The sequence below is a fragment of the Mesoplodon bidens genome, assembly GCF_964165515.1.
Source record: "Mesoplodon bidens genome assembly, chromosome: 7".
In the NCBI taxonomy this organism is placed as follows: domain Eukaryota; kingdom Metazoa; phylum Chordata; class Mammalia; order Artiodactyla; family Ziphiidae; genus Mesoplodon; species Mesoplodon bidens.
In genome coordinates, this window is record NC_138164.1 from 48,817,667 (window position 1) to 48,889,755 (window position 72,089).

Consider the following 72,089-nt stretch of genomic DNA (forward strand, 5'->3'; position numbering starts at 1 on the left):
CCACTGCGCCACCAGGGAAGCCCCACCAAGTATTCTTGTGTTTATATGGGATTTGTCCCATGAGACCCTTCGACTTCACAAGCTGGTATCTTCATGGGAGTTGTTTTCCCCCTCTGCCTAGGAAGGGGCTAATGGAGTTAGCTATCTGCAGGCATCAGGCCACCGTGGGTGATGGAGACATGGGCTTCCTTGGATTTTGGATCCAAGAGCTGTCATCCTGTTTGTCCACAAAGAAACTGCATTTGTTCCCTCCAAGTCATAGCAGCATTAAGTCAAAGCTCTGATCAGAGGCAATAAGTGTGTCAAAAGGAAACCAAAGCAGAAGATTAGTGGTCAGATTAGAAGGCTTGTCTGTGATAGGAAGGAAATAGTATTTGTTAAATAAACAAAAAAATGAACAAACAGGAATTTACTTGAGCTTAAATGAGTCAGAGAGGTTTACTATATATGTGTATTGTGTGCATTATTGGTTGGCAAGCTCTGGTTTTCCACAAGCTGTAAGAGAAATCAAGAGAGAAGTCTGACATCAAAGCAGTATTTGGTTTGAGCTGTCCCTTTGATTACACTTATTCATTTGTTCATTCATTTGGCAAGTTTTTTTTTTTTTAAGTACTATCTTAGTCTGTTCAGGCTGCTATAATAAAATATTATTTCTCCCAGTTCTAGAGGCTGGGAAATTCAAGATCAATTCAGTTCCTGGTGAAGAATCTGTTTTTGGCTCTCCATCACCTTCTTGATGTGTCCTCACATGACACACACACACACTGACACATGCACACACACACAGAGGCTCTTTGGTCTTTTCTTATAAGGATGCGAATTCTATAATGGGGACCCCACCTTCATCTAAACCTAAGTACCTCTCAAAAGCCCTGTCTCCACATACCATCTGATTGGGGGTTAGGGCTTCAACATGAATTTTGGGGAACACAATTCAGTCCATTGCAAGTACCCACTCTGTGACAGGCACAGCTCTAGATAATTGAAATGTATCAGTGAATGAAACAGATTAACAACTTTGCATTTAGGGACTTACATCTGTGTATGTGTGTACGTATGTATGTGTGTGTGTTGCAGGGGAGTGAGGGGCAGAAATACAAACAGACATAATAAACAAACAAGCTATTTTAGAAAATAAGAACTATTAAGAGAAAACAAAAATAGAGCTATGAGTAAGGGAGACGGTGTGGGACTGCTCTGTAGTTAAAAGCGTGGTCAGGGAGGGCTCACCGAGAAGGCAATATTCTAGCAGAGATGTCAAGGAGGGGTGTGGATGGTCACCACATAGCTCTCTGGGGAAGAGTGTCCCAGGCAGAGGAAACAGCCTGTGATAAGGCCCTAAGGTGGGGCAGACCTGGGGTATTTTAGTAAGGAGGCCAGCATGGCTGAGAGGAGTGGGTGACCAGGAGATCAAGAGAATAATCAGAAAGGTAATGGGGGCAGGACTGTATCATCTTCATTGGCCATGTGAGAATCTGGGCATTTCCTCTGAGCAATCTGGAGTTCATGGAAGGCTTTGTAATGAGGAATGATGTGCCCTAATGTTTTAGAAGGATCCCTCTGGCTGCTGCATTGAGACAGAGAGTGCATGATTCATGGGCACCATTGTCTGTCCTGAAGCCACTCCCCAAATGAAGGGGAAGAACCCACTCTGCAAATGTTTGGATTGTCATGGGATTCTGGGCTCTCCTTCAGGCTTGGGGGCTCCAGCCCACACTGCTTCTGTGGGGATGCTTATCCTGCTCCGCATTTCCTGAAGGAGATCAGGTCCTATGCTATGGAAGTAAGACTGCATGGTTTGCCCTCATCCTCCATGGATTCAGAGGCTGGCCTTGCCTCAGAAGCAAACAGATCTTTCTGCTGGGTCCTCACTTGATCACAGTAGTCTTTATACTAAAGTATTCTTTGTGCTGAAATTACTGGGTTTTTGGTCTGTTTTCCAAAATGACTCTGCAGAAATGGAAACTTCCTCATTTTTATTTTAATCTCAAGCACCCAGCAGAGTGTCTTACATGACTAGAGTGAAAGAATGAATAAACAGGACCTATCTTCATCTGCTCAAGTTCTTATAACAAAATACCATAGACAGCGTGGCTTAAACAATAGAAATTTAAGTTCTGGAGGCTTAGAAATCCAAGATCAAGGTGGCAATGAGGTAAGTTTTAGTCTGAGGCTTCCTCAGTGTCACCTTGTGGGTGACACTGGCTTGCTGTGTGCTCACATGACCTCTTCTTTGTACCTGTGAGGAAAGAGCAAGCTTTCTGGTGTCTCTTTTTATAAGGGCACTAATCCCATCATGAGGTTCCCACCCCCATGACCTCATCTTACCCATCACAAAATCTCATCACATTGGAGTTAAGGTTACAGCATATAAATTTTGGGGGGACAAAATTCAGTCCATAGCAGGGCCAATGGGTGGACATTACAGGAAATTTCAGCTTATTTATAAATAAGTTCTAGCAGTCAGAGCTGTCCAACAATGGAAGAGGCTACCTCCTAAAAATAGAGAATGCCCCATCACTAGGAGGTCCAAGCAAGACTAGATAACTGTTTGGAAGAACAATGAAAGACAATCCAGTGAAGGCTGAATTAGATCCCCAGGAACACCATTCACTAATAATGATCTTGTATAAGCTCCATTTTAAAGATGCAGCAAAAATATAATGTTTCATCTGTGTGTTCAGAGGGGAGCTTCAAGGGTTTGGAATATCATTTTTGGTAGTAAGGATTGGGGGTAATATTAATTCCACTTCTATTCATACTGTAGTTTAGGCCATTTAAGAAAGCAACCAGAATCAGAGAGATGGAGTTTTAAAAAATTAGTATAAAGCTGATTGGAGGAAATAACTTAGATGTCTATCCATACTGGCTCCCTAATTCCTCCCCCTCTGAACTGTACTTCCCCACCCAGTTCTGACAGAGGTGGATGGACAATCACAGATCCCTCTGGTAGACTCCAACAAGAGGGAACTCAGAAGGGCAGATCTAAGTGCTGGAGCCCTTCCTCATTTCATCTGCTCCATGAGAAGCAGTTAGGAGCTGGAGAAGGGTTTGTACTTTTTCCTCCTTGGGAATAAAATGGGAATTCATTCCCCTCAATGAAAAGTTGAGGATGAGGAATCAGTGTACTGTCCCTAAGCATTGTGAATGCAACTAGATAGCAAATCAGGCCCTAAAAAATGGGTCCTTTGCTGGTCCCCCTTTCCTGAGGCAGCCAAGTCTGTGAAGGGTTAAAAGTAAGAGCTGTGCTTCTGTTTGACAGGGAAGAAAAGACTCCTAGAGCTGAAGCTTTTACTTTAAGACACAATAAAAGACACTGACATGCTGTGTAAGCATTGTTCCTGGCTGTAGTTATTCCAATTATTTTTTACGTTTTCTCCTTAAATGAGAAACATATTAGACACTAACTCAAACACGGAGATACCTATTTATGCTTCAGAACAAACAGTTTAAGGGCATTATATACAGATGTCTAAATATTTAGAAAGTGTCTGTTTATGGGAGCAAAATGAAAAGTACCTGTTTTCATTTGAAGGATTTTATGTGAAATTTGCATGTAAAAAAAGTCAGCCCCAGGGGCAAAGGGGTGTTAGGGATGAGAAGTGTGTGCACAGGTGTGGAGCCGGGGGAGGGGGAGAAGGGGGGTCTGTGGGGGTGGGGCTGCCCTCAGCTGCCACATGTCCTACCCTGACCAGGAGTGGGAGGGAACCAGCAAACTAAGGCTGGGGTGATGCTTCTTTTTAGGACAGGGCCATAAATAAATGCCTTGAAGGCATCAGGGTGTTTCAATGACCCAACTCACAATGTTATCTTCTTCTCAGACCCTCTTCTTAGCCCCAGAGGGACATTTAAAGAGAAATAGCCTTCTGGCTGCTTTAGAAGAGTGCAGTAAACCGGGGGATTATTAAATGTTCCCAAAGCTGGGGCATCATGGGAGTTCAGACAGAAGAGCTGAGAGAGAGTCTGACACTTCATCTCACATGGAGGCAGGTTTCAGCTCAATTTAAGGGCGAATATACTGTGTAAAGAAGAAGATGTTCATGGTTTTGTGAGGTAGTAAGGGCTCTGCTGCCTGAGGTATTCTAAAATAGGATGGCCTTTTATCAGAGGAGTTATAGAGGACTGGCTGGATTGCACAGTGGCTCTGTTCCTCTCAGCTCCAAGATTCTGAGATTGTGTGATTCAGATTAGTCCAGGCCGCCCTCTCTTCTTCCATGACTTTGTTCCTTGGGGCATCTTGCTAGCCTGGGGCCTCCCTGAGCTGGGGGTCCTCAGCAGCTAACTGGATCTTGGTGTAGCTGAAACAGCCAGAGCTGTGTGTTGAGCAAAGGAGCTATGCTCCCTGTGCTGTCTGCCTCTTGGTGTTCCTCTGAAGCCCTCACTGGTCCCATGTCTGAAATTCAACACTCCCTCTGAAGGGACCTTCCTCTTGCTTGATGTAGAGGATAGTCTCAGACTTCTCAACTTCTCCAGATGGGGCAGGATCTTACATTGAGGGTTCTTAGCAGAATCGTTTGTTTCAGGGTCTTGTGAGGACGGAGACCTGTAGCACAGGGATGGAACAGGATTTCTGGGCTTTCTCCCTTTCTGTGGCCCATCTCAGGATTCTGCAATGAGGTAGGGCTGCTAACCAGGATGTTAGAGAGAAGTGGGGAAGTGCTGAGTTCCACCAAAGCCTCACTCAGTCTCCTCCCCTCAACCAGCCCAGCATCATGGTTTTGGGAAAGGCAAGTGGTACAGAGTTGCGCCCTAGAGACACAGTATAAATGGCTGGGGTATCTTACCAGGAGCTGCCAGTACGGGCAGGAGCTAAGGACTAGGGTCCCAGAACTCACCAGATGGGGACATGCCTCACCATTGGCAGATCCATCCACACAAGCCTTGTGCCAGAAGGGACTGGCCAAAATAGTGAAGGCAGGAAAATAGTCGGAGGTTGGGAATTGGGGGTGGTGTGATGCAGGAGGGCTTAGGCTGAGAGTTAGGATCAGCAAGAGGTGCTGAATAGATTGAGTGGAGAATAAGAGAGACAAAAATGAGGTTTCAGTCTGAAATATCAAATACTGTGTTCACTCTGGTTCCCTTATCCTATGGAAGGTGAGTTCTGAGGCTGGGCATTCATCCTTCCATTTATTCATTCAATATTTTTTCAGTGGCATATAGAAGACAGGCCCTATCTCTATCTTGGAATGAACTCCCTGTCTTCAAAGATCTGAGTGTTTAGTGGTGGTCACATTCACCGAGTCCTAGTGGGTACTTTATACTCTCCTTCTCAAAGTCAGAGGTGGCTGCCATCTGGGAGGCCCCCAGAGACCAGATGGGTCCCAGGGGCAGAACCGTAGTAACAAGAGAAAGGACTGGCAAAAACAAAGCTAAATCCCTCTTTAGAGGAACCTAGTGACTAGAGAAGCTACCAGAACTTGGGACCAAACAGACCGGTCCTGTCCAGACAGCATCTAGCAAGAGGGCCTAGCTCAGAACCTGCTCTTTGTGGAGGTGCTTTAGCTAGTGGGAAGTGTGAGGGAGGCATCCCAGAAGTATGGGGGTAAAACAGACCACCTCCCAGGTCAGGCCAGTGGAGAGGCGACCCAGGAAAAATAGTGGAGTCTTGCACTCAGTGCTGGGAAAATGACTCACACACGAGGCCAATAAACAGGGTGAATCAACATTAAGCTCCGCTGGACTAGATCCTGAAGATGCCTGAGGACTTCCTGCCCCGGTCAGATTTGGTTTGGACCCGAAGCAGGGCCAGGGCTGCAGGTGGGAACAGCATCAGCTCCAGCTGTTGGTCCTTCTGGCCTCTTTCTCTCTCATTCAGGGAATTGGCCACATACACTGTCAACTACTGTTCATAGGGAGATTGAATTCAACTGACATTTACTTTGTGCTTGTCCTCACTCCCAGACACAGAGACAAAAAAGACAGCCTCTGCCCTGGAAGAGGCAACAGCTTGTGGGAGAACACGCCTTCTAAACAGCCAATTGCAAGGCAATGTGGTGAGGGCCTGATGAATTTGGATGAAGACCTTGGGAGGCACACAGGGAGAACGTGGATCTGCTTGGAGCAGGGACCCAATCAATACTTACTGAATGAATTAGCAATGTATTATCAGCGTTATTATTATCATCTTATTTATTTTTATTTTGGGGCTGGGGGTTAAGAAGGGCATCATTAAAAAGGTGAAAATTTGATCCAGGCTTTGAACCATAAGTAAGTGAAGAAGACAAGCCCAGGCACAGGGAATACCTCACACAGTGGTCTTGGGAACAGGTGAATTGTTAAGTGTGAGAAGGCCAGAGAGGGTGGGTGTAGTCATATAGAGCACTGAGTCTTGAAGACAGTACTAGTCAGTTTTGCTGTGTAACAAACAAGTACAGAATTACAGAACATAAAAAACAATCATTGATTTCTTGCACATGCATCTTTAGGTCATAGTAATGGCTCTTCTTCAGGCTTGGGGGCAAGTTCAGGTCTGTACCCTACATCTCACTGTGGGTCCAGGACAGAAGGTAGCAGCTATCAGGGCTGTGTTCTTCTTACGGAGGGGGTTGGAACCTCTCAGAGTAGCAATAAGAAACACAGGATACTTCTCAAAGCTTGGGCTCAGAACTTAAACACGGTCACTTCTACCAAAGCAGGTCACATAGCCATACCCAACATGAATGGGGAGAAAGAGCTCTTTCCCATAGGAGGTGGTGGGGGGAGTGCGTTAATATCTGTTTAAAAATTCTGTAACCTATGCAAGTACCATGCAATTTTGTTTTGATTCTGGAGAAAATGGGGTGGGGGGGCTGTTGCTGGCTCATCTTTTTAGGTGGGATAATTTCATTTGAATAGGAGTGTCCAGGAACACTTGCCATAACACAAAGGCACACTTTGGTCACACCTGGACATAGTTAACACGTTCCACTTTGTTTACATGTTGGAGTTCCTGAAGGGCAGGAGCTGTGATTCATTTATCTCTGTAGCCTCAGCACCCAGCACAGTTCCCAGCACAGAGTAAGCGCTCGCGATGTTCGCTGAATGGATAAATGACCTCACATTGTCCCCAATGTGTGGTTAAAATTTAATAGGGAATGCATGTTTCTCTGCCCCCACTGACAGTTCAAGGTAAGTGTGTGGTGAGGAGTAAAGAGCAGGGATGATGTGCTTGAAGGTGAGAACGACACTGCTAAGCGGGGAAACCAACAGCAGCAGGAAGCAGGTGGCCCAAACCCCAGCTGCTATGGTCAAGAGGCCATTTGCTAATGAGAACCAAGAAGGACCTCTGCATAATGGACTTCTTCCAGGTAGCTGTCAGCTTGAAGAATACAGATTTCTAATGATAATGGCTAACATATATTGAGTGCCTCCCACACGCCTGGCACAGTCTTAATACATTTTATATATTATTTCATTTAATTGAATCCTCCGTTGCACCAGTTATTAATGGGGGACATCACTGAAGAGAATAGTAGTCTGTTTCCATTGTTTTGGAGTTGCATTTTCATGTACTGGTTCTGTGGCAAACAAGGACAGAAGAGGCTCAAGCAATGTAAATACAACTGAGCAGTGTAAGCACAGCTGATGAAGTCAGGAAAATGATGAAGGCAAAGTCAGCTTGAGCAATTGCAGATGAAAGACTGAGAACACACTGCAAAGAGCTTCAGCTCTCAGACAAAAACACAATCAAGTCAACAGACAACAGAGGATGAGGATAAAAGAATGGACCACAAGATCCCTCTGGTTCACTTTTGATAAAGAATTCCAACAATGTTCTGGCGAGAAGAGACAAGAGCCCAGGAACCCCCTGTGGCAGTACATCTGCTCTCCAGACCATCAAGGGCAGGGATGTCCTGCTCACAGCTGTTGCCGCAGAGTGTAGCACTGTGCTTGGCACATAGTACGAACTCAGTACACTTCCAGGATCTGAACTCTGGCCTGTCATCACATGAAAGGGGCTTAAACAAATTCACCAGTGTAGGGGAGCAAAACTTGCCACCCCAAAATCTTTAGCATGTGGATTATTTCAGGCTGAAAACAATCAAGGCCCGAAAGACTCAGGACAAAACTTTGACCTCCTTCACTAACTGCCTAATCGAATTTAGATAGAGGGAATTTTTCTATCCCTGGAAAAGAGCTATCAGCAGAGATATCTGCAAAAACTATGGGCTAAGTGTGGTAGGGAACATCCAGCGGGCCCTAGAGAGCACCACCCACTCTGTGTCCCACTGTCTCCGCAAGGCCCAGCAAACATTTACTTGCCAAACATTTGCTTTCCATGTCCATGTGAATTTCCTTTCTCTCCTTTGAAGTCCCAAACCCCAACATCCTTTTTTTTTTTGTCTTTACCTGAAGATGGTATTTAAGGTAAGGGATTTGACTGTTTTGATGAGTGACTCAGTTCTCCTGGGTCTCCTCCCTGTAGGCATATTATTAAACTTTTAATTTTCTCCTGTTAATCTGTCTCATGTCAGTTTAATTCTTAGACCAGCCAATAAAGCCTAGAAGGGTAGAGGAAAATGTCTTCCTCCCCAACACCAGCCTCTCAACTAAGTTTCTGTAGACAATGCCTCTTCCTGCCCGACTTTGGTAGACTTCTCAGTGATGGAAGCACCATCACCCCAAAAAAGTCTTAGAGAACTACTTTTCTGTTCTCTCTTTCAATATCAGAACACAACCCCTCCTCCAGACCTCCACTTGCCCCTCACTTCTGGCCCAAGGTCCTGGCCTCCAGGTAATAGCCAGATGGCAAAAGGCCATTGAGGAAAGGCTTCTTGTGCTCTGAGTAGTGCTAGGCCAGGAGGACTTACCTCTGAGGGCTGTTGTGAGAATGACATGAGGAAATGCAAAGCTGGTTCTTTTTCTTCCAGTGTGAGAATTGCATGAGTGCTCAGTCCATCACCAAAGCTACTGGGAATACAGAAGATGGTGCAAACATGTTTTAACTGTTCTCCTTAGGTCCTCTTCTAGTTCTGTCAAGTTCACCTTGAATGGAGCTCCTCAGATCTCTCCCTCCCCCTTGGTCTCCCTTCTTTCTTATCCTGTCTCTGAAGAATCTGGGCTTTATCACTGTGCTCCAGTCTGCAAATTCTGTTCCAAGTTATTACCCCGTGAGTCTAAGTTGGCAAATTCTATTTATTTTTTAAGTGTAAACACAAAAGGAACTTATTAGACTTTATCAGGTAGCTCATACTTCGAGGAGAATAGAGATCAAGGAGGCTTAAGTAGGAAGCAAGAGATGGCTGGTACAGCCCAGACCCTGCCCAGGAATGGTTGGCTTAGAACACTACTGCTGAGGCCACTGTCTTAGGACACTTGGGCACTGCTGGACACTTCCTCCAGACTGCAGGCCCTGGACATCCACTGCTGCAGCTGGAAGTGATCTCTGAAGGCAAGTCCTTTTTTCCTTTTCATCTCATAATTTTCAGAGAAGCTTGCATGAGGCTAACAAACTTCCCAAGTAGGGGTCATCTTGTTAGGAATATCTTAATGTTTCAAAGTGCCAAAAAACAACTTTCTCCCCGCTGGGGATGTGGATGGTGGTAGTAGGCAAGACAAAAGGGATGAAGAGGGTAGAGTACTTGGTTCTCCTGCTTGCATAAAGCATCCATCACACAGAAGGGCACCAATAGGTAAACATTTCTTTCTTCCTTTACGACCTATGCTGAATGACTTCCCTGGGGGAAATTTGCCCTGTGGGTTTTGAGTTTTGACCACACTGATCTATCCTTAGCAGATGTGGCTGGTTGTATTAAGCAAGGTGAGGACAACCTTACATTTAAATTGCCTTTGCTCCTTGGAGCTGAATGTTAGGAAATATTATGGAGGAAGATATCGGGCAACATCAAAGAGGGGAAGACGAAAATTGCTCCGTGATTGTTGTGATGGCGAAGTTGTGGTGACAGAAGGCCAGCACTTCAGCCAGTCCCAACAATGCCCCTCATTCCTTTATCCATTCATTCACTACATATATTTGAACACCTACTATGTGCAAGCTACCCTGAAAAGTCCCGAAAATATAAATCAGTTATATTATGGGTCCTCTAGTGGAAGAGTTAAGGGGATAAATCACCAAGGACTGTTACTACGGCAGAGGCAGCTCCAGAGAATTATGCATGCACAAAGAAAAGGGCGTGGGATTTGGGATAGTCTTCAGAGAAGGGGTGCTATTGAGCCCCGTTTAAACACGTGCCCATTCAAGAGTCTGACAAGAGTATGAGTTGCATTCCAAGTAGAAGGCAGAGCATTAATAGGAGCAGAGAGGGGTAGAAGTGTCATGTCTGGGGAACTCTAAGTAGTTCTATTTGGTTGCATGCTTGCATGCATGGTCTCTACATGGAGGCAGAACAGGGGGCAAGACTTGACAGAAAGAGGCAGAGACGCCCTATAACTCAGGCCGGTCACGTGCCACTTCTGACTTTCAGCCAGTTCATTTATATAATCAGACTAGAGGTCCTGGCTCCCCTTCCCACAATTCCTAGGGCTTCGCTTTACAATTATAAAGGGGAACCGGAAGGGGACTTCAAGGTCATCTAGTCCTGAGATTTTCAAACTGTGTTCTTAGCGCTTCTAGCAGGACCTGGGGGTCAACTGACTAAAGAAGGGGCCTCGAGGTTACCCAAGTAGACAGAGACCCCCACCTCCAGCTTCAGGCAGAGCAGCTGCGCTTTGCTTTGAGCGTTGGGTTTCCGGGGGTTAATTGAGGGGAAAAAGGTGAGGTTCTGCTGCTAAAAGGTGAAGTTTGAAAATCACTGGATGAGTCCAACCCTCCTATTTTGTAGATGAGGAAAACTGAGAGGCAGGAAGGGTAAGGAAATGACTTGTGGGGATGCAATGAGACAGGCAGTGGGCTTTGCAAAGAGAAGAGTTTCACAGTATTGAAGCCACAGCCTCTCATGCTCAGTTTCTCAGGCTCCAGCCAAGAAGATCTTCCACAACACTTAAAAGACAAAAGATCAAAGTGGAAAAACAAACGGTAATGCCCCCAACCCTGATGCCCACCTGCTGGGCCCAAGAGGTTCAAAGCTTGCAGACCAGGGAGGAGAAGGCCAGCCCTGCTCCCATCACCTGGGCTCCCTGCTGCTTTCGCTGACCCGGACTCCAGCCCCTCCATCCACGTGGCTTTCCAGAGCCACTCAGGTCTCCTGACATGCTTGGACCAAGGAGGCTCCCAGAGGGCTCTGTCCTGAACCGTGCCCTTAGCTTGGGGACTCTGTGTGTGCCCAGGGTTAACTGGGGTGGATCACTCTTCCATCTGTTCAGAACATGTTTACAAGGTGTAGGCAGAGGAAAGGCCTGGAAAGTACACACACTTCAAACTGCTGAAGAATTGTGTTGAAGTGTTCTGTGTGTTTTTAGGCAACCCACTCTAGTTTTCTGGGTCTCAGCTTTCCACTTTTAGAACTGAGCAGCTGGAGGAGTTATTTCCAAGGTCCTTATTGGCTGACGAATGCAGCCCAGCCTTGTTCTTTTCTATTCTCTTAAAGCATTCTTTGAAGAGAGTTTTCCCATGAGGAGAGTGCTTCAGAGAGGAAAATATGTCAGGTATGTGTTCCCCATGGTTATCTTTAGGACCGTTTGGAGCACAAGAAATTGTAAAAGATGGAAAGGGCAAGAGGAAGGGTCATGCTGAGTCTGTAGTGAGAATCCGATGCTCTGTTTGAAGAGTGAAAAGGACCACTGTGCAGGGAGCTGGGCTCTGAGCCCCTGAGGGAAGTCTTGAGAGCCCCAGAGATGATTTGATCTGCTCAGGGTTCTAATTCACCCCATCCAGCCCCTGGAAACGGACTCCATTGGACTAGGGTGAAATTAGAGTAGGGATGCATCCCAAGATTAAGCAGCAACAAGTGCAAGGTGAAAATTAGTGACAGGTCATCATCTATGTGCCTTGTGCTTTCTGTAATTCTTGCTTTGGACGTTTTCTTTCAATGCTCATAAAAAATGCAGGTAAGTCACTTTTACAGTGTTATTTTAAAGAGCCTCCACCAGGCAGGGCTGATGTACACTGGGTCTACACAGATAGTGACAAATGGATTATTTATACCCAGTTTCTGGGTTAGCCAGTCCTATGTAATACTGGATTTTTACATATTTGTAATGTCCCCCAAACTTCCAGGGCTTTTTACTTGGGGTGTTGGAGCAAGAGAGTAACAGAGAGACAAAACCCCTCAGGAAGCCTTCTCTTACTACACCCAAATTTACTAAGCACCTACTATGTGTCAGGTCTTTAGACATGGTGCCTGCAGTCACTAAACCTCAGGTCTTCTACAATGTAGTGCTGTTGGTTAGGAACTATGATTCCCCAGCGTTATCAATCCTGTAAAGGGCTCAGTGAGCAAAAAGTCTGCAGAACAAACTGGATCAAGTCCTAGAGTTCCTTATGCTGTACTAATGTTCCTCCCCATTGCCTTCCAGGTGGAGCCCACCTGGGCTCTATTCCACCAAAATGTTTGCAATTCCCTGAAAGGGAAGGGAATTGCAACAACAAGGAATAGAATCCTCCTAACCTTTGTTTATCCATAATTCCCTTCATCACTCATCTTTTGGGAGGAAGTTACCTTCTCTTGGAAGTTTTTGTTTTCAGATCTTTATTTAGAATTGACTTCAATCTTTTTTGTGCTTCTGCCACATTTTTACATCATTATTACAATCTCCATAACACTCTTCTACATTTATCTGTTTAAGATGTCTTCCCCAATCAGACTAGGTCTCCTTTAAGAAGGGACCAGATATGATTGTCTTTGCCTTCCCAGTGCCTAAGAGTGCCTGGCACATAATGGGGCTTTATAAATACTTGTTAAATGGAAAACTGAATGAATAAATAAATAAAAATGAATGAATAAACAAATCCATCCCTAGTCTCCTGTTCCCTGAAGGCATCACTAAGTTTTTGCTGCCTACCTGGCTTCTGCTGGCATTTGTGTTCCAGACCCCATTTGTAGGTAGTAATTCATTAAAACTGGGATCAACTGGAGTGTCAGAAAACCCTGAAATAACAGTGACTTCATTGGGATAGAAGTTGGTTTCTTTCTCATGTGAAAGCTTGGAAGAAAAAGGCAGGATTTGTATGGTGATCCATGATACAATTTTATCTTACCCTGTGTGACCTCCATTGCCAAGGGCACTTTATGATCAAGGATGGTTACTCCAGCTCCAGCCATCACGTCTGTTTTCCATCCTGCAGAAAGGAAGAAAGGAAGATGAAGTGCACACTACTTCCCTTTAAGGACACTGCTAAAAGTTGCATACTGCACTTCTAGCTAGATCTCATTGGTCGGACCTGAGTCATGTGACCACACCTTGCTGCAAAGGAGGCTGGGAAATGTAGTCTTAATTCCAGTAGCCCCCTAAAATGTGGGGGTTGTATTACTAGAGAAAAATGGAGATCGAAGAACATACAGTTTTTGTTATAGGGACCATTTAAGGTTTTTATTTTTTAATATTTTATTTTTGTCTTTAGGTCAAGGAGTGACTGAATCACATCAGTAATTTAGAGAGGTTGATATGGTGCCTAGAAAGAAGAAGGGATCATAGAAGAGAGACGGAGGCAAGGAGACCAGTAGGAGGTAGTTGTACATGTCCAAACAGAGATGAGGGCGACGTGAACTAGGACAGCAGCTCTAGCGGGTAGAAAGAGGGAGATGGATTTGTGAAGCAGCTCTGTGGGCAACTCTGCAATGCCTGGTGACTAGGGCTGTGAAGTGAGGGAAAAGGAGTCTAGAATTAGCCCCCAGTTCCTGACCTAGAAATAGGGCAGTCATTTAGTGATTTGGGGGAAATACAAGAAGACCTCAGAGGGTGAGCACCGTACTGAGACCACAGATTTGGGGACTCTTGAAGAGCCAGACACCCCCCACAGAAGAAAACCCTAGGGGTTACGGGGGCAGTCAGTAGGGGCTGGGCAGTTAATCCAGTTGGAATGAGTCTAATGGGGCCAGGAAGCTCAGTTGGAGACAGGAGGTCAGAAATCTGTCCTGGTACTGTGGTCACCACCCTGTCGGTGGGCCCTTATTGTCTTAGGGGCTGCCAACCAATTCTCCGGAGTTTTAAGACAAAAGTGATTTCAAATTCCCTCCAAGTAAAAGGAGCGTGTCAGTGTGTGCTTGGAGTCCTGCTGCTGCTGCTGCCGCCGGAGAGGGGAGGGGGCTTCCCACGTCCACAGCCAAGTCTCTAGGCGGCATCGTAACTCTGGAGGGAGGAGCTGGGGTGTCTGGGAAGGGGCAGCCACGTGCCAGCTAGCGGTGCCAAGTGTAGGAGCAGCACGCCTGGGGTTCTGCCATGTGTTTGTTTATTTGGTTTGGCTGATGTAAAACATACACACACAGACTCACAGCCTCAGGGCCTATGTGTGGAGCCCACATTCAATCCTTAACTAAAATCAGTAACAGCACAGGAAAGAAAAGGAAGCCAAAATAGGAGAATACAACTGGGTAGCAGAGTTCGTTCATTCATTCATTCATTCATTCACTCAGTAAATGAATTCCAGACACTGCATGGGACACTGCCTATAATAAAATTCATTCCTGGAGGAACTAAAAGACAGGGGAGGGGGACAGAGACAAAGAAAGAGGCCATTTCAGTACAAAGTGAGAGGTGCTTGATACAGATAACGGTGCATCTCTGATTTGGTCATTTCCTGGATTAAAATCTGAGTGGACCTTCCCTTATATCTAACTAGACTTTCATAGGCCCCACGATCCCACCCTCAACCCCACCCCTGCTCCAAGCTGGGGTGCTCCAAGCAGCACCAGGATTGCCCCCTATCTCAGATCTCCTTCCCCAGAACACTCATGCTCCCTGTCCAGCAGGTTCTTCCCTCTGTTCTCTGCCACTTCCCCTTAGCCTTGAAGGTCCAGTTGAATCATCTCCTGGGGTGATCTTCACAGACCATCCTCTGGGTCCTCCCTGCATTTCCTTATTGCCGGCACTTCTCAACTGCTGCGATTGTAGTTCACCTGCCCATTTCCCCTGTGGTCTGTGAGTCACTCGAGCAGAGACAGATCTTGTCCACATCTCTATGCTGGCAGTTAATCAATGCCTGGCGCAGAAACACTCTTAGTAAATGCCTGTCCAAATGGATGGACATAATTCAGTGCCACTGTGGATTGCCTCAATGTGCCGCGATTAAAATGCACTTGGATTCTGGAGTCAAATTTCGAACTCTGTCACCTCTGACTAGCCAATTCTCCTCTCTGAGCCTCAGTTTACTTACTCCTAAGCTGAAGCCGATACTGTTCCATGAGTGTGACTTATGTGCAAAAGCTTTCTTTCATGCATGCTCATGTTTCTTTCCTTAATGTACATGGAGAGATAATTTATTACTTTTATTATCATCACTGTCAGAAGAAGACAGTGCTCTAATGAGTGAGGGCACAAATCTTGTAGGCAGGAGAAATCTTGTAGACAGGAGAAATCCTGAGTTCAAATTCTTGAGACGTGTCCCTCCTCATGAGTGTCCCAGAGTGCCCGTCTTCAGGGAACCACCTCTGTTCATCCACCCGTTTCCTACACATCAGTCTATTTTGACCCCGCCCACTCTGGCCGTCTCCTCTGACCACTGCTCCAGGTAAGAAGCAGTGCTCTTGGTAAGAAGCAGTGCACATTCTTAAGCTCTTAAGAATCCATTAAGAACTCGGATTCTGGAACCAGAAGGTGTGGATTCAAATCCCTTCTCCCCTTGACTGGTTCCTTCTTCCTCTCCTGGTGGGAGCACTCCCCTGTTTCTGAACTGGTGCGGAATGCCACAGCACAGGCATGGGATCTGGTTTCCTGAAAGTACTGCCCTCAGACCAGGGCAATTGGGAGCCCTGCCCTGATGCCCACACTTTAGAGGGCTCCACTCTGTTCTACTGGGGCCACTCCCCTTAAAGAGAGGGATTTGATGGGCTGAGAGGATGTGTCAACCTACAGCCCTCATCCTCTCCTTGCAGGTTATGCTGTTGGCATCTGGGACTCCACAATTCCCAGCCCTACTGACCCTGAGTCTGCTTCTAAGCTGACAGTGGCCTATGCTCCCTGAGAGGGATCCCACCTTCAGTGTGCACACCCCTAGGCCTGAAGGGTGGCCGAGTGTCTGTCTGTAGGGGGTGTTTGTAATCAGAGCCAGGTTCCCACACATGGACTTGGGAAGCTACTCATGGTGTAAGACCAAGACAGGGTGTGGGAGTATAACGGGACAGGCCATACATAGGCTGGGGGCCAGAGGTGGGCTCTACCCTACCCAACCAGGAGTGGCACAGAATCCTGAGAATTCTAAATTCTTACGTGGCCTTTCAGGTCTTTATAGAGGTGTACTTGACAAGATAGAAACATTTTAAATGTCTGTTTGTTTTCTTGGTATGTGACTTTCAAATAGTTAGATATATAGTATGTGGGACACTGTTTTAGTCAGCTTGGGCTGCCATAACAAAATACCACAGATTGGGTGGCTTAAACAACAGAAATTTATTTTCGCAAAGTCCTGGAGTCCAGAAGTTCAAGATCAAGGTGTCAGCAGGGCTGGTTTCTTCTGAGGCCTCTCTCCTTGGCACGTGGATGGCCGCCTTCATGCTGTGTCCTCACATGTTCTTTTCTTTGTGTGTATGTGTGTGTTCCTGATGTCTTTTTGTGTCCAAATGTCCTCTTAAGAAGAGGATACCAGTTGAATTGGATTGAGGCCCACCCTGATGACCTCATTTAAGCTTAATCACCTCTCTAAAGCCTCTATCTAATTATAGTCATATTCCGAGGTACTGGTGGTTAAGCCTTCAACAAATGAATCTTGGGGGGACATAATTCAGTCCATAACCTCCCTTCCCAAGTACTATCTCTTTGTAGGGTGACTAACTCATCCACTTTTGCCTGGGATTTTCCTGGTTTTAGCACTGAACTTCCTGCTTCTCAGGAAGTCCTGGGGAAACTGGGAATAGAGTCTTTCCCAACATGTAAAGACTATGACTAGCCAAACCCAATGTGCATCCAGAGCGCCACATTTCCTGGTGAACTTTCACATCCATTAACTTGCTCACTTGGACCTTGTGAGCTGGGGCTTGTGAGGAGGCAGGAAGTAATAGTCCAGTTACACAAAAGGGGAAATAGGCTCAGCAAAGTTTCTCTTTTTCCTGGTTCTCTTATTACCAGGTACCTTCTACACCAAGACTAGGCAATTGCAGTCTGTGCTTCATTCCACCCCTGCCCAAGGGCCTAGGTGAGAGGCAAGTACCAGGGTGTGACAGTGAGTGAGTACTGAAATTGATCTACACTCATTTGAATGAAAGATATTCAACAAGCCCACCTGCAGTACTTGGGAGGGGTGATAGGTGGGCCGCAGACTGGGTCTTCAGAGCAGATGACTCTGACTGGAAAACAAGAAGGGTGAGAGGGAAGCAGGGAGAGATGAAGGCTGTGTTTGATGATCTGCTCTGAAAGGCAAGGAGGGAAGCCATTGATTAGTGAGCTTTGTTTGATCTGCTCAAGGATCAAAGGGACAAACACCATGTACGAAGATAAAAGTGGACCTGGAAAACTTGCATTCCAGCCTGCTGGGATGCCAGGTTGCCCTGGGCCCATGGGTCATGGAGGACTCTCACAGAAGCCATAGGCAAGATTACAAGCCCAACTCTTCCTTAACTTGACCCCTAACCCCTTCCCTACCATTGTCTTAAAGAAGGGCTTCCTCTTGCCTCCTGGGTCTTCTCTGGGATAAGGGAGCTCAAGATTGTAAGAGGGTTCAGGGCCCTCACTGTAGGAATCAAGGATTACTTTTGGCTTTTGAAGAGCATTGACAAGTAACCAGATAATGTGCAATGAATGCTATGATTAGGTTGAGCTTGGGGAGCTGAAGGTACACCACAGAGAAGCCCCTAAACCTACCCTAGGTGGCCCAGAAGAAGCTAGCCCTGCTAATGCCTTGAGAAATACAGTGAGAGTTGGGAGAATTTTCTGCCTTTCTTTTGGGAGATAGGAGAGGAGTAGCACATGCAAAGAGTCAAGGAAGTGATAGACACCATCATACATTAGGGACCGGAAATATTGGCTGGACACCTAATCTGTGCCAAGACCTACAACATCTCATGGACTCCTAACGGCATCCAGTGAGGTAGGCCCTGGGATTTTCATTCCACTTTACAAGGTAGGAAAATGAGGCTCACAAAGGTTGAGTAATTTGCCTAAGGACAGTTGACATCTAGAGTCAGGATTTGAACCCAGATCTGCAGATCTTGAAAACCCGGCTTGTCACTAGTAGAAGCATGGTCATATCCACGTTAAATAAATGCCCCTCTGGTCCTGGCATAGACTGGAGGGGTGAGGGGTAGAGGTAGAGAGACCAGTTAGGGTACAACTGCAGTGATTTTAGGTAGCTTTTGAAATCTCCTAAGCAAAGGTGTGCAAAAATGAAGTTATTTTCTATAAACTTAAACCCAAGTCCACTCTTGGCAGAAGCTGAATCTTAGCTTGACATTTCTCCCTCTTTTTCTTCTCTCTGTGGTTATATATAAGTTCTGGAGTTGGGAGGGGGGAGGTTATAGCATAAGCCTATGGGGCGAGGACAGTGTGGGGATGGGGGAGAGTGGCAGTGGCTCTCATCTACTGATGTTGGCATCTGCTGGGACATCCAGGCTTTTATGTGGCCTAGGTCATTGATCCACACAGGCCATTGTGTGGCCTTTTCATCTTCTAGACAGCAAGGTCTCTTTGGTCCACGGCCTTCAGACTATTCTTTTGGAGGCTTTCTGGCCACTGTCTGTGCAAAATTCAATGGGTCTGAGTTAGCCCTTATGCCTAAATGTCCCAAGTAATTACACCAACTCTCTGTTCCCATTCCCTTGTGCATCAGAGGAGAATCCTCTAGGTTGCCATCTTCCTGGGATGAAAGTGGGAAGTGGAGCACAGGGTCTCCACAGATCCCAGAACTAAAGGGAAGACCTATCACCCTCCCCGCTTTGCACCCCTGGGTTCAGCCTAGGCTGGCAGAACACAGGGACCCCTCTTAAAGACCCACACAGACATCTACCTTATTAATTTCCTCTCTGACTCTCTGCCAGTTCCCTCAACTCAGTTAAGCTTTATGCTTTCAGTAAATATCCTTCCTAATCTATTGTTTAGGCTAAGACTTTGCCTGTTAAACCAATAATAAACTTACTTACTTCTTGCATTTCTGCTATAACTACCTTTCTTTGAGGCAATGGATGCTCAGGCTTTATGTTCTAGGTTTAATGGGGGAAAGACCATGGGATGTATAGAAATAATAATGGCAATAAAAGCACTGGGGTTAATATTTCACATTATTACTCCATTAATACATACAGGATATTTGAGGGTCTGATTAATAACAGTGGCACTGGGGAAAGCAAGGAGGGGATGGATTGGAGAGAGCATCAAGAATCAGAATCCAAATGTTTTGGTGACTGGTAAGATGTAGTTAATAGGGTGAGGGTATGGAGTACTAAAGATATTGGCTCTGCTCGGAGGAATCTAGATTCCTACTGGAGTCTCAGAAGAGTAAGTGTCAGGGGGGGCTTTCCACAGAGGCCAACGAAACAAGTGTCAAGGCACATCATAGGAAGACTGTGGATGCAGGATTAGGATGCAGGATAACAACTCGAGTGCATCCATGGGGGCCATGTTCATCTTAAATCACTGACAGTGAGACAAATGCCATATCAGCTTTCACACCTTTGGTAATGTCCCCAGCTGCATCACTGGAAAGAAGAGTTGCATTTTAACCTCAGATTCCACTAACCAGGACTAGTAACGTTGAGTAGAAATTGGGAGGGGGGCTTTTTGTTGCTTATAGACTTTGTGTTGTTGGTTGAGTGTGTATGTATATGTGAAACCCCCTAAAGCACTCTTCTCAGGGACAAGCCAATATGCCACGTGGAACATTGGCTTTGTGGGGAGAGGGCTAAGAGGCTCTGTTTTGCATAAAACGTGATTTGTATCATCACTACCACCCTTGCTTTCAGAGCACTGTTTGATTGTTCTAAGCCTGAATTTCTATGCCTGTTCCTTGCCTGTAGACTAATAGATGCTAGTTTGTTTGTTTCTTTCTTTTCTTTCTTTTTTTCAACATCTTTATTGGAGTATAATTGCTTTACAATCGTGTGTTAGTTTCTGCTGTATAACAAAGTGAATCAGTTATACATATACATATGTTCCCATATCTCTTCCCTCTTGCGTCTCCCTCCCTCCCTCCCTCCCACCCTCCCTATCCCACCCCTCTAGGTGGTCACAAAGCACTGAGCAGACCTACTAGAGAATGGACTTGAGGATATGGGGAGGGGGAAGGGTAAGCTGGGACAAAGTGAGAGAGTGGCATGGACATACATACACTACCAAACGTAAAATAGATAGCTAGTGGGAAGCAGCCGCATAGCATAGATGTTAGTTTCTGAACCCCTCTTTAGTTCTAGAATTTTTAGGGGGCTTTTTCTTCCCGTTTCACTACTTTCTTTGCTGTCATTATTTCTTTGCTGTATTATTTTTACAGTGGAAACATTTGCTGGCTGACTGAAGAGAAGATCTGAAATTAACTGGCAGCAAACACATAAGCCATTGTTTTACAAAAAGAATATCTTGGAGGCCTGATGTCTATGGCTCCAGGTAGTCTGGAGATGGGGGCTAAAGTCCTGGTCTCATGGAACCTGGGGAGCTTGTTTGACTTACTGATTTATCTTTCTGTATGCCCAGTATTTGCATGGATATGGCACCCTTGGCTTCTTAGGAGTGCCTCTGAAGTTGGTATAGTATATTGTTAACTTTCAACAACAACCTTTTGAGGTAGGTTGGCAGGGGGCAGGGGTTAGTATTCTCTTCATTTTACACAGGAGGACACTGAGGCCTAAAGAGGCAATGTATTGCTTGCTGAAGGCCATACCATTAGTCTCAGTCACTTATTCATTCATCTCAAATATTATTGTGTGCCTAGAGTACGGCCAGACTCTGGGCTAGGTACTCACCATACTGAAATAAACAAGATCCAGAACTGAACACAGGTTGCTTACAGCCTAATGGAGGAGAGAGACGCACAAAAGCTCATTATAAGCCAATTGCTTTAGTCAGCAAATATCTATTGAGAGCCTGGTATTGGAGACATAGCAACAAACATGTCAAAGCTGATGCTGTCATGTTGGGAAGATACAGATAGTAAATAAGTCTGTAATATGTTAGGTGGCCAAAAGTGCTACGAAGAAATGCCAGCAAGAAAAGGGGGCGGAATGTGACAGGTGTGGGACTATGGCATTTTAAATAACAACTAGAGAAGCCTTCTCAGTGAGGTAGAAGTTGAGAGAGAACCAAATGAAGGGAAGGAATAAATCCCAGGAGTCCTGGAAGGGGGACCATCAAGCGCAAAGATCCTGTGGCAGGAAGAGGATTGATGTGTTCAAGGAGCAGCAGGAAAGGCAGTGGGCTGGAGAGGAATGGACAAGGGAGACAAGAGATGAAGGCATAGAGAAAGCAGAGGGCCAGGTAATGGAGGCTCTGCAGGCATGGCAAGGACTCTTGTCTTTTTGTTTTTAGTTTTTTAAATTTTTAATAAGATGGGAAGCCACTGAAGAGTTTTGATCAAAGAAATGATGTGAATGAATTATGTTTTGGCAGGATTACCTTTATTATTATGTTGAGGAATAGACTGTAGTGGTCAAGAGAAGAAGCATGGTGACCAGCTTGCAGACTGGTCCAAAGTTCAAGTGAGCCAGAGGGGAGGTAACTGCAGCTCTGTACCAGAGTGGCAGCCATGGAGGTGATTATGGGACTTGGGATACAGTTTTAATAAATTTGCTGTTGTTGGGGTACGGCTGTGAGGAAAAGAGAGAACTACATAGAGAGGTGGGGTCACTGAGGAAAGATGCTGCCATACGTCAGGTTCTCTGGGACACTGATTCTGAGTGTCTGAGATTTGGGTGCATGAGGTTTATCGGGGAGTGCTTTCAGGGACAATACCTGTGAGCAAGTGAAGGAAGATGAAGAGGGGGAGATATTGCACTGTGATGCAGTTGCAACAGAGGCCTCAGCTGATCCTGCTGAAAGTTCTGGAATGGGGAAAACCCTTTCCTATTGTCCCATCTGATGCAAGGGGCCTGGACCTTTATACCTCCACGTCAACCAGTCATTGGATGTAGGCTGTCCCCAGGGAGGGGATGGTGAGATGCTACCTTTGGCTGAAGAAACAATTTCGGAGCCATGAGCAGCCAATGCTTCCAGCAGCTGGTGGAGTGAGTGCCTCTGTCCTGAAGGGAAACCTGGGTGACAAACCACACTGTCCACTACAGGTGCCCATGCCAGTCTGGTTGGGGGAGGGTCAGGGAGGACTTCTCAGAGGAGATGATATTGGACTCGTCTGAAAGAACCCCATGCTATTTTTCTCAGTCATGCGATTTTGATCACGAAAGAGAGGGTGTTTCAACAAGATCTAAACTCTGGTACAAAACTGCTCTATTTACACTTATTTGTTAATTCTTTAGCTAAACTGAACTCTGATATTGTCTTTTTTTTTTTTTTTTTTTTGCAGTACGCAGGCCTCTCACTGTTGTGACCTCTCCCATTGCGGAGCACAGGCTCCGGACGCGCAGGCTCAGCGGCCATGGCTCACGGGCCCAGCCGCTCCGCGGCATGTGGGATCCTCCCAGACCGGGGCACGAACCCATGTCCCCTGCATTGGCAGGCGGACTCTCAACCACTGCGCCACCAGGGAAGCCCCCTCTGATATTGTCTTTTAAACTAATGTGTTTTCAGATCCCCAAATTACAGTAGATCCCTCTGATTTACAGCTAGGTCATTTTCTATCATCTATCTATCTATCTATCTATCTATCTATCAATAATATATTAATTCAAAGCATGTAACTATTTTCAGAGGCAGAATTGCTATTTCAACTGGTTCAAATTTCTGGCAACCAAATATTCCTCAATGAACAGAATTCTAACATGCTAATATTTTAATAGCTCTTACAATAGAAAGTCCCTTCCAAGAGCTGACATAAACGCTGTTTGCTACAATTTTGGATGTTTCCTCTAGGTTTTTCTACAGAGGAGTTGGAGAGTGGCTGGCATCAGGACCTGTGTAATAGTCTTATTTCTATATTTAAAGTCTGTTCACAAGTATTATTCTCACTCTGCGGAGAGGAAAATATTGGATTTGGGCTCTAGAAGCTGGCAGATTATATTATAAAGATTTCATGCCCATGTATGAGTAAGCACATATACGTGTATGGTTACTTACCTGCATCTTTAGGTGTGTGTACGCATGTGCATGCATGTGTATGTAGGCAAGTATGATGAGTATGAGGGAACATATGGACATAAATGCTTTTATGTGTTTTAGTTTGTGTGAGAGTCTGCATGTGTTGGGGTATGTTTATAATGCATGTATGTCCCAGTGGGTGATTCAGGTGTGTGTGTGTGTGTCTAAATATATAGAGGTGTGTAATGTGTATGCATGTGTGTGTGTGCATACGTAATATATGTGTGAGAGTGAATGTATGTGAGCGTGTCAACAATTCTCCCAGCTACATGAGGGAATCAGATCTCATGGTTCCAAGGCAGGCACATAAATGCCAAGGTCAGGTTTCTCTCCTGCAGCAACTTTCCTGTAGTGATCCTGCTCCATTTTCCTTAGGGGCCTCTCCAGTTCTTTCCTCTCTTCCCACCAGGGATCAACGCCCAAAGGAGCCTCAGGCAGTTTCTTGGCCTTTGGAGCTGCCTCTCTGATGTCTGCCCCAGGAGCCTTGGCTGTGGTAGTCCTGTCATGTTGGACCCTCTGCTGTCACTGCCAAAGTGACAACTGATGATCAGAACTGGGGCTGCCCAGAAAACCCAGCTTCTGCAAGCCTCTTTGATCTACCCAGCCTTGGAGGAGAGCAGAGCCTGACACAAGCGCCTTTGATGGGGCTTGGCCACTAAGGGAACAGCAGGCTGCCCCTACCTCATCCCTGCAGTCTTTGATGCCCACGCCACCCTACAAGGGTCAGGCTATAGAAGCAGGCAAGTTGGAGTAGGAGCCAGCCCCACTACTCCCTGTACCTCAGCCTCTGGAAAGTCACCTCTGAGTGTTTGGCCTGGTGACACTTGTGTCTTGGGGATGCAGAAACCAATTCTTAGAAACACTGCTCTTTCAACCAGATAGTATTTATGGAGCACTTAAAGAGTCGGCAGGGCAAAATCATTACACGCACAGCCTGTTGAGTCAGAAAACTTGGATTAAACTTGGCTACTTAGTTTTTCCTACTTGGCCGAGTTTAGTAACTTGCATGTGCCCATCTGTGTCTTCATTTTCTCATCTCTTAAGGGGTTGTTGTAAGGACTGAACTAGATAGTGCAAATAAAGCACTTATTAAGACATCTATTAAACCCTCACAAATGTTAGCTACCATCACTGCAGGAGGCTGTGTGGTCCAGTGGTGAAGGCGCATCTGCTCTGAAGTTGTATGACCTGGGTTCAAATCTCAGCTCCATATCCTGGCCCTATCATGTTCTAGTTAATTTACCTCATGGGGTAATTAGGAGGATTAAATAAGCTAATAACATATAAAGTGCTTAGAATAGCATCTGGCACAGAGTATACGCTCCATAGAAGTTAGTGTTTAATAATTTGGTACAGGGGCCAACTTGGGCAGGGTGCTATGAAGTTCTCTGCTTACCTCTGGAATCAATCTTCAATCTTCAATATTTTTCCTTCTTCCTTTTTTTCCCTGATAGATTATATCCACTTCTATAATTTTAGCTGCTACTCTCTGACTCCCAAAATTCCAAACTTAATCATGTCACTCCTCTGCTTAAACTTCTTTAGTGGATTCCGTGCCACTTAACATGGCATTGCAGGCTCTCTACCACCTGTCCTCCACTTATCTCCTCAGTATCATAACTCATAGCTCCTCCTCTCTCCACCTCTCATGTCTACATCTTCCAGGCATACTGCGCTATTTGCAGGCCATAGCCATGTAGGCCTGTGTGCACTTTTTATGTGCTTGTCACTGCTGTTCCATCTGTCTGGAATGCCCTTTCCTTCGTTGTTGGCCTGTGAACACCTATTCTCACATCTCAAGATACCTCCTCTGAAAACACTCACATCTCAGATCTCTCCTATACAAAGCCTTCTTTGATCATTTCCCACATAGTAGAGTTGGCCATTACTTCTTTCATGCTCCACCCCCAGACCCAGGACATGCTTTGGCTCCTGAAACACGGCAGGACTCTTACTGGTCCACTCCTTTTACAGACTGTGTGCTCCTTGAGTGGGACCCTGAGCTAGTCCCCTCTGGATCCCCAGCCAATGCTGTGCCTTCGTAGGACACTGAGCAGAGTGCCTGCCACATGGTAGACACTCAATGAACATCTGCTCAATGGATTTCTTCAACCTCTCTCTCTCTCACCTCTCAGGTCCACCAGCTTCCTGGACATCTTCCCCTGGGTGCCTGGTTCCTCAAGCTTGGATGATCCATGATTATCTATGCCACGCTTCCTCAATGCTTCCTTAATACAATGAATGCCACCGTCCACTCACCCAACCTTCTAACATGGCAGCTGGAGAGTCAGCTTTGAAGCCCTTGCTCACAGCCCCTACATACACACCCCAAACCATCATGAGGACTTACTGATTTGACTGTGTAAATGTTTCTTCTCTTTATTCCTTCCTTCCTTCCCCTTTGCATCTCCACTTCCCCTCTGTGGAAGGTACATACATAAAGCTCACCACATTTCTCCAGAACTGAAAATGTTTCCCATCATTTCCAGGATAGCATCCAAACTCCTTGGCATTATTCACAGGGCCCTCTAGGATGTGACCCCCACCTCTTTCTCCACTGTCACCTCTCCCATTGTACCCATTGCTCTTGCCATGCTTGACCACTCACCCTTCTAGAATATACCAACCTATACCCACCACCCTCTCACTAGATAGTTATTCCCTGTACTGCTTGGAATGCCTTTTCTCTACCCCGCGCCCCCCCCGCCCCCATATGCCTCCTGTCCCTTGAAACCCAGCACAAATACCACTTTGTGACAGACACCTTTCCAGATTCTTCCTTTATATCCTCCTACCCCCTCCTGCTGCCACCATGTAGAGTCAGTTGTTCCCTCCTGGGGGGCTCTCACAGCACTTAATAGTTAGCTGGTCATGTTGATTACCTGTTCATTTCTTTAAATGTGTTTATCTCCCTGTCTAGACCATGAGCCCTTTGAGGACAATTGTGTGCTTAGCTTAATAAGTCTCTCTGAACCTCAGGTTCTTCATCTACAAAATGAGGATAGCCATGGCCATTCCTTCTTCACAGGGCACTGTAAGGGTGAAATGACACAATGTGTGACAAGGGTCTGGCTTATAAGAGGCATTTGGTAAACAAGAGTATATTTATGGCTCTTGCTGGTGGGAGTCATGCCTGAGGGAGAGGCTTCCAGAGACAAGAGTCCAGATATCTTGCAATCACCCCAGCCTAGTTCCTGGCAGCTCCATGGTGCTTTCAAGTAGACTTAGTGAAATGGCTCCATCAATTTCTCAAACTCTACAATAGAGTGACTTTACATTTGCTATCTTGCCTCTTTGTAACTCAGCTTATTTATTTAAAATATGAAGGTAGTTATAATATTGTACCTATTTCATACAGTTGTGACAATTAAGTGATAGGATGCATGTAGGTATCTGGGTTACCTATTGTTATTATTAATGAGTAAACAGCATGGAGTAGCTGGATCTTCACTTGGAAGATGCTTCATAAATAAATAATTAGGGTATTAATGGGGCTACTTAGAGGTATAGGCCTTTGAAGAGATGGCAAGTTGGAGATTCAAAAACAGTGGTAGCAACGGTTGTGAGCAGCTATTGGGTGAGCCACGGAATCCTGGCCCAGGATAGGATTTCTTCCCCACCCACAGGCTTGAATATACATGGATGGGCTATGTATGTCCAAAACTAGGAAGGCTAAGGAGACTTTTGAGTAATGCCAAAAAATGATGCTAGTCCCCTCACCTAATCCTGTAATTAGGGGTCAGTCCTTAATTCTGTTTCCCAGTCCTAAGCCCTACAATGGGCAGAGGACTCTGATGAAAATAGGGTTTTGCCCAATACCTCCTGCTGACTGCCAGTCTTACCTAGCTCTCATCCCACCAGTTGACTGAAAAAAATGTACAATCTAAAAGCTGCAAGTTAAGTTTTATTCGGGGACCTTACTGAGGACTATAGTCCAGGACACAGCCTCTCAAATAGCTCTGAAAAACTGCTCCAAAGAGGTAAGGCAGGAATGAGATAGTTAAACATCACATCAGAAGATTACTGCTAATCACAGAGAACAGACATCTCAAGTTAATGATTTAGTGATTTTCTGCGTATGGGAAGGTGCAAGGATCTGGGTTCATTGAAATTATTCCTTAGGTATACACCTTAACTACCTAAGGCCAGTATCCAAAACACAGAATACTTCCTGTTTTCTCCATCCTGAGTTCCCCTCAAGGCGCACCATGGGGCTGGGGTGGCTGCAGTGGCTGATGGCTTGATCCCTGTAGGACGGGAATGGTGGGCAACACTCTTTATTTACTGGAATGGTGGGCAACTTTCCCTGTTCACACACCCCTGTCATAGTGTTAAGTGCTATGAGGTTAAGTGCTGGACACAGGAGCCAGACTGCCTTTGGCAAGTTCACAACTTTGCCACTTACTAGCTCTACTGGGGGCAACTTACTTAGTCTGTTTCTACCTCTGTGCTCTTGTCTGTAAAGTAGAGATAGTATTAGTACCATTATCAAAAGGTTGTTGAGAGGATTACATTAGATAATGCAAATAAAGATCAGTATTTGGTATATAGTATGGGTTCAATAAATGTTAGTTATCTCTTTTAAGTTGCCTAATTTTTAAATAAATTTATTTTAAAATTTTTATTGGAGTATAGTTGCTTTACTGTACAGCTAAGTAAATCAACTATATGTATACATATATCCTCTCTTTTTTGGATTTCCTTCCCGTTTAGGTCACCACAGAGCATTGAGTAGAGTTCCCTGTGCTATACTGTAGGTTCTCATTAGTTATCTATTTTATACATAGTATCAATAGAGTATATATGTCAATCTCAATCTCCCAATTCATCCCACTCCCCCACCTTTCCCCCTTGGTATCCATACGTTTGTTCTCTACATCTGTGTCTCTATTTCTGCTTTGTAAATAAGATTGTCTATACCTATTTTTTCAGATTGCACATATGTGTTAATATACAATATTCATTTTTCTCTTTCTGACTTCACTCTGTATGACAGTCTCTAAGTCCATCCACATCTCTACAAATGACCCAATTTTGTTCCTTTTTATGGCTGAGTAATATTCCATTGCATATATGTGCCACATCCTCTGCTGATGGACATTTAGGTTGCTTCCATGTCCTGGCTATTGTAAATAGTGCTGCTATGAACATTGGGGTAAATGTATCTTCTGGAATTATGGTTTCCTCTGGTTATCCTGCCTGCCATCTCCTGGAGTCAATGGAAAGCCTTCTTGCAAAGTGCCAAGACTGTACCCTGAATGGTCTACCAATGCCAGCACATGCATGAGGTCTCACAGAAGAACAAAGCCCAGACTCCCCTTGCTGGCATCTGAGGGTCCCCAACACAGACCTCACCTCCAGCTTTATCTCCAGTGAACCTCACTCATGTGCCTGACACCTCATCTAATCTGGGCTCTTCCAAGCCATCCCACCCAGCTCTGTCCTTCTTTGTTCCTGGGCCTTTGCTCATCCTGTTCTCCCAATCCAGAAGATCCTCCTCACTCCACTCGGACCTTCTCAATTGCCACCTCCTCTATGAAGCTGTCTTGGTTTTTCCAATGAGATGGAAACACTGCCTCCTTTGTCTCCTCCCACTTTAGATGTGAATCTCAACCCTCCTTCCTACCCTGGCCACCCCACACGTACTAAACTGTCAACTTCCCTAGGGAAAATGTTTTATTTTACTCATTGCTATGTTTGTGGTAGAGATCCTAACACATAGGTTTTGACACATGGTATTCTCCCCCTTTATTTTATACGAATCAAGAAGAATTTGTAAGCCCCTCCCCGCAAATTTCCCTGCTTTGAAAAAGATAAAGTTGTAGGAAAGGGGAACAGCCACCTAGCTGAGAGTGGTACTTAGAAATTTGGTTTCTCCCCAAGCAGAGCCTGAGATAAAGATTTATTTTCAGAAATTGTACAGAGATTAATCCAGTAAGCAGAGACTAAGGAGGAAAAGTCAATATAACGATATATTGTTGGGGTGGTCTCTTTGGGTGTTAGGAACTATATTCCATTGGAAGCTTCAGAAGGCCTCCCAGCATGACTCCTCTGAAGGATAGGAGGCTGGGGAATTTACCTCTTGGCTCCCATATCCCCTCAGATGAGATTTCCTCCCTTGAGGTCATTAGCTCCTCTGTACTTCCAAGCTCTGCACGTGTAAAGGCCAAGTTACTTCTCATGGAGCTGGCAAGGACTCTGGATCAGAAAGTGAAGACATATAGCACATGATTGAGATGGAACCTGGCCCGTTTGAGGTGAGTCTGAGTTTGCATGAAGCGTTCACTGAAAATGTGGCTGAGGTCGGAGGTGGGCTTAGAGGATGTGACTTGGGGGACTGTCTTTGGTCGAGATTCCTGGGAATAGGCTTTAGGTGGAAATGTACCAGTTTCTTGAGAAATGTTCTGGAGAACAATAACTAAGGGAGTGAGGGAAGCCGAACTGGGCACAGGCAGAAGGCGAATGCTAATGCACTTGCCATAGAGGCTTCCACTGATCTCAGAAAGCTCTCTGGAGCTGGGATGGTCCTTCAGAGATGTTCTGAATCTAGCCAGGGTGCCTTGACCTTGGTTCTGTCATATCAACTGGTTACTGAATGTGTGCTGCCCCCCAAAAGGCATAAACTAGGGTTCCCTTCAGCAGATGGCAATTCCAAGAATTTCTCAGCAGAAACCATCAGCAGGTGATATTCTCAGCTGCTGGGGGAAGGAAGGAAGGTTTAGTCATGGAGCAGGGATCTAGATGGTGCCCACAGTACCCACTGACGGCACCAAAGGTGTCTCTAGAGTCCACCCTTGGCACAGCTCTGGTCAACCTGGGTCTCCCATTACCTCCATGTCAACGGAGCCTCCAGAGTGTTTTTTTAGCTTCAAGTTCTGAAACCACTTAATACAAAAGGCTTGGTTGAAAAGACTCCAGTCACCAATGTGTTTTTAAAATTAATTTTGGTCATCGCCCTCTCCTTCCATCTAGTCTAGATTTCCGCCCCCCCTTGGTCAGCACTTTAGCTGCTCAAGGTTTCTGTCCGTTTTGTTGATCTAGACTTTCATCTTGAGGAGTCTGAACCTTTAGTCGCCTTGCTCTTCTCAGGCCTTGGATGCTGCCATTGTCCAGTCACCATTTCCACTGGGCGCAGAAGAACCCAAAGGCACTCCTTGTGAATCCTCTGGGTTCTAGCCACATTGCTCCCTGCTCCCATTTTACAGCAGCAACCCTTCATCCCTCCGGTGCAATAACTTCTTTCTTTACCTGTCTCTCCACAAGCATGAGGAACCCAAAGTGACCAGGTACAGTGAGAGCTTCAGCTTTAGCAGAACACTTATTGTGTTCCCTATTGGTAATGTTCCTTCCCAGAGAACTGAACCTCTAACCCAGCAGAACCTAAGCTCACAGGGACAAAAGACACAAATCTGCAGGTTAGTCACTGGGAGTAAGAGGGGCCAATTCTACTTTTACCATTTGGCTCCTTTACCTTTACTTTATAGCTATTGGAGATTGCAGTAGACTCAATAATGGCCCTCAAAAATATCAGGTGCCAGTATCTGGAACCTGTAAATGTTACCTGTTAGATAATAGGGGGAAATTATGTATGTGTGTATATATATATGGTCTCTGCCTTCAGTTCTGGCACAGAGCCCCTAAAACCCATGTAATTTCTTAAATGATAAGAATATTAGAAGCAACTCTTGTCCTAGTATTTATCTTTGAGCCTGTCCCTGACACAGGGCTCCTAAAACCCTTGTAATTTCCTAAGTGATAAGAGCATTAGGAGAATCTTTTCTTCTCATGACGTGACTCTGTTTGGGCTCCTGGATGACTCATGCATGGGGCCTGGTCACCAGAAGGACCAAGCTCTGATTACAAACTAGGAACTTTCAGCCCCACCCCCCTTCTCCAGAGAGAGGAGAGGAGCTGGAAATGGAGTGAATAACTGATCATGCCTATGTGAGGAAGCTCCATGAACTCTCAGTAGTAAGCAGTTCAGAGAGCTTCCAAATTGGTGAACATATCCACACTGGGAGGATGACACACCCAACTCCACAGGGACAGAAGCTCCTGTGCTCAGGACCCTCATAGACCCTGTGTTATCTCTTCACCTGGCTCTTCATCTGTATCCTTTACCATACCCTTAATAAGCTCGTAAACCTAAGTAAGTATTTCCCTGAGTTCTGTGAGCTGCTCTAGCAAATTAATCAAACCCAAAGAGGGGATCATTGGAATTTCCAATCTATAGCCAGTTGGTCAGAAGATCAGGTGATAAATCTGGGCTTGTGATTGGCATTTGAAGTGTGTGTGGAAGGGGGGGGAGTTTTGCAGAACTAAGCCCTTAACTTGTTTGATGTGATGTTATCTCCAGGTAGTGTCAGAATTGAGTTAAACTGTAGGACACCCAGCTGATGTCACAGAGAAGTGCTTGTTCTCCACACTTCGGTGGGAAAAACCTCCACATGTTTGGTAACCAGAAGTGAAGTGTTCTGTGAGAATGGTAAAGGAGGCTCATGGGAAGAAACATACACTAGGGAGAAGCTGGGTTTTTCCTGCACAGGTGGAAGACGGAGGTTTTTCCAGTATATTATTTTATATGGAAAAAGTGTATTTGCAGATATGATTAACTTAAGGATCTTGAGATGAGGAGATTACCCTGGATGATCCAGATGGGCCCTCAGTGCATTCCTAAGTGTTCTTATAAGAGAGAGAGGCAAGAGGGAGAAGAGATACAGACAGGAGAAGAGGTGACAATGAGAGGATGGAGGCAGAGACAGGAAGATGTGGCCACAAGCCAAGGATTGCTGGCAGCCACCAGAAGCTGGGAGAGGCAAGAAACAATTCGGCCCTAGACTCTCTGGAGGGAGCATGACCTTGCCAACACTTTGATTTTGGCCCGTTGGTAATGATTTCAGACTTCTGGCCTCTAGAGTTGTGAGAGAATAAACTTCTGTTATTTTAAGTCACCAAGTTTTTGGCAATTTGTTACAGCAGCCACAGGAAACAGATACAGGGACAGAGCGTCACTCTTTGGTTTATGCTTACACCACGTACTGGAAAAGAACAACCTAACCTCTCAAGGGTTCACTCCAAACTGGTGCCTTGCTGAGTTTTTAATGGACCATTCTATTGTTCCAGTAGGCCTGTATTCTCTGATTCATCAGAGTATTTGTCAGAAAATAGACCTTTATGGACATTTTTGGCTCATTTCTGAGCCCACCGGATCTGAGACTATGAGAACTGGTGTGAATTTACATTAGGTGCCTCTTCCCCAAGATTCAGAGCAACTTTGCTCCAAGGAGACAAAGGGCAAATGAGACACCAAGTCAAGATCTATCTCCTACTTCTTGCACTTTTTCTGCAGAATGCTCGGTTCAAGTAGATTTCTCATTTTTAGCTGTAGGAACATGCCTGATGGTAGCTGCTTTAGTTACAGAAGTTTACACTTTGCATATGCTCTACTTGCCACCCAGGTGTCAGGCTGAATTAAGAAGCAGAAACATCTGAATCTCAGCAGGACCCTTTGTTTTCCCCTTTTCTTTCTTTCTTTTTTTCTCTCAATGTGGAAGGATCATTATAGCTTAAATCTTCCTCTGCAAAGGAAAATGAGTCCATTAATTCTTCTAGCCAACAGAGCCTGGGCCTGCCTTCCTCCCTTAGCTCAGAGCACATGTCCTCCTTGGCAAGGAGAGAAAGAAAGGCTATTGAGTACTTTCTTCCCCCTCTGTTTGATAAAAAAGCATGTTTGTTTTTGTTCATAGATTTAAAGCACAAAATGGGCCAGTGCTGTAAATAAAACATGGGCTCTCATTTGAAAAATGTATTACAAGGAATTTTGTTTATGATTTCATCTTCTCCAGTAATAATCAACTGGAGGTCTTCTCTCATCCCCACAGACCAACGATCATTCAGACTGTACAGAAGGATGAGCCAACACAGCCTCTCTCCCTCATCCACAGCCAAAGGAGCAGCCTCTGGGTGTGCTAGCATGTTAGCCTGCGTTGGGGAAGTTGAGTTGATGATGGAACTTGCTTGTTCACAGGTTTGGGGCCTATTTGCTAAGTCTTTTTGTGACACTGAGGTCAAAGAACACTGCAGGAAACTCTACCTTTAAACTATCCTGATAGCTGAGCTCCACCGCCCTTCCCAACTGCTGAGAATGGAAGGTTATTCAAACTGTTTGGTTTAACAAAGGAAATGCATACACATACATACACCCACATATACAGAGTCACACAAATGGTAATCATAGCTGATATTTAGTGAGTATATTCTATGTGTTGGACATGAGGCTGAGCAAATTTTACATGCATCATCTCAGTCCATACAACAACTGTTTCAGTCAGGGCAGACTGGGTTATGCTGTGGTAACAAACAACCCCCAAATCTTCATGGCTTCCAATGGCAAGGCTTATTTCTCTCCCTTGCTGCATATAGACGTCCTAAATATCTGGTGCCAGCTCCTCCTAAGAACCCCATGGATGTACACCAGCTCCTCAATAAATGCAAAATGCCGTGGGAGCTTCCTGGGCATTGCTCAATACCATGGTATATCAACATACAAAGGCTCGGATTTTATGCTCCAGAGGTCTGGGGATTTTCCCAAAACCTCTGTCCATCACATTAATGTAAGCAAACCACAATACCGGAAAGGTCTTTTGGGATATCCTAGAAAAGAAAATGGCCACCTATGAAGATGGCTCACAGTGACATCATCCAAAATTTTCTGGTAACAACACACAAGATGAAGGTAACAGGAGGAAATCAAGAAATAGAAACTAAAATCAGAAACTATATCTTAATTGAAATTCAAACCTTTTTTAAAGATTTTATGCATCAGGAAGGAAAGAAGGAAAGTAATTGGCTATTGCAGGTTTTTTGTTTGTTTGTTTGGAGTAGGCTCTGAATTGTTATTCATGGCTGCCAAAGTGCAACCATTGGTAAATTATACCTTTGTAAGCAATATTGAAACATTTATTTTTTTCTCCCTACCTGATCCCTCCAGAATTAGTAAACTCTTAATGAATATTCTTATTTTTATGGCAATAGGGTTATTTGCATAAGTTCAATATGAATCTATTCTGTCTATAACCAGGCACAATTTGAAACATTGATTATATTACCAAGGCTTTGACTGAAATCTGATATTTGAAAGAGACATGAATAGACTCAGATATGACCAGAGCACCTTAAAGAACTAAGGTTGACTTTATGGCACCAATAAAGCCCCTTGGAAAGATCAGCCTCATACTTATAGGATTCCAGGCAGCCTTACCAGGAGGTCACTTCCTGGCAGGCACAGGAGTCTAAGGATATTTTGGGGACTTTGAGAAAAGAGAAATTTACCCAAATCTATAGGTATTATCTGATGTCAAGACCTTGGATCAGCTTCTTAGCCTCCAGAAGGCTTTTACAAGCTCAATCTGAGATTTCTTATGAAAAATTCCAGCAAAGCAGACTTAAAAGAGTCTGTGGTCAATCAATATTCTTGTTGCACTTATGTAAAGAACCAAGCCAAGTTTAATGAGAGTAGACTTATTTTACCAAAAAAAATTACTCTTATTTTGATTATCTCTTGACAGAAACGGGGGTGACTGTAGAGAGAAAAAATATTATGTTTTGTTAATACATCTCTGTGGATATTAAATTCTAGTGCTGTTAATTGTCTTTGAGGTTTTGTTTTCTACCTGTAAACTAGATTGGATATTAAATTCTTCTTGTTTCCTCTGATATCTGGCTACAACTCTCGAAACTAATTTTTCCAATTTTTCTCCCACCCTTCTGACTTGGAACCATTGAGAACTAAAATTTCCCTTTTCCCGAAGCCAGGCAAGCTAAAGTGGGACTTGATATAAACTTCAGAAAATTGCCACCACAGCTCATGTACAATCTTCATGCCTATTGCTTGTGGGCCACTCAGAAAGATCATCAGAGACATTCAAACTGCAAACCAGGAAAGACTATCAGATTGCCACTGCCTGCCCTCACTCCATCTGAAGATGCTTCAGCCCAACATCTAGAAATCTTGACTGGCTACCTTCAGAACTCAGAAACTGGGATGATAATCTGTTCCAATCATTAACCATTTTGTTTGGGTTGTTTGTTTCCATAGAAATGCCTTGTATTAAAAAACTTGATGCAAATACTTGTACCATATAAGCCTAACTTTGGGATCCCATCTGCATCACCACCTCCTGATGGATAGAATCTTCTTTAAGAGCCAGATTTGGCCCTGTTGCTGCTCCAAGAGTTGTCTTATGGGTGAGCCCTTCACCTGAAACTGGCCTGCCCCCTTACCAAATGGATTTCCAGGCAGAAACACTACTCTTCAATGATTCCCTTTCTCCCTGATCCTACCTCCTTGACCTCTCATCCTTGCTGCTAGTCAAAGTGTTTTTGAGCTGTGTCTGTCAGGGTCTGACCTGTCTGAGAAGAATGATTGAAAGAATTTAATGAAGGGACTATTTACAAAGGAGTAGACAGGGTCAAGGCAACTAACAAGGAATGCTGAAGTACGCTGAGGCTAGCAACTGTGGATTGCTGTCACTAGTCCTAGGGGAAGGGGCAAGGGGAGGGAGCAGTTACCAGACCTGGGGAGACTTGTGCCTGTAGGGGAGACTTCCTGATGGGGGTGAGACCTTCAGTAGAGAAACACAGCAAGGAAGGAGCTGGGGGACTAAGTACTCCAACTTCTCTCTCCTTCCACCTTCCAATCTACTGATAAAGACTCCCATTGGCTGAAAGCAACTGGAAGCCAAAGGGCCAGGGAATCTACGTAATGGGTCTGTAAAGCTCATTTTCCCAGGGTAGGGAGCAGGGTAAGAAGTGTAGGCAGGGCATAAATATCCAGCACGTATGTTTTTCTGAGTTTCTGGTATTGGTACTTCTGATGAGCCTCTTCCCATGAACTCACATCACCACCATCATTCCCTGTGGTTACCCCCATTGACAGTGGTTATTGTCCTTTGACTGCTATTCTAGGGTCTGTCACTTGCTCATCCATTGAGTCAACCATTCAAGAAAAACTTAAACACCTATTGTGAGCCAGTTTTAGATACTCTGGATCCAGGAGTGAACAGAGCCAAGTGACTGCCCTCATGGAATTTACATTCTAGTGAAAACTGACAATAAAGAAGTTTACAAAGAGCTATATTAGAGAACACCAGCTGGGAAAAGGAGGCAGGGCAAGAGGGTAAAGTGTGATGGAAGCTGATATTTTAGATAGGTTAATCAGGAAAGTCCCCTCAAAGGAGGTGACATGCCAAGCCACCATGTACCATGCACATATGGGTGCAGTGCATACACCATCTCTGTCATTTAGGAACTTTCAACACCATTAGGAACAGGTCATTACATTTAAAAAATCGAAAGGAGGGAATTCCCTGGCAGTTCAGTGGTTAAGACTCTGTACTTTCACTGCTATGGGCCTGGGTTCGATCTCTGGTCTGGGAACCAAGGCCCCACAAGCCGTGTGGTGCTGCCAAAATTAAAAAATTATTAAAAAATTAAAAAAAAATTTAAATTAAAACTCAAAAGGACAAAAGATAGTTAACAATTCAAAAGAAATATTTTACAAGTTAAGAAAATGAGGTACTCTTTGAGAGCTCAGAGTTCAAAGGAAGGAGAAGTCACTGCCCTAAAGCGATCAAGGGAGGCTTCCTAGCAGAGGCAGTGCCTGAAGTTCCATGATGGATGGGGTCACTGGCTAGACAGAAAGGCACAAGGAGGATGTGTGGGGAGAGAGGAAGCCAGTGTGAGCAAAGTTGCAGAGGTGACAATGAGTTAGTCACAATGGGGGAGAATGTGAGAGAGCTAATGAGTTTTGCAGGCTGCAAGCAAGGATTCTACATATGCTTTGAATTACCCTTCAGTCAACTGGCACCAAAATGTGTTAGAGGAATGGCTGGTTTAGTAGCAGGGTCAGGCCTCAGTTGAAATGTTCTCTGTGCCCATAACGAGCTGCGTAACTTCATGCAAGTTTCTCGGCTTCCTTGAACTTCAGTTCGCTCATCACTAAAGTGGGGGGAAAGGCCTAACTGGAATGATTAGGATGTGAAATATTTGGCATGGTACTTGGTACACAGTAGACACTAAATGCCTATTACTTTTCTCTTTGTTGGCCTAAGAAATGAACAATAAAAGGCAAGCTGCTTGTCTGGACCAAAAAGAGCAATTGTTTCAGGTAGCAAGTCCACTTTCATGGTAGTGAAAAGCACAGGCTCTGTAGTCAGATGGCCTGGATTCTAAGCTGGGCTTCTCCATTTACCAACAGAATGAACTGGGGTAAAATTGTAAGTATTTTCTTTGGACCTCAGTTTTTAAATCTGTAAAATAGGATACTTGTAGCAAATATTATGCCTTGTTGTGAGGAGTCAATAGCATGCTGAAGAGCTTAGCATGGTCCCTGGCACAGTAAGTGTAGCCATCTGTCGTGTCTTTATTGTGTTAACTGTCATTATTGACTCAGAACCATCCATACAGTGCTCTGATTACCATGTGCCACTGGGAGAGAGCTTCCACCCTGAGGCTAGGAGGTGGTGGCTGTGGGGAGGATGGCATATGTACAGCTATCATTGGTGAGATGTGAGAAGGACCCTCTTACATGCAGGAGAGAAGAGAATGTGTGCCCGTGTGTGGCAAGCATGTGGGCCAGCCAGTGCACAAGCAGCCCCACTCCTGCCTTAGCTCTTACCAAGCCAATGAATTACAGAGTTGGATGCACACATGAGCAACCACTTATTCACACCATATTATCACCCCATTTAGAGATGGCACAGCTAAGGTCCAGAGAGGGACAGTGACAGATGACCTCTGATTTTATCCAGGCCTGAGATTGTAGCACATGGTGAGGGTGCATGGCAGAATCAGGATCATATCCAGACCTGCGGAACCTCTGGGCTGTTATTTTTTCCACCTGCGTCTTCCCTTTGTTCTTTCAAAAATGCCCTGCACTTTCAGGAGCATCCTTCCTGAAAACAGCTACCTCAAACATCATACTGCCTTCAGGTTCCACAAGACTCTTTCCAGCGGAGAGGACCTGGAGGACCAGGGGCAGTAGAGGAGGAGATGGAGCGAGGAATGCAAGCAAGGAACAAGGAGCAAGGAGCAAGGAGGGGGCTGGAGAACCCCTTCCAGCCTGCAGGTCTCCAATCTAAGATTCAGGCCAGGGGAGAAATTTTAATTAGGAGGAGCTTGAAAAATCAAATGATTTGATCTTGATTGTTTTGTACTCTTTAATTCCCACCTTCATAAAATTTTGGATACCAAAGTGATAGAAGAAGAAAAAGGAGGAGGAGGAAGAGGAATGAGTACCACAACCAGGAGAGTTGCTGGAGATAGCAGCAAGAGTGTGGAGGAACAAAATACAAGAGAGTTGCTCCAGGTGTCCCTGCAGTGAAGGACCTGGTGCACCCATTGCTGGGAGGGCCATCGGCAGGCAGTCTTCAGGGATTGCCTCAGCTATGGAAAACCACCTCACCTCATCTCTGACAAAGACTGATAGATGTAGAAGCACAAAGAGCTGACTATCCTAACCCAAATCTACAAATTACAGGATTCAGCAGAATTCTGATGCAGTTAGTTGGGGTATACATGTCAGGCAAAAACATCAGTGTGCACGGATGTTCACTTTAAAACACTACAGGCTCCTTCACCCCCAAGTGCTTCTGCAGCCTGGTTTAAGGACTTGACAGATCAAGCAAGGGGCAATTTTATCTAGATCAATATAAGGGAGAGTCTATTTCTGGACTCTGTATTTTGTTTCCTTTGGTGTTTGCCAAATTAGATTATTATTTTGCCAGAAGCATATTGTCTTGACTACTGTAGTGTAACTATAAGTTGGAAAGTTAATGTAGGTCCTTCAAATTTGTTTTTCATTTTTCAAGATTGTTTTGACTATTCTAGATCTTTGAATTTCTATATTAATGTTAGAATCCTTTTGTCAGTTTCTTCAAAAAAGTTTGCCCAGATTTCAAATGGGATTATGTTGCCTGTAAAGATCAATATGAGGACTACAAACACCTTAATAATATTGCATCTTCCAATTCATGAACATGGTACTATATATCTGTATTTATTTATTAATTTCTGTCAGCAATTTTTTTTGTAGTTTTCAATATAGAGGTTGTGTATGCCTTTTTTTGGATTTACTACTATAAATTTGGTGTTTTGTCATGCCAATGTAAACTTTAAAATAATTATTTCCCATTGTTCATCACTTATATATAGAAATAAAATTGATTTATTCCTTCATGCCCCTTTCCAGGCAATCCTTGCCTTCCCTACACTCAACTTCCAAGAGTGTCCTAACCACTTCTCTGACTTCTATCACTATAGATTAGTTTTGTTTGTTCTTAGCTGTCATATAAAAGGAATCATACAATATGTATTCTTTATGTTTGCCTTCTTTTACACAACATTATGCTTTTGAGATTCATTTATGTTGGTTATAGCAGTAGTTTATCACATTTTGTTTTGGATATTGTTTCTAAAATAGTTTCAGTAGCTTTGTTTGTAGATTTTCATAGTATTTCCTATGTACAGAATCACTTCATGTGCAAAAAACATTTTTACCTATTCCTTTCCAAATTTCACACTTTTTATTTCATTTTCTTGCCTTATTGCACTGGCTAGGCTTACAGTACAATTTGAATTGAAGAAGTAAGAGCAGATATACTAGTAAGAGCAGATATCTAATATTAGGGCAGAAGTGGGCATACTTCATTAAAATGTTAGCTTACTTTATCAGATTGAAGAGGTGGCCTCCTCCTCTGAATTTATGTAAAATTGTTTTTTATAATTCCTTCAATATTCAATAAGATTCACCAGTAAAATCACCTGCGCTTATAGTTTTCTTTGTGAGGAGGTTTTTAATTATGAAAGCAATTTAGGGCAATTTAGATTTGTTATTTCTTCTTGTATCCATTTCTCTTTGAGTCAGTTTTTCAAGGCATTTGTTCATTTTCCCTAAGTGATTGAATTTATTGACAAAAATTTGTTTATAACTTTTCTTATCTCTTTAATGTCTCTAAGATCTGTAGTGTTGTCTCCCTTTTATTCATGAAACTAATAGTTTGTGGGGGTTTTATTTATTTATTTTTTTTACTAGTCTTCTTAAGAGTTTATCAATTGTATTAATCCTTTAAAAAAGTTTGGTTTTGTTGATTTTCTCTACTGCTTGTCAATTTTCTATTTAAGCAAAATCTCTCTCATTTTTATTATTTTTCTTCTGTTTATTTTGGATTTAATTTTCTCTGCTTTGTCTAGATTCTCAAGAAGGAACCTTAGATCGCTATTTTTATATCTTTCTTCATTTTTAAAACAGACTTTACTTTTTTTTCTTTTAAAACTAGCATACAGGGCTTCCCTGGTGGCACAGTGGTTGAGAGTCCGCCTGCCGATGCAGGGGACACGGGTTCGTGCCGCGGTCCGGGAAGATCCCACATGCCGCAGAGCAGCTAGGCCCGTGAGCCATGGCCGCTGAGCCTGCGCTTCCAGAGCCTGTGCTCCGCAACGGGAGAGGCCACAACAGTGAGAGGCCCGCGTACCACAAAAAAAAAAAATAAATTAATTAAAAAACTAGCATACAGTAAAATTTACTTTTTCTGGTGTAAAGTTTTATGAGTTTTAACACATGTATATACCCATATAACCACCACACAATCAAGATGAAAAACAGTTTCATCACTCCCCCAAATTCCCTCATGCTACCTTTTTGTAGTCACCCTCGTCCCAATCCCAACTCTTAGCAACCACTTATCTGTACTTTATCACTGTACCTTTGCCTTTTTGAGATTATCATATAAGTGAAATCACACAGTATACAATCTACTGAGATTGGCTTCTTCCTCAGCATAATAACTTTAAAATTTATCTGACTTTTTTATGTAGCAATAGTGCATTTCTTTATATTGCTGAGTGAAGTACCACAGTTAGCTTATTCATTTACCTGTTGAAAGACATTTGACTTGTTTCTAGTTTTTGGTGATTATTAATAGAGCTACTATGAACATGCTCATGTAGGTTTTTGTGTGAATATAAGTTTACACAAGGTAAATAGCTAGGAATGGGACTCATGAGTAATAAGGTAAGTGTATGTTTAACTTTATAAGAAACTGCCAAACTTTTCCTGAGTGCTATAACATTTTGGAGTCCCATCTGAAATATATGACAGTTCTGATTGCTCTGAATTCTCACAGTTCTAGTTGCTCTGAATTCTCACAAAATCTTTACACTGGCAAGATTTTTTTTTAATCCTATTCTAATAGTTTTTTTTTTTCTTTTTTTCTTTCTTTTTTTTGCAGTACGTGGGCCTCTCATTCTTGTGGCCTCTCCCGTTGCGGAGCACAGGCTCCAGATGCGCAGGCTCAGCGGCCATGGCTCACGGGCCCAGCTGCTCCACGGCATGTGGGATCTTCCCGGACCAGGGCACGAACCCGTGTCCCCTGCATCGGCAGGCGGACTCTCAACCACTGCGCCACCAGGGAAGCCCTATTCTAATAGCTTTGCAGTGCTATCTTATCATGATTTTAATTTTTTAATTTGCATTTTCCTGACAGCTATGATGTTGAAAAGCTTTTCATGTTATTTGCAATCTGTATATCCTTTTTAGTGAAATGTCCGTACATATCTTTTGCCAATTTTAAAATTCTGGGTTCTTTTTCTTTTTTCTTTTTCTTTCTTTTTTGAAAAATTGTGTCTTGAATTCTGAGAATTCTTTGCACAATCTGCATAAAATGACATTGATAGATTTGTGTTTTGCCGATATTTTCTCCCAGTCTATAGCTTATATTTTTTTTTTTTTTTTTTTTTTTTTTTTTTTTTTTGCGGTAGGCGGGCCTCTCACTGTTGTGGCCTCTCCCCTTGCAGAGCACAGGCTCCGGATGCGCAGGCTCAGCAGCCATGGCTTACGGGCCTAGCCGCTCTGCGGCATGTGGGATCTTCCCAGACCGGGGCACGAACCCGTGTCCCCTGCATCGGCAGGCGGACTCTCAACCACTGCGCCACCAGGGAAGCCCTATAGCTTATATTTTCACTTTCTCAACAGTATCTTTCACAGATAAAAAGTTTTTAATTTTGATGAAATTTAATTTGTCAATGAATGTTTTATAAAATGAATGTTTATTTTCGTGTCTAAAAACATCATCAAAACCAAGGTCACACAGATTTTTTCCCCTAAATTTATTCTAAAATTGTATACTTTATTTTTTACACTTAGATCTATGATCCAATTTTAGTTGATTTTTATATAAGGTGTGAGGTTTAGGTTCATTGGTTCTTTTTTTTTTTGTAAATGGACTTCAAATTGTTTCAATGCAATTTGCTGCAATTTATTGCAAATAATATCTTTTTTTTCTATTGCAGCTTTTGTACTTTTGTCAAAAATAAACTAGCCATATTTGTGTGGGTCTATCTCTGGATTCTCTATTCCATTCAATTGTGTTTATTTCTTCCCCTGTCTTGATTACAGTAGTTTTATATTAAATCTAAAAAACAGTAATGTGATTTCTCCAATTTTATTTCTCTTTCCAAAATTATTCTGGCAGTGCTAGTTCTTTTGTGTGTACACATAAATTTTAGACTCAGCTTATTTGTACTGACAAAAATTCCCATTGGAATTTCACTTGGAATTGCATAAAATCTATACATGGATTTTGGGACAATTGACATCTTTACTATGACAAGTGTTCCAATCCATGAACTTGGTATGTCTATGGCTAAGACTTCCAAAACAATGTTGGACAAGGGTGGTAAAGGTGGATATCCTTCCTTTGTTCCTGATCTTAGGGGAAAAGCATTCAGTCTTTCACCATTAAGCATGATGATAGCTGTAGGTTCTTGTAAATTCCCTTTATCAGGTTGAGAGAGTTTCCTTCTACTCCTAGTCTCTAGTTTGCTGAACTTTTTTTTCTTTTAATCATGATTGGATGCTGAATTTTGTCAAGTTGATGGATCTTATGGCCTTTATTTTTTAGAATATTAATAAGGTGTATTATGTTCATCGATTTTTGAATATTGAACCAGTCCTACATTCCCAGGATAAGTCATATTGATCATGGTTTTAATATTTCATTTAGATTCAATTTGCTAATTTTATGTTTAGGATTTTTGCATCTATGTTCATGAGGGTTATTGGTTTTGAGTTTTTTCCTTATGATGTCTTTGTCTGTTTTAGTGTCAGGGTAATGTGGACTTCATAAAATGAATTGAAAGTCTTCTCTCCTCTTCTGCTTTCTGGAAGAGAGCATGTAGAATTTGTGCTATTTGTTCTTTAAATATTTGCTAGTCTTGCCAGTGAAATCACGTGTGCCTGAAGATTTCTTTTTCCAAAGATTTTAAGTATGAACTCAAACTTTTAAAGAGTTATAGGACTACTTAAATTATTTATGTCATCTTGGGTGAATTTATGGTTTTCAAGGAATTGCTTCATTTCATATAAATTGTCAAATGTATATGTATAGAATTGTCTGTAGCATACACTTATTAACCTTCTCATGTCTGTTGGATCTGTCATGATATTCTCTCTTTCATTCCTGATATTGGCAATTTTGTAGTCTTTTATTTCTTTTCATTGTCAGTATTGCTATAAGTGTATTAACTTTTTTGATCTTTTCAAAGAACAAGGTTTTAGTTTCATTGAAATTCTCTATTTTTTTCTGTTTTCAATTTTATTGATTTCTGTTCTTCATTTTTATTCTTCTTCATGCTTTGGGTTTATTTTGCTCTTTTTCGAGTTAATGTGGAAGCTTAGCTTATTGACTTGAGGTATTTCTTCTTTGCTTATATAAACATCTACTGCGATAAATATTCCTCTAAGCAATGCTTTAGCTGAATCTCACAAATCTTGATAAGTTGTATTTTCATTTACTCAATTCAAAATATTTTCTAATTTTTCTTGAGACTTCCTTTTTGATCTATAGATGATTTAGAAGTATATTGTTTAATTTTCAAGTATTTAGAGAGTTTCCTGTATCTTTCCATTATTGATTTCAAGTTTAATTTTACTTTGGTCAAATAACTCACTTTGTATGTTTTCAATGATTTAAATTTGTGAAGTTTTGCTTAGTTATCCAGGATATGGTCTATTTTGGTAAGTGATCTTGGTGAACTTTAAAAGAATGTGGCTTCTGCTGTTAGGTGAAGTGTTTGCTAAATGTCAATTAGATCCAGCTGGTCAATGGTGTTATTCAGTTATTATATACCATTTCTGATTTTCTGCCTATTTGTTCTATCAATTATTGAGAGATATGTTGAAATCTCTAACTGTAATTGTGAATTTGTTTATATTTTTCACTTAGTCCATTTTTGCTTCATATATATATTTTATAAATTTATTTATTTATTTATTTATGGCTGCTTTGGGTCTTCATTGCTGCGCACGGGCTTTCTCTAGTTGCGGTGAGTGGGGGCTACTCTTCGTTGTGGTGCATGGGCTTCTCATTGTGGTGGCTTCTCTTGTTGTGGAGCATGGACTCTAGGCGTGCAGGCTTCAATGGTTGTGGCATGCAGGCTCTAGAGTGCAGGTTCAATAGTTGTGGTGCATGGGCTTACTTGCTCCGCAGCATGTGGGATCTTCCTGGACCAGGGTTCGAACCCGTGTCCCCTGCATTGGCAGGCAGGTTCTCAACCACTGTGCCACCAGGGAAATCCCTGCTTCGTATATTTTGAAGCTCTATTGGTAGATGCATACACATTTAAGATTGTTACATTTTCTTAGTGAATTGATACTTTTATTATAGTGTCAGATCCTTCTATATTTTTTTAAATATATAGTGTTTTAACTATATATTTTTGTATATTTATTTTTAGTGGTTACTAAGGAATCAAAACATACATGCTTATCTCTTCACAGTCTACCTAGAATCAGTGGTTTCCATATCAAGTGGAATGTAGAAACCTTATCACCATATATGTTACTCACCCTCCCCACTTTACGTCATAGTTATCTTCAGTGTTATATCTACATCCATCCATTGAAAACCCCATCAAAAATGTAATGCCCTTTACTTTCAAACATCATACATATTTTAAATAATTCAAGAGAATAACAGTTTATCATATTTAGCTAGATATTTACCACTACAGTTTCTTTCCCCTTATTTGTGACATTCCAAGTTTCCCTTTAGTATCATTTTCCTCTTATCTAAAAATTTTTCTATATCAATTCTTTTAAGGCAATCTACTGGCAACAAATTTCTCTATCTCACCTTCATTCCTAAAGCATATTTTTATTTCTAAGTTGGCAGTTCTTTTCTTTCAGCAATTTAAAAATGTTGTTCCACTTTCTTCTCCAATGACACAAATGTTGAAATTTTTGGTATTACCTCACATATCCCTGAGGCTCTCTTCATTTTTATTCATCTACTCTTTTTTATTCTCTGTTTTTCAAATTGGATAATTCTTATTGAACTATATTAAAGTTCACTGACTTTTTCCTTTGTGCTATTAAGCCCATCCAGTGAGTTGTTATTTTTGGTTATTGTATTTGTTTATTGTACTGTAGTTTTGGTTATTGTATTGGGTTGGCCAAAAGTTCATTTGGGTTTTTCTGTAAGATGTGACAGAAATTTCCATTTTGTTCTTATATAAGTGTTCTATTTCCTCCCAAGGGTTTCTATATTTCCATTTGTTTCAAGACTATTCATCCTTACTTCTTGGAATGTTCTTATAATGGCTGCTTCACAGACTTCGATAATTTCAACATCTGGGTCATCTTGGTAAAGTATTGGTTGTCTGTTCCATGTCTATTCCCCCGTGAGTTCAGATTTTCTTAGTTATTCATACACTGAGCAGTTTGGGATTTTATTTTTCCCATTTTGAAAATTATGTTATGAGATTAGGGGTCTTGTTTAAACCATGTAAAATGTGTTTGTTTAGTTTAACATGCAGTTGATCTTATTGAGTTCAGGTCACAGGTTCCAAATAGTCTTTTAGGAGTTTTGGTGACAATATCAGTTGTTTTGTTTTGTTTTTCAAAGACCTGGTAACGCTGTTTGGATCTGTCTTGTGTGTGCACTACCTAGTGGCTGGTCTGGACCTGGCTGGTGATCTATCCTATAGTTCAGTTCTCAAAGTTTTTCTGTTCAGAGTCAAGTCCACTGCTCCAAGAAGAATTCTGGTTAATGGGGCTTGCTCCCAGTGGGAAATGACTGTGGAGAATACCTGTATATTCCCCACTAGAGAATGGTGAACCAGGATAGCCTTCATGAAATCTGCAGTGATACTACCCAGGTGGTAGTAGATCATGGTGGAGTCAGGCCAATGTGGGTACAGATTCCAGGTCCACCATTTCATATCTGTCTAACTTAGCCTCCCTCCTCAGCTTTCTCACTTGAAAAATGCAGGTATTACTCACCTACTAGGCATGTGGAACATATGAAATGACACAAGCGATATATAGTACCCAGTGCCTAGTGTAGTGGTTGCACATTGGAACATCTCAATTACTCTTGAGAAACTATTTGACCCAGTGGAGGAAGGCTGGTATGTCAACACGTAGAATTTAAGGCCTAGGTCTGTCTGAACTGGATTTTTCGTTGTTGTTGCCTTTTTCTATTGGTATAGTTAGAATCATAAGGGGTCCCAGTCTTTCTGCTCCCTCTTCTCCCATCAGTGTGAATCATAACCAGAGCCTAGAGGGTACAAATGTTGTTCAGAGACCAAAACTGCTGTCAGATCCAGGAGGCAAACACTGCCTCATAGAGTTGGAGTGGGAGTTGTGTTGTGCAAATCACATAGCAGGCAACCCTCCACCTCTCTTGGTAACCACAAGATGGGCCCTTAATATACAGCTTTGAGGAGTTCTTGGGGGCATCTTTCCATTTAAATACAGAGATTATAAACTCAGCCACTGTTGTAAAGTCTCAATGAAAGTCATTCAGGTCACAAAACCAAAAAAACATTATTAACGACTCAAAGGATTTCTTAGGCTAAAGAAGAACTGGAAGGACAGGATGGGAAGAAGAAAGAGGTGCATGTGTGGTCCCTGTTTGACCAATGAGCTGGCAGTGCCATAGAGAAGCAACCTGATGTAGACTGAGTTTTGTTTCTCTAGTTCCTGAGTAATGATAACCATACTATATACTTAGAGACTATTAGAAATAGAAGGGTCAGAACCATCCCTATTCTGAGCCTAAGTCTGACACTACTAACCAAACATGGCACTGCCTTTTTGAGCCTGTTCATTGCCTTAGAATACTCAACATAGACATCAGAGATGGGATTGAAAAGAAACTTGTCATCCTGGATCCAGATCAATTCTCTAGCAAGAGAGAGGTAAAACTGAGACTAGAATCTAAATCTTCTGATTCCTAGTCCACTGCTTTTCCACTTGCATCACACTGTCTTTCTGCTTCTAAAAATCATAAATAATGGTGGCAAGTGTTGGCAGGCACTTTGTATCTTATAAAGGAACTGAGGACAATTTCCAACTGTTTTTCTCAAAGATCTGTAAGGAAGACAAGGGAACTCTAACCCAAATGGTGAAAAACCTGTGTTTTTGGTCCCAAGAGGACTTTTGGAAGCGTTGAAGAAGATACAGACCCTGATGAGAGATGAATTTCATGTTCTGTAGTAACTCATATAACTTTCATAGCCCGGACATTGCTGGACTTAATTTTTAATGTGTCAACATATGCTTTGAAAGGTAAGTGCTTGTGTGGAGTCCATGAGCATGCGTGGCTCTGTATGTGTATTGTGCCCATGATTGCTGCCCAGTGTGATATGTGCAAGTGCCATGTCAACATGCATGTTTTACATGCTGACCTCTGTGCATGCTCCCAGGAGTGAATGAGAGCATATGCTTGTGTGTACTCATGTGTGTGTGTAAATGCATGTGGATTTGACCCATAGTGTTTATCTCCAAAGCTGTAGGAAGTGTTATGGCAGATGCCATCACTGTGCTTCTTGGCTGACTCCCCATTCCTCATTAACAACCACAATTGCTCCATATCCTTCCTATCACTCAGCTGTCCCAGCAGCTGGGTGCCCACCAGTTAGAACCTGAAACTCCTGATGGTATCCTGGGGATCCATAGGTCTATCCCTGTCAGCCCTGGGTTCACCACAGGACAGGAATACTCACCAGCATAAGAAAGAAAAAATTCACAGAGTTCAATCAGTCCCACATCTGAAATGCCTCTCCTGCCAGGCTCTTTATTGGTGCCCTCAGGCTCCTGTACCTGCTACCTCAGCCCTCTGCTGAGCCTGTGCTAAGGACCGGCTGGGCCATGGACTTCAGCCCAGAGTGTGCCAAACTTGTCTTGGAGCGTCATCCCTGTGGCAGACAGAGATGTGACGCTGGTGAGAGACATTCCTTGCTTTGGGGAGAAGCTGAGGAAAAACTTTTTCATCCAAGAGGACCTTTCTTCCCACTATACTATCTAGTGGCTAACGCATAATTAGTTCTTGATATATGTTAAATAAATTGCTAACTGACGTACTGACTGCGGATGGATAATGTAAACTGAGATAGAAAATTGAGTACTGTTTAGGAACAGGGCTGTTCTCTCTCTGATGTGCATGTTCTACTCGAGGCTGATATAGTTGGAGTTAACAACGCCCTGCTGTTCCTTTCGGGTTAGCATGTACTAAGCACCTACATGTGTCAAGCACTGTGCCAGACACTCAAGAAAAGTTCCTTCCCTCAAAGAATGTCACAATGTTTTGGGGTGGTAACTATTTTTTTTCTAGGGCTGCCATAACAAAGTACCACAGACTGAATTGCTGACACAACGGAAATTTATTTTCTCATACCTCTGGAGGCTGGAAGTCTGAGATCAAGGTGTCATCAGGGTTGGTTCCTTCTGGAGGCCATGAGGAAAAGATCTCTTCTAGGCTTTGTTCCTTGGTTTGTTGATGGCCATCTTCTCCCTGTGTCTTCACCTCATCTTCCCTCTGAATGTGTTTGTGTCTAAATTTCCTCTTCTTAGGAAGACACTGGTCATATTGAATTAGGGCCATCCCAGTAACCTCATTTAATTTAATTACTTCTTTAAAGAACATATCTCCAAATCCAGTTACATTCTGAAATACTGGATATTAGAACTTCAGCATATAAATTTGAGGGGGAACACTGTTTGGCCCATAACATAGATTTAGATCACTTTTATTAAATATCATGTTTCCCATGAAGACTTCTTGGTCTTTCCTTGATAGAATCTGATATTCCCTCCTCTGAGCTACCCTAACAGCTGCTGTTCTGATTTTGTCCTGATCATTATGTGTTTAGACCATTATCTTCCTTACTAGTCTGAAGACTCAGGAGCCAGGCTTAGGGAGTTCAATACAGTTGGCCTTTCATATCCATGAGTTCTGCATCCATGAATTCAACTAACCACGGATTGAAAATATTCGAAAAAAATCCCAGAAAGTTCCAAAAAGTAAAACTTGAATTTGCCATGTGCAGTCAACTATTTACCTAGCATTTACATTGTATTCACAACTATTTACATAGCATTTACATTGTATTCACAACTATTTACATAGCATTTACATTGTATTAGGTATTATAAATTAACGTAGAGATGACTTAAAATATATGGGATGTTATGTGCAAATACTATGCCATTTTATATAAGGGACTTGAGCGTCGGTGGATTTTGGTTCCAGGGGTCCTGGAACCAATGCCCTGTGGATACTAAGGGACAAGTACTCTATTTCTAGTATCTGACGTAACACTTGGCACCTAGGAGTGAAGTAAATCCTTACTGTATGGATGAATGGATGGAGCTGATAAAAACCGAACAAAATTGAAGGAAATCACTAGGAAACACTTCTGGAGGATATCATAGTCCTGGTAAGGAGGCAGAGGGAAGTTAGGTATGCCTCTCAGTGGGGAAACACTTGCCCCAAGCTGTATCCACAAAGTTAATCCCGCTTTGCAAAAAAGGCAATAGGAAGAAAGTGCTTCCAGACCAGGATGTCCCCTCCAATCAAGACTGCTTTGTTCCAGACTTCTCTAGCTACAAGGGCAGGACTGGTCTGATGGGCCCGTGACCCCTGAGGTCACCTGCCAGAGCAAAGAGACTCTGAGATGTCTCTGGTCCTGTCCCAGCCCTAGCCTTCATCCCCTTTCCGCTTGCCATATTATTTTCTTACAACCTGTACAGGGGCAGCCAGACATTAGTTTTCAAAGAGAAAAGACAGAATTGAGGTTGAAAATAGTCACTGATGCTCCTCCCCCCAGGACAGAAGCCCTAAATATGTCAGCATCTAGGCCCCATTCCCACACACCTGGTCCAGAACACTCCTCTGGTCCAGCCAGCCTGCCCCCACCTGCCCCCACTGCCTTCTGTTTCTAGGGCTGCTTTCTTCACTCTGGCCCCTCCTCCCAGAAGGCCCCAGGTTCTAGGGCAGCAGAAGTCCTGCCTGGACCACCCCTCCCCTCCACCCCCGTGGCAACACACACACCTCCCAGAGCTATTTCTCCAGACTCTTGTCAGCCTTATCACCCAGGGCCTGGACTCTTTTATTCTTGTTGCCTTCTCTCTGGCAGGAACTCCTTAAGACCGGTTTTGTAAACAATGTCATTCAAAACCTTCTGCTCTACCCTTCCCAAGCTACACCTTCATCCCTCCCCATCCTTGTGGGGGGCTTCCCTCGAGGACACCTGTCCCAGGATGGAAGTACAGTTGCCTCTTTCCTGCTGGGAAGTCTCAGTTGACAGCCTACTCCCTGCAAAAGTCTGGCTCCAGCTCTTCCTCTTCCAACTTCCCCTTGACCTGGGGCTTTCTGGGCCTGCTGGAGCCTGGGCTTGGGAAGAAGAGGACTGAGGTTGTGGAGTGTGACTTCAGGTAGCTCCTACGTGTGATGACACTAAGACCACACTGGCACTTCTGTCAGCCCTGCCCAGGAACCACACTCTGGTAAATAGAACCGTGGTCCAGACAAAAGCCATTAGACATCACGCCAACATCCAAACCCTGCCCTGTTCCCGGCATAAAGGGCCCGGCTAAATACCTTTGCAAAGCTCTTATTGTGCTGCATCCTGCACCGCCTTCCCGACCATCCCTGCACTATCAAATCTTTCTAGGGCCCTTTGTTGTCAAACCAAATATAGCGCTACATTGTCTGGCCTTCCACCCATTCTGGCTGGATAAAGGGGCTCTAAAGGGGCTCGGTCCCCAGACTGGGGGCGCATGGCTCCGGGCGGCCTGCTCAATGCTATCTCTCCGCCACAGCCCATGCAGGGAGCCTGCAGTCCCCCCACCCACCCGCTCCGCTCCTGGGCCTGCGGCTGCGCCATTGATACGGTGTGTATTCTTTTCCATAGGTTCCCACGAGCATGTCACTAACCATTTCCTGGGCCTTATCACCGGGAAGAAAAAAAGGAGCGCCTTTGAAAAGTGGAAACAAAACATCAGGCCCCATTGTTGTGTGACTTCCCCGGCCACAATCTAAGCTCTCCATCGCGGAGACTACAAACACGGCCTAATACAGATACTCCAATCGGCAATTTGACCAGGACATTTATTGTTCTGTATCTGCAATCTCTGCTCCACATGTTTGTGGCTTTTAAATCATCCTTTTTTATTTCTCTCTCTTGGCTCTGATGGCCGTCAACGCTGCGAGAAGAAACTGAGTCAATTTGCAAACTCGTGTGTGCCTTCTTGTTGTGGGCAGCTCCTGGCGGAGGCAGCCTTGTTCACCTTTTCCTGTCTTTTCAGTTTCACTCTGTCCTCTTGTTCCTCTTCTTTGCCTCTATTCCCTTCTTTTCCTCCCCTTGCTTCACCCTCTCTCTTTCTTCAATTCTGCCTCAGTCTCTCCCTCTCTGATTCATTTGATCTTGCCCTATACCTAAATGATCAGGTAAAAAAGGGTGCTCAGTTAATTTCTTGGGAATGAATGAAAAGAGGGCCAGGACTTGATTCAACATTGTTCCCTAAACAAGCACACAATTCTGGAGTATTAAATTTGAGGAAACTTGAGAGATGAACTAATCCAACCCCTCGGAGAATGAAGTAGCCTGTCCAATGTCACAGTGAGTTAGTGATGGCCAGACTAGGTCTTCCCAGGTCTCCCCAGCTTTCTGACACTGTCAGGAAATGTTGTGTCCTAGCTGCATCTCACAATCTGTCTGAGAATTCTGATGTTATGTCCCTATTTTTGGTGTCTATCTGAGTTGTGGGCCTAAAATTCATTTGTCAGTCATCTGCTATTTTAGAGAGCAGCAAGAAACATTTCCTAGAATAGCGTGAAGTGGCTAAGAGCACTCTCTGGATACAGAAAGCCCGGGCAAGAATCTTGGCTCTGCCGCTTATTAGCTGTGTGACCTTGGGTAAGTCACTAAACCCCTCTGTGTCTCAGATTCCCCATTTTAAAAATGGACACAAAAGCAGACTCTACCTCTTAGGGCCTTGGTGAGGATGAATAGTTGATTTAGATACAGCACCTGACACATAGTAAGCACTGCGTAAATGTTAGCTATTGAATGACTCCTAGGAAGAAGCCTGTGTCCCAAATAATTTTTTTTTTTTTTTTTTTTTTTTTTTGCGGTACGCGGGCCTCTCACTGTTGTGGCCTCTCCCGTTGCGGAGCACAGGCTCCAGACGTGCAGGCTCAGAGGCCATGGCTCACGGGCCCAGCCGCTCCGCGGCATGTGGGATCTTCCCAGACCGGGGCATGAACCCGTGTCCCCTGCATCGGCAGGTGGACTCTCAACCACTGTGCCACCAGGGAAGCCCCCCAAATAACCTATTTTTATATCAGCACTTTCTCATTTTGATATCTTATAAATAAATATGGATTTCTCAGAGCGTTTCTTACAGTAGGGTCCCTGTATATGCACACCTTAGTTGGTCCCTGAAGCTAGGCCCCTGTTCCCCCTGTAGCAGCAGTACCTGCCTTCCACTCAATAAACACTCCTTCATCCATTTAACAGCATATACAGAGCACATGCTGTGTGCCAGACACTGTGGGTTACCTTTGCCCCTGTGGAGCTTATGGTCTAGTCAAAGAGATGACATTAAAAAAATAAACACATAAATATACAAGTCCAAACTGAAATAAAGGAAAAGTACAGGGTGCGATTAGAAGTTACACTGGAGGACCAAATCTAGATCAGGAGTTTAGTGAAAGCATCCCTGAGAGTGTGACATATAAGTTGAACTTTACAATAATGACGGAAGGTGGTCAGGCCAGGAGCAAGCTAGTACTCCAGGCAGAGGCAGGATGGGGCCCATCTGAGAAACTGATCAGGGATGGAAAGAAGGCTGGCACAGAGAGAAAGAGAAGAGGGCATGAGGTCAGGAGAGGGTACACAGATCACTCTGGGCTACATATGAATTTGGAATTTCTACCCTACTAAATGCAGTTCAAAGCCTTAAATACATTCTGAGTAGATCCTTTGGCTTCTGGGCAGAGAATGAGTAGAGTGGGGGCAATTAGAAGTACAGTAAAGAGGCTATTTATCTATACCAGGTGAGAGAGAATAGGAACTTGGACCAGAATGGTGGATATAGAAATGCACACAAGAACTCAAGGGATATTTGGAATAGAATCTATAGAAATAGGTGATGGTTAGACTATAGGTGAGAAGGAAGAGAAGAAAGAAGACGATTCAAGGATGCTTCTGATAGAAGCATCTGGGCTCATGGAGGCACCATTTAATGAAAAAGGGGAGCCTGGAGGAAGCTCTGGGGTTAGAGAGCTCTAGTTGTGTCTGAGAGGCCAAGAAGACAGTGGGTTACGTGGAACTGGAGTTTAGAGTAACAGTCCAAGCTGGAGAGGTGCATCTGGGTGTTGACAGCATTTTATGTACTGTGAATGCATGCATGAATGAATGAAATGATAATGCTAAGATTTGAACCCAGATTTGTCTGACTTAAAAGTTAATATCTTATACACTCTTTAGTCACCTTCCAGTAAACTAAATTCAGTAAAATGGTGAATTCTTCCAGCATCCAGAGACTGTCAAGTTCAGGGCAAAATGTGGTCAGGAGAACAGCCTGGATTCTCAGGAGAATCCTTAAAAACAGGCAGAACCCAAGAGTCTCTAGAGCTAGGAGTCTGGCATGAGATCTGGAGGTACACAGGAAAAACGGATCTTGAGGATGTAGAAATCCCATCACCCCCCGAACTGTACTAGGTAAAAACTCTCCTGGAGCACACATTCATAAGATTGTTCTGAGAAAATCTGTAGGAAGTAACCTAGTGAAGTCCTGGGCTCATAGAAGGTGGTTGGTGTATCTGTTGGGCTAGGCTAACCCAGACAGCAAGAGCAAACAGTCCCCAAATCTCGGTGACAGAACTCAACGAAGTGCCATATGGGTCAGGCAGAATTCTTGGAGGCACTTTTCCAACAGTGATCCAGGGGTAACAACTATGCCCACTGCTCATCTCTGATATCTTGACAGTCCTCATTTCCCACACTGTGGAAGGGCAAGAAAGTGTGGAGAATTCACTCTTAACCACTTTGAGCTGGAAACAGCACGGACGACTCCACTCCCAGCCTACGGACCTGGCATGCAGCCCCAACCTAACTGCAGAGGATACCACGGTGGGGAGCATGTTAAGATTTATCAGGAATCAGTTGTCCCTGTCTCAGGTAATACTCATGCTCTGTCCCTCTTCCAACGGGAGAACTGAAGCAGGGAATACGGTTGGAAGATCCAAGATGGCGGATGATTGGAGATGTTCAAGGCTGGGGGTGGTGGGGTTCCATTAACCTTTGACTCTAAGAGCTAGGCTCAGAAATCTGTGCCTAGAGCCTTGTCAGTTCCTATGCCTGTGAATTCCATTTTCTCCTATTCTCTACATATGCTGCTCATTGGAAAATGCTGCTCTGCTATGTCCTGAAGGACAGGTTAAGGCGATTTACTCGGTCACAGTCTGAGGTCTGTGCCCTCTCATGCCTGCTACCACCCAGGATCTTATGAAGGGGGTGTCTGGGAGGATGGGACAAGACTGCCCTGAATGAGCAAGATCCTAAGAGTCAACACGCAGGGAATTCCCCATGGGCCCTACCTTCAGGAGCAAAACCTTCTTCCCAAGCCAGTATCATTGTCTCTGTCTTGAGCCGGGCCTGCCAGTGAGTTTCTGTATCCTTCTAGCATAGTGATCTTATCAAAGCAGATTAAAAATGGGAATGGGCCCATAAAACATGCATTATGGTCTCTCACAGCCTCGTAAAGCCAGATAAATGCCCTGCTCCAGAGGCCCCTAGATCGAATTTACACCTCTCTTCCTCCTCATAATGGAATTGTCAGCAGCAGATAATTGAAGTTAAAAAACAATCAGTAACTTGTAAAGTTCAACTCAGTGGATTGATTGTTTGGCCTCATGGATTGCTTAGAATAAAAGCGATCCTGCCAGAAGATACCTGGCTTTTCTTAACCTCAGATAGTTCCTCTACGTTTTCCGCGAGGCTTGGAGCAAAGGCAGCTAAAGAAATCTCCTGGGCTGCTCCCCCTTTCTGGGTGGTTCCATCTTCCTTCCCCACTTTCCCACTGATACCTGAGTCCCCAGCCCCAAGCTGAAGTGTTTCAATTCATTTAGGTATCAGGCTTCCCATGAACCTACCTCTAGGATTTTAGACAACCTTCTGAGCATTGGCCTTAACTGGAAGGAGGAAGGGTTGGTGGTCATATGTCAGGCTTTCTGTTACTAAAGCTCCTACTACCCCAGGGGAGGGTTAGTCACCCCCACACTTCAGCTCAGCCTTGCCTTCCTGTCCTCAGGCAGGGGGCATTGAAGGTGCTGGTGCTGAACAAGGAGCCCTGTTCTTGGCATGCTCCAACTCTGGCTGCGCTGCCACCTCCTGCCCCAGGCTTGGCAAGTGGCTCTGCTCCGGGTTCCCTTGCACCCGAATCCTTGAATTGATATTGTGTTCTCTGAGAAGGGAGACTGTCCCAGAGCCGAGAATCCTGCTGGGGCTTCACCCAGCCCAACCGCTGGACTTCCTCCCAGTCCAACCTCCCCCCAGAATCTCACTTTCTGGGAGATTGGCCTCCTGCCTATTGTTTGAATAAATCCTTCCATCAACTTCCTTCTCTTTGCCAATGATCCTAGGTCCTAACCCGACCTGCCTCTTACTTAGTCCACAAAGCCCAAGGGCCATTATGTCAGGGACAGAGAGAGGATTAAGGCACTGCCTGGGAGGGGTTGAGACCAGTTTCATGGCTTTCCTTTGGGCTAGGAAAGGAACCTAGATAGACTAGAAGACATGTCCTTTCTGAACTTAGTATTTGGGCCTCTTTATTGCACCTCTGATATCCTAAATCTGGAGATGGGCTAGCCTCTCTTCTCACTAAAGCCTTCATTCTCTCCCAGACCTAAAGCTTAGACAGATCTGTACAGAGTATCCTTTTCATGCTTGGACATCCAACCACAACCACAACTTCCAGCTTAGTCCTTAGTCCTAGAGCACTTCATGCTGACCACTGATTTAGCCCCAGTTACTCTTTACTGTAATTGTTTGCTTGCACATCTGCCTGTTGACTAAACCATAAGAATGTGGAGGGCAAGGGTCAGCTTTGACTTATCATTACATCTCCAAAGCCTTACACAATGGCTGGCACATAGTATGTACTCAATAAATATTTGCAGAATGAGTAAACCTATTTAATTGTGTTTTCTTAGTCAGATTGTAAGCGGGCAAGAACTTTTGCAATGTGCTGAGACTGCTTACCCATAAACTGCATAGGGAGGCTCACTGATCCTGTGGCCCCCTGAGATGGGCTCTAAAACACAACTGAGACAGAATAAATGTCTGGCTGTTCTGTTTTGACTGGTGACAAGAGTTGCAAGCTGATTAATACATTTAAAGTGGTGATCAATTTGTCTTATTCACATCCTCTTATCCTGATTGTAATGAGTAGATCTTTTAACATAATGAAAACTGCATATTTCACTCAAATTCACAGTTTTGCATTCCAGAGGAGATGAATTGCTGTTTTTATTTCATGTTAAAATGAGGTGTAAGCCCTTGTCTTGGGAGGCCAGGGGTGACAGTCCCCCTCTGTCCTTGAAGGCCAGAGGTGTGGCATTTCCTAAGACCTTGAATTTGACTATGCAAATTGGTTCCCAAAACTGTGGAATGGGACAGCACCTTTCAGTCACCTGATCCATCTCCTGCCCAGTTTATGAGTGATCTTTAAATCAGCCCTGACTGCAGGTCATCTAGTTTGGGATTGAATACTTTCCAGTGATGGAGGGCTCACCACTGTTCATTAATTTTCAAAGCCTCCAAGTGTAAAAATAAGTCTTATATTGGTCCAAAATCAACCTCCCTGTTGTTTCTATTTCCGTGGTCTTTCCTTTTTCTTTTGCCTTCTTTCTCCATTCTTCCATTTCCTCTTTCTCTAACTTCTTATTAGTTTCCCCTAAAAATGTCTGATAACAGAATAATTTCTTATAATTTTGCAAAGACTTAGAGCTTTCCTTGTGCTTTTCCCACAGCCTCGCAGAGTTAGATGAGTGAATGGTTTCCTGTTGATTCTCTGCCGATGCTGCTTCTCTTGGAATGACCTGTTCTCAGGGACAAGAGTGACCTCTCCGATCCACACACCTCTCTGCCTCATTCACTGCTCAGCACTCAGAAAGTTCCTGGCACAGAGTGGGCTCTTGGTCAATGGTTGTTGAATGAATGAATGATGAGCCAATAAACAGTGGTACCTGGAAGGCGATTTAGTAAACAGTACCCTGTGCTCCTGTCCATGGTTGGTTGTGTGACAGGTACCTCTCCACTAGGCAGACAGCACTACTCAGAGCTAGGTAGAAATGGGGACAAAATGGGATAGTCACACTGTCTTCTATGGCAGCACCCGGGTCGGGAAAGCTCAGGAGCTACAAGGAGGCAGCTTTTGTCATTGGAGTCCAAAGAAGGGATGAGAACAGCAGGTGCATGGAGAAGAGTGGAGGTGAGAGCCAGAAAGTGAGCTGAGAGCTTACCAGCCCTGGCTCCCAGGGGCTCCTGATGCCCAGCCATACCCCTGGGCAGGGCTTCAGGAGACGATCCAGCTGCTTACCCAAATTCCCCTGAATTGCTCAAGCCAACACAAAATAATTTCCTTTACTCACAACCAAGCATGTCCACCTAAATAAAGGTAGACATAAAGATGACTGTTCTTAGCCTTGGAAGGGAGGCTCTGGAGGGTAAGAACTCTCCCAAGGCCACACAAACAGGAGTGGCAGTGTCGGGGGTGAGTCTTAACCTGGCGCCCTCCTACTGCACTTTGTTCTGTGCAGCCACTGAAGCGTGTCCCTGTTCCCAGCTCGAGCTCTCCCCCTGCATCTTGCTTTAACAAAAGAAAAGAGTCACTCCTGGAGCAGCCAGATGTAGCCCAGCAGTGGGAACCCAAACCAAGAGGAATTCATTCTCCATAAATTACGCTTTAATAGATGTCAATTCTTAATTCCTAAATAAATATTTGTTAATATTCAAAAGAGTTTGCCTACTAAGAAAAACTCAGGCTACACAGAATAATTAGTGCTTCTCACTGTGTGATGGCTGCAGCCCACAATGATTTTTTTTCCCCGTTCTGAATCTTTATTTTTTCTGAAGTGTGAATGCCTGGCTGTGTCAGTTTTCTAGGGGGTTTGGCTGGCTCTCCTGTGAGCAGTTTTGGTTGGAGGTGTGTGCATGGGAAGGATGCAAAGAGCTGAATGCTCCTACGAAGCTTCCACACTGGCCAGCGAGTCTTTCTCTTTTTTCTTTGTAGAACAAGATTTTGTAAAAAGCTGAAGCTGTCACATGTCTAAGGAGAAGAAACTGTAGATCCAACCAAAATGTGGGAAAATATGCAATTCAATTTAGCAATAAACCCATGTAATGTATCATAGCACTGAGCAGTGTGCAAGGGCTGGGTTAGCAGGCAAGGGTGGGGGTGGATACAGAACAGGACAGATGCATCTCCAGGGTTCAAGGAGTACGCCGACGAGTAAGGGAGAGCTTCCTGATAAGTTGTTAGCATTAGGGAGAATAAAATCAGTCCATGAGAGAGGGTTTGACAAAACTCCAGGGGAAATCAGAGAAGCTGGAAATCATATCAAATTGGGGCCAAGGGAAGGAACATATACACGAAGGAAGTAGAATTTGAGACAGACCTCAAGGAATGGGTAGGATTTTGATGGGCAAAGACTGGCTTGCATTTGAGTTTGAGTGGGCATTCATTCATTCCTCCCCCCCATTTAAGAGACATTTCTGTGGAGCGACTGGTAGGTGCCAAACCTTGATCTGGGTACTGCAGATATAAAAGATCATCAGATTGGGTCTGTGAAGTTAGAGTTTACAGTCTAGTGACATATAATAATGACAAATATACTGTCACCTAATAATGTCACATATAATAAAAAGTAGTTGCAATATAGTGAGATATGGATCCAACAGAATGACCATCTCCACCATGGGGGCAGAGAAAGCTTCAGGAGGGAGGAACTCTTGATCTAGATCCTGAAGGATTCATTCAATCAATTATTTGTTCACAGTAAATATTTACTGAATGTCTGCGTGTGTCAGACACTCACTGTGTATTGGGATAGTGCAATGAATGAAACAGACTGAGGCTTTCCTCATGGTATTTACATCCTAAGAGTTCAACAAATTAAGAGGGCAGGGAATTCCACCAGAGAGAATAGAATATGCAAGTTGTAGAGCTGAGATATCACGGGGATGTGACTATAGCTAAGTGGGCACGGGGAGGGGGATTGTTGGGACGTGAGGCTGGAGAAGGAATCAGGGGCCACATTTGGAAGAACCTTGTAGGCTGAACTAATAAACACTCTGAACTTTATCTACAGACAATGCAAAGTCAAGGAAGGCTGATAAAGCTGAGTTTGTGGAAGGGGAGGGAGTTGAGGGTTCTGTGGAAACTGAATTGGAAAAAGATGAGGCTGGAGGCAAAGAGACCAGATAGGAGATGACTGCAATAGCCTGAGACACTCATGATGAAGGCCTGTATAAGGGGAAGAGGTGGGGGGAGTGGAGAAGGGATGTGTTTGAACTGGAAGAGAGGTTCTTAACTGTGTGTGTACGTGCATGTGCATGTGTGTCTAAGCTCTTTCAGGATCTAATGAAAGCTTCTTGTCTTATAACTCAGAAACATGCTCATAACTTACTTACAAGTATTATTTTGCAAACAACTTCAAAGAGCATGAATTCCAGAGTAAGAACCCCTGAGTTATAAGCTGGGGTGCATGGGGGCCAGGAATTGAACACATAAAGTAGGAAGCTGCAGCAAGTGGGCATGGATCTGGTGCTGTTTTAATTCCCCTTTCAGGACCCACCTTCTTGACCCTTCCTCTGACTGCCTAGCACCCCATGCCTTTGGTGGGCCCTGGCCCACAGACCCTGCAGATGCCCCATGTACTTGCATATCTGCCATCCCTACCAGATCAGGCCTGTGCTTGTCTCTGTTACTCAGACTCCCACCTGAGCCAGGGACCAAGGGGGCAAGTTCCTTCCTGACTTTCCCACTCTGGGGCAATTTTAGAGTATTTCCCTGGTGGTACCAATACTTCAGGGTCCAGGTCCAAGAACACCTCCTCACAGATGCCAGAGGACTAGAGCTGGGAAGGCCAGCAGACATCAGTACATCCCATTCCCTCGTTGCCCAGGTGTGAAAGTTCAGGGCCAGGAGGGGAACTAATTTTTCCAAGGCCACATGGAGCGAGTAGTCGAGCTGGAACCCAGAACTCCCAGCTGCTAATATCTCTCTTCCTTTGCCCCTCACAGGAGGTGCTGGCTCTCTCCTGTGTGCTCCAGCATGTGTGCCTTGCTAACATAACCAAGATCAAGAGACAGTGAGCTCTCTGAATGGGTCCACATCCAACGCAAGGCCCCTGGGAATGTTGAATATAGACCATGAGACAGGAAGGGTTTTGGCTGCCCTGAATGCTCATCAGTTTGTTCTGCCTGCCTCACCATCCCATGCCAGGGAAAACAACAGCCTTCACAGTCAACCTCCCTGAGATTCCTCAGCAATAAGATGAGGATAAGGATACCCAGTTCCCAGGGGTGTTGCGTGTATTAAAGGGAAAGAGTACATAAAGGGACTCGCACGGTCCACTCAGGAAGTGCTCTTTCCTGCCTTTCTTCTTGGCACTTCTTCCCACACTCACAGGGAACAGGAACAGTGCTGTGGGAAGACCCGGGGCCAGGCAAGGTTGAGTTTGTGGTCAGAGAAGGCAGAGGCTGAGTTTGCCTTTGTTGTGGCCCACGGCTACATAATTTTCCGTATATTATATTTTCACATAAACCAACACAGATACATTTAAAGGGACACTCAGAACTGAAGTCCATAAAGTACATAAGCACAAGAAGATGGAGCTGAGGTGTCCCTGGCATAAGCCACAGAGATGCTGTGGTCCTATGGGCTGGCTGGGCCTGGCCTAACAGGCAGCAAGGGGGAAACCACATCTCTTCTGTATTGGGCAAGTGACCTCCCCAATGGCATGGCCCTGGTCCCTTCCGAGGGATCTTACAGGTTTGTGGGTAGCCATGCTGCTGGGCAGGACAAGACCAGGGACCAGTGAGAGAAGGTGGGATCCAGATAGGCAGGATCTGGACCCAAATCAAAGGGAGTTGTAAAGTTCAGTTGTCTGGGGTGATCTCCATGACTTTGATTCTGCAGTGTGGACATTAAGAGTGAGGGCTCGTGGGCTTCCCTGGTGGCGCAGTGGTTGAGAGTCCGCCTGCTGATGCAGGGGACGTGGGTTCATGCCCCAGTCCGGGAAGATCCCACATGCTGCAGAGCGGCTGGGCCCGTGAGCCGTGGCTGCTGAGCCTGCGCGTCCGGAGCCTGTGCTCCGCTACGGGAGAGGCCGCGACAGTGAGAGGCCCGTGTACCGCAAAAAAAAAAAAAAAAAAAAAAAAAAAGAGTGAGGGCTCGGGAGGAACACAGTCCTGGCATAAGATACTGGTTTCTTATAGCTTTGTGCATTTAGGCAATTTATTTAGCCTCTGCAAGCATCATTTGCCCCAGTTTCTCCATCCATCAGATAGGGCTAATAACAGGATCCAACTTGAATGTAAATTGGTGCAGCCACTATGGAAAGCAATATGAAGCTTCCTTAAAAAACTAAAAATAGAGCTGCCCTTTGACCTAGCAATCCCTCTCCTGGGCATATATCTGAAAAGACAAAAACTTTTAATTTGAAAAGATACACGCACCCCAGTGTTCATAGCAACACTACGTACAATAACCAAGACAGGGAAGCAACCTAAGTGTCCATTCAACAGATGAATGGATAAAGAAGATGTGGTACATACATACAATGGAATATTACTCAGCCACAAAAAAGAATGAAATATTGCCATTTGCAGCAACATGGATGGACCTAGAGAATATCATACCAAGTGAAGTAAGTCAGACAGAGAAAGACAAATATTATATCAGTTATATGTGGAATCTAAAAAATAATACAAATGAATTTATTTACAAAACAGGAGCAGACTCACAGACATAGAAAACAAACTTACAGTTATCAAAGGGGAAAGGGAAGTGGGGAGGAATAAATTAGGAGTATGGGACTAACAGATACAAACTGCTATATATAAAATAAACAACAAGGATTTGTTGATTATATAGCATAGGGAACTATATTCAATATCTTGTAATAACCTATAATGGAAAAGAATCTGAAAAAAATATACACATATATAATTGAATCTTTGCTGTACACCTGAAACTATCACAATATTATAAATCAACTATACTTCAATAAAATTTTTTCAAAATAAAACAATAATAGACTCCACCGTGATGTTAAGCTGGAGATTAAGTGAGATAAAGCCTTTGAAGCAGTTGGCACAGAGCCTGTATTAGGTAATGGTCAAAAAATCTGCTAAGGCACAAACAAGAACTGGAGGGCAGAGTACAGGCGCCCCTGGAGCCAGCTGGTGTGGTCTCTGCCCTAACAGCTGCCTGAGTCCTCTTGCAGCCTACTCATTTTTTTTAGCTAAACTTTTTAAGAAAGGAAAATGCACATATAGAAAAATGTGCAACTCATATAGCTTGGTGAATTTTCTCAAAGTACACATGCCCATGAAACTGGTCCTCAGATCAAGAAAGCATCCCTCATTTGCCTTTTAGGTCAATACCTAGTCCCCTTTTTCTACAGTAATCCCTTTCTGACCTCTAACAACAGGGATTAGTAGTGTTTGCCCTTGAATTTTATATAAATGGAATCATACAACATATACGCTCTTGTGTTTGGCTTCTTTCAATCAGCATTGTGTTTGTGAGAGCTCTCCAAGTTGTTGTACGTAGTTGTGATTTATTTATCCTCACTACATGCACTGTTCTATGAACAAACCATAATTTACTTATCCATGCTATGGCTGATGGATTTTTCACAGTGTCCAGTGCTTGATTACTATGAATGGTGCTGCTCGACCAATCTTACACATGACTTTTGATGAGCGTATATATGCATCTCTGTTGGTTATATGTTAGATTGAATCAAATTAGATTGCCGTTTTTGTACATCAAAAACAGCCAAACGTTGGCAGTTTCATATGGTTCAATGCACTACTTAGGAGTAGAAACGTTGGGTCATGTGACAACTTTAGCAGATACTGCCAATGCTTCTACAGAGTGGCTGTACCCACTTACACTCCCACCAGTAGTGTATAAAGTTCCAGTTTCTACAGCCCTCTAAACAAAGGCAACCCAGGTTCCTCTGCTGAGTCATAGCTACAAACATGTTCTGTTCTTATGGGTCCTTTAGTATCATGAATTCACAGTATTCTCTACATTTACTTCCCTTGGGAAGGTCTTTTTGACGATTCTAACCCTAACTGAGCTGCATTTTAGTATGTGAAGAATGTGTCTCCACACAGTACTGGTGTGATGGTGTCAGAAGGAATCAAACTGAGAGGACAAGGAACAAAGGTCATCCTCCTCCAATGATAACCTTGGAGAACCTGAGTTTGATCGTTGTTAAAGAGGGTTTCATCTTCCTACACCAATGATTTTCAACTGGTACACAGACAGGAAATGGAAAATGAGAGGATGGGAGATAAAGCTCTTCCCTCTTGCCCACATCCAAAGAAGTGGGGTATTTCCAGGCTGTTGAGGTTGATGTTCACCCACCAAATGGAAGCAGAGTGGGAGGCTCTCTTCTCCTTGGGCTTCATGCCCTTGGGCATGGCAGTACCGATTTATCCATTAACCACAGTAGGCTCAGCGCCCAGGGCCCATGGTATGTTCAGGAGGGGTTCGCAAAAACATTTTAATTTCTTTTAAAATCAGAACAAAAAGTTTTAGGTTGAAAAAATGTTTTATTTTAGAATATTAATATATTCCTCTTTACACTGATGGTCATAAAATATAATTTTAAGTTTTTAACTTTTTTAATGTTTTATGGAGGAAGTTACCCTTGGAGGCAAAAGTGCCTACCAGGACTCATGAAAGTCATAATGCAGCCCTGGGGCCTGGATCAGAGAACGAGCTAAACTCTGCAAGATGGATTACCCAGATTCACGATCCTCTCTGTTCTTAGTTCCCCTTGGGAATGTCTTTGGTAGCTCTATCCCTGTCTCAGTCATGCCCCAGGGATAAGGAAAAGAGAACTGTGTCCACATGTGAAAAGGGCACACAGGGAAGGTCTTCATTTCACTCACAGGCAAAGAGTAGGGTAGGGTCTAGATGTCCCTTAGAACTGCCCTCAAAACTGGCGTGAAATCTGAATCTTTAGGGAGCATGGACATACTCCTTTGAGGGGAAGGAGAGAGGGGCTCTGGTGAGGACAGGACTGTGTATTTTCTGGATCCCAATGTGGGCATCCCGCCCCTAGTGATGCCTCGACCTCAGGCCTGCTTTAGTTCCTGTTTGTTTCCTCTCTGTTCTTCCTCCCTGCAACATACACATACCCAGAGACTAATTTAGGGGCTGGAATCTGAGACATCCAGATCTTATTTCTTCCAAACATGTCTCTGTTGGGCTGGCCTTCAAGGAAATATCTAATGATGAATAGCTGTTTGCTGGCTGGAGGAATTTGGAAAGAACAAGCTATTTAAAGCTCTGAGAAGAACAACCAGGTTGGGAATATATCTTGTACGATATTGGGAAGGATAAAAGTGTCATTTTGAAAAATACTAATTATTAAAAATATGTCCAGCATGGACCTGATTCATTTTATTTCTATATTTCTATTTGAATTAAAGTAGAAAGGGAGATGGGCAGGGAAACCCATTCAAGAGAGTGAAAAAGAGAGCAGAGGGATGGAGGCAGAGTCAGGAAGCCAGGCTTCTCCATGCACCTCTGACACACACTTGCTGTGTGATCCATGGAAAATTATCCAACCTCTCAGAACCTCAGTTCCTGTATCTGCAAAAACAGGTGACTAGATAATCCTGAAGGTCTTCTCTAACTGAAATTTGGCACATAGTAGGTGCTCCGTCAGTAAGTATGAGGGAATGAGAAAGTGAGTGTTTGTGACTGGACCTATAGCTTACAGGTGTGAGATCTGGCGATGGAAGTGGTAAGTGCTATTAACAATAGCGGCAAGGCTGGGAAGCTGAGCCCATCCGTAGACAGCATTTGTACTGCCGTAAAGATAGCATAACAAGATTATATTGAAATATCCCACTATTTAACTTAATAATTTAAATGTTTGCCTAATGAGGTGGACTCGATTGGATTAGGGCATTTACAATTAATTTTGATAGATCATTTTACACATTGAAGGTGCATTCTTCTAAACCAGGAGGTGGAACGGAAGTGCAAAATGTTTACGTTCAAACGAGCATGTGATTTTGCAGCAAACATTAATCCCAGATCATGCACACTAAGTCAATTTCAGAAATGGCTTCTAGATATATTATTAGAAATTGCTCTTCAAATATAAAAAGCTTGTAATAGAGTTCTGTCCATTTTTCCTTTGGCTGATGGAAGTTGTTTTATAAATATGCCTGTGATATGTTTTCTTCATCCAAGCCTTTTGCTAATTGCAACTTTTTAAACAGTGTGAGTAGTAGCTGTCATGAACACTTTGAACCCTATTACAAATACCTATTTCTGAATAATTTCACATTTAGGGATGCATTCTTTCTTCAAGTATTTTTAACTATGTTTTTCCCCTATTTTTTGGAAAAGCACTTGAATTGGAAACTGTGAGTCGTACCCCCAACATTTTTTTGTTAAGGGAATGATTTTATTATGTAATAGGAAAGTGGCTCCATGCCATATCTCTACCCCTTCAAAAATCAAAGAGCCAAGAGTGGTCACATCTGCCCTTGGAGTCAGGAATGAGCAAAGGCAAATGGCTTCTGGAGAGACAGATTGAAATTAGGCCATCAGTTCTGTCCCAGAGTGCCAGGAAAACACGTTCCTCAGCACCATTGCTTTCAGGTCAGAATTCCATCTCTGTTTTCTATCAGAAAGCAATCTTATGGAAGGTGTCCATGGCAAGATGCTTCTTGGAGAATTCTCTGTGTCTCAGTATCCTCTTCCGAAAAATGGAGATAAATTGCCCAAATGGGAGGTCCCAGCTGTGAAAACATTTGGTGAGAGAGCATGCAGTGGTAGAAGCACTGCTTTGGGACCAGCTGACCATAAATCAGATCCTGGCTCTGCTCTTATTACCTGGTCACCTTAGGAAAGCCACCGACCTTTTCTGAGACTCGAATGCATCATCTGGTAAATTGGGACAATCACCCATAATTGAGAATTAAACGCCACATCCCTGATACATACTAGCAGTTCAACTAATGTAGCTTCCTTCTCCAAATCTCCTTCTCTAGGAGAAAAGCAGTCCCAAATTCAGGGTACCATTGCCATTTTGGTTTCGTGGTGTGGTCCCCAGAAGGCTATGGCATTTTATGCCTGGGGCTCTGATCTCTCAGGTCACAGTGAACGGGTGAGATTCACTCTGCAGGTTCCAAGCCACCTTTGTTGGCAGAAGCGCCCGAATATGCCTTCTCTCTCGGAGGTCCAAGCTCTGTCATGAGATTTCATTAAACTCATCCTTTGTGAGGTTTCAGTGACCTTCATAGTAAAGTCCAAATGCTCTTGCACAGCATTCAAGGACTTTAAAACCTGCCCTCAGCATGCCCCCCTAGCCTTCTTTCCCTCTCTCACTATGTCATTCCTTTATTCACCCACAAACCACTCCTCTCTGCAACTTTCTCCAACTATGGGCTCTTTGCTTATACTGATTGTTCCCTCATCCTGGGATGCCCTTTCCTCTGTTCTTCAACTGAAAAAGCTCTCCTATTTCAAGGTCTAGCTAAAATGCCACCTCCTCTCTTATGTCTTCTAGAATACAGCCAGCATGGCTTAATCGGGTCCTCTTTGGGTTTGTAACTTGTCCTTGGTGTAGATATTACTCTGCAGATATTAAGGTATGACAGGCTCCCTTAGGAAACTGCCATGACTTTTCATCTCTGTGTCCCCCGTATCCTCAGAAACCAGGTTGAATATAAAACTCTTAAAATCTTCCCAGCAAGCTGTTGAAGTAGACACTATTATTGATTCATTTTGCACATGAAAAAACAAAACAAAACAGGTTTCAGAGATACTAAGTAACTTGTACAGAGTCACACAGCTAGTGGGTCACAGAACACAGTGTTGAACTAGAGGCTTTCACTTCAAAGTCCGTGCTCTTTCCACTACTCTATAAAGCTCTCCACAATCCCCTTTAATCGTGCAAACAACTCTGTGAGGTGGGGGGTGGGAGGGAAGACTATGACTTCTTTACAGATGAGGAAACTGACGCTTCAGCAGGAGCAGTCACTTCCTTAGCCAACATGACTAGACATCGGAGGAGCTTCTGACTCTGAATGTGGGCCTCTGCACAGCCACAGGCTGCCTGCCTTCCCTCAGAGACTCACCACCTGCTGGTGGGAGCTGACTAGAGCTGGGAAGTTGGGGCCTGAGCTGTTACAACACCCAACGAATTCATTTCATGTGCCTCTCAGGGCCCCTCTGAGCCCCTTACCCCAGAGGTGACGAGAAAATGACAAGGGGCATCTCTGCTCTCAAGGGATTCCAGTCACGCAAACTCTGCCAATTAAGGTTGGAACGATGTCATCTCCTGAAATAGCATTTTAATGAGTGATGGCTCTGGGATAAATTGTCATCTCGTGATCCCTCGTTAAAAAGCTTAATGAGATACATCATAAAGCATATTGATCGATGGCACTGAGCGGGTCCGCAGGACACTCACCATCCTCTGGAACATTCCTGCCCAATGCTTGGTGGAGCCGGGGTGGGATCGGGCCCCTGGCCCTGAGAGCTACTGGAGCACAGGTCCTTCCCAAACACCTGTGCACCACTTCCCTGGTCCTTTCCTCCCTCCCTCCCTTCTTTCCTTTCACAAATATTTATTTAGCACCAACTGTATACCAGGCACTGTGCTGACCTCTCACGCTTTAACTCATTTTGTCTTCACAAAAAGCTGTTCATTCATTCCCTACTTTGCAAATGGTAAAACCAATGCTTGGAACCTGGAACTGCCACTAGGTGCAGCCCCAGCCAACTGAGTTAGCTTTTAGGCAATTTCTGGAGGAGTGGCTGATGTAAGGACAAAAGGAAAATTGAAGGAAAAAAATGGACTTTATTAAACTCCTAATGCATGCCTGGCATTCTGCTGTGCATGAAACATGTATATAGATATCTATATCTATATCTGTATCTATATACCTAGTCTCCTTTAGCCTTCATATCAATCCCACGAGGTGAGAATTTTAATCGTCTTGTAGTTGAGGAAACTGAGTCCCAGTAATGTTACTTGCTCAGAGTCATTCAGCCAGTGACTATCAGAGATGGGACTTTCAGGAACTGCAAATCCAGACAGGTGAGTGTTCAAACCCAAGCCCTATCATATATTAACTGTATAATTTGGGGCAAATTACACAAACCTTCTGAATAGCAGTCTCCACATCTATCATATTGGGAGTAATAACTGAACAATGGAGTTACTGTGAGGATTAAATGACATAATGCCTATAAAGTGTGTAGGTAGTATCTGACCCATGGAAAGTGTTCAGTAAATATTATTTTTTAATAAATATCCCAAGTGTTTCCTCCTGGAAAGAGGCTACCTGTTTCCTCTTCTGTAAAATGGGTATGGTAACCCCTGTCCCACAACAATTCATAGGGAAGCACTTTATACAAGGTAAAGTACTCAAACTGCACTTATCAGTCACCTTCTGTATACCTGGGTGTTGGCAAAAAGCTTGAAGTAACCATCTACTTTATGGGTTTCCAGAGATACTAGGAAATGCTCTCAAGCAAATCTTATTTAAATTCTTTTAAAAATTATTATTAAGACAATGAATTAGCTGATAATGATGGTGGGGTGGGGGAGTAGACCAAGAGGAAAAGGTGGGGGGAAGTTTAATAAGATCAGAGTACTGAGACTTCACGGGGAGGCAGGGTGGCCCAGGAAGTGTCAGCAATGGGGCAAGAGTGCACTGATGCAATGCCTGGGCTCAGCAGGGTGTGTGTGCATTTGTTGTGTGTCATTGTGTCTGTAGTGTGTGTGCGTGTGTGTGTGTGTGTGTGTGTGTTTTGGGTCTAGTGCCCATAACACCATAGAGTTTTACATCAGAAAGGGCTCTGGAGACCCATCGTGGATTGTATGTGTGTGTGTGTGTGTGTGTGCATGCATGCGTACGTGCTTATGTGTGTGCTCAGGTATATACATCTCTGCCTGTGTACTAAGGCCAGCTTCCATGAGAGGGTGACTTTCTTCACCTGTGTGCTCTTGGAGATTTTTCCTTTTTTACTACAGCAAATGTAGCTTGAAAGCTGGGCATAGCATAGCTTTACCCCAAACACAGAGCACATCACAATTTTTCTTTCAGAGAAGAATGCTGCAAAACAACCCTCAGATGGTGAGTCTACCTCTTTTTTTCGTTTTCTTTCTTTCTCTCCATCTGTCTCTGTGTCTCTGTCTCTGCTTCAGAGTCCCTATTTATAGCTTAAAATGCTTTCATATTTTCACAGCATATAAAATGTCCCTGTGTTACATAAAATAATACGCATTCGGGTTTGTAATTCGATCAGTGTTTCATCCCAAGTTCCACACACAGTAACGCTGGACATTGTTCCTCAGCCCCTACCCACAAATATTGCCAGGCCTGAATATCCTGCCTTAACCCTTTTCCAGGTTTTGTTTTCCCAACTCCTGATGACAGTCCTTCCAGCCTACTCCCTGCTTCTTTTTTTTCCTTTTTTTTTGCCGAGCCACACGGCTTGTGGGCTCTCAGTTCTCCAACCAGGGAATGAAGCCAGGCAACAGCAGTGAAAGCTGGGAATCCTAACCACTAGGCCACCAGGGAACTCCTTCCCCGCTCCCTTTCTGATCCTCTCCTGATGCCTGGGAAGTGGGTTCCTCTGCAGCAGTAGCTCAGAGCAGCCCAGCCTGCCTCTCTCAACAGAGCCCGAGCAATCGCTCCGTCAGCGAGCCGTCAGAATGTCTGAACACAGTGAAAAAATTCATTTTCCCAATCTGCCCCAATACAAACACTACCCAAAGAAAAAGGGGAGGTAGATCTCGTTTCCTGATAATGAGATACAGTTATTAAGAAGAAGAAAAAAAAAAGGATGGAGAAATTGAGATTTGTTTCTAACCGACCTGGACATGTGTTAGAGAATATTGTTGAGAACAATTAGAGATGTATGAGCGAGGGGTTTATTTCTCACTTGCTTGTCAGGTCAGAAGACAATCTGTTTATTTTCCTGCTACAATTTTATTCAATAAACTGAAAGGATGGGAGCCAGGAAAGAGGGTATGAACAGGATGTGTGCTATCAATTTGTCAAATAAATAATCGTGCTTGGAAATAACAGATTTTATTAATTAGACAGGATGGTGTATTATTACCATTAAAGTGTTATATTGCATTAATTTTTATATTTTACTCGGCTACTAATTACTGTAAAAGATTTCGGGAACGAAGCAAAATAAAATCATGCAGCATTATACATAATGTAAAGATAGCGTGAATTAATTTGTCCGCGGCTCCCGCCCGCTGCTGTCGGGACTGGAAGAGGCAGGCGCTGAAGCGGCCTGGCCTGCAGGAGAACTCTCTCGCGCCAGCACCCCTGCTCCCGCCCGGTCAGCTTGGAAGACCTGGGGTTCAAGACCCGCTCAGCCACGCACTGACTGGCAAATCACCTCTCCGAAGCCTCAGTTTTCTCTTTTGTAAATATAAACACCCCTTCTCTGCCAGTCTCGCAGGGTGGCTGTAAAGACTGGCTGTAAAATGTCAGAGGCTGCGAAGGGGGCTGAGACCCGGTATTACTTATTAGAGGAGGCAGACAGAGGTGGGGCCGGCTGTCAGGGTCCTTGCTCAGGGGCCGGATGCTGGGCAGGGGGAGGGTGTGCAGTCTGGGCTTGCGGAGCGAATTAGGGCGCTTGAAGGCCACCCAGAGGCCATCGCAGCTACTCCCCTCGCTGGACGCTGCCGCAGGGCGGAATCAAAACCGGCCCAGGGCCACACTGTGGCTGAGCCAACAGTTTTAAACGCAGACCGGAGGCCACCCCACGTTATACCCAGGCGTTCTCGCAAGGGGATCCCCCACTGGGTCTTGGAACATAAGAAAGCACCGACTCATTAGACAGGACTGGGTTGTAATCCTGCACAGCGCCAGCCGGCTCTGTGGCTACAGCCATCCCTTAACCTCTCTGAACGGCAGTTCCTTCTTCAGTTTTAAAAAAAAAAAAAAAGTTATTTGCGTAGGAAATAAATTCCCACGCCGGGCACACATTTTGGCTAGGAAGGCAGTGGGCAGGGTGCAGGGCCCCCCAGGGCTCCCCGTGACAGTACAGCCGCTTGGGCACCGGGAGCCCCAGGGAGCCCGCCTCCCCGGTCCTCGCTGACCTCGGCGGGGGCAGAGCCGCCGGGTCCCGGGACGGCCCCCCGCCCCACCCCGGGGGCGTTTCTCTCCCGCGCGGCCGAAGCCCAGCCACGTTTTTCTCCCGGCTGGGTCTCGGGAGCCCCGGCCCGGCGAGGACCGAG